This window comes from Grampus griseus (genome assembly GCF_964374135.1).
Source record: "Grampus griseus genome assembly, chromosome: 21".
NCBI lineage: Eukaryota > Metazoa > Chordata > Mammalia > Artiodactyla > Delphinidae > Grampus > Grampus griseus.
The window spans coordinates 7,260,587-7,332,675 of NC_139015.1; the positions used below are offsets into that span (position 1 = coordinate 7,260,587).

General features: G+C 39.5%; 1 pseudogene across 1 annotated transcript; it reads right to left on the reverse strand.

Moving 5' to 3' along the window:
* Positions 1–32,066: 32,066 nt before the first annotated feature.
* LOC309838988 (large ribosomal subunit protein uL14-like) lies at positions 32,067–32,551 on the reverse strand (annotated as a pseudogene). Its single transcript has one exon. The product of its transcript is annotated as a large ribosomal subunit protein uL14-like (transcript).
* Between the last annotated feature and the right edge of the window lie 39,538 nt (positions 32,552–72,089).

Consider the following 72,089-nt stretch of genomic DNA (forward strand, 5'->3'; position numbering starts at 1 on the left):
TATGTATACGTATAACTGATTCACTTCGTTATAAAGCAGAAACTAACACACCATTGTAAAGCAATTATACTCCAATAAAGATGTAAAAAAAAACATTTAAAACCACCTTAACTATATATTTGTAAAACAAAAATGCATCATCATCTATAAAGGCAAATTATTCTTTGACTGTATGGCAACGAGAGTCAGATCACCTGGTTTGAAAGCCAGTTTCTACCACTTGGGCAAGTAATTTAATTTCTCTATAATGTAATCTCAGTGCCCATAAAACAGAGTTTATAATAGCAGTACCTCCTAGGGATGTTGTAGGTATTAAATAAAATAGTCTCCCCCCCCAAAAAAAAACAAAAAACCCCACAGATACATGGAGGCTAAACAGTGTGCTACTAAATAACCAAGAGATCACTGAAGAAATCAAAGAAGAAATTAAAAAATACATAGAAACAAATGACAATGAAAACACGATGACCCAAAACCTATGGGACAAAGCAAAAGCAGTTCTAAGAGGGAAGTTTATAGCAATACAATCTCACCTCAAGAAACAAGAAAAATCTCAAATAAATAATCTAACCCTACACTTAAAACAACTAGAAAAGAAGAACAAAAAAACCCCCAAAGTCAGTAGAAGGAAAGAAATCATAAAGATCAGAGCAGAAATAAATGAAATAGAAACAAAGAAAACAATAGCAAAGATCAATAAAACTAAAAGCTGGTTCTTTGAGAAGATAAACAAAATTGATAAACCCTTAGCCAGACTCATCAAGAAAAAAAGGGAGAGGATGCAAATCAATAAAATTAGAAATGAAAAAAGGGGAAATCACAACTGACACTGCAGAAATACAAAGGATTATAAGAGAATACTACAAACAACTTTATGCCAAAAAAAATGGATAACCATGAAGAAATGGACAAATTCTTCAAAAGGAACAATTTTCCAAGACTGAACCTGGAAGAATTAGAAAATATAAACAGACCAATCACAAGTAATGAAATTGAAACTATAATTTAAAATCTTCCAACAAACAAAAGTCCAGGACCAGGTGTCTTCACAGGCAAAATCTATCAAACATTTAGAAAGGAGCTAACACTGATCCTTTTCAAAATCTTCCAAAAAATCGCAGAGGGAGAAACACTCCCAAATTCATTCTGCGAAGCCACAATCACCCTGAAACCAAAACCAGAAAAAGATATCACAAAAAAAGAAAATTATAGACCAATATCACTGATGAACATAGATGCAAAATCCTGAACAAACTACTAGCAAACAGAATCCAACAGCACATTAAAAGGATCATACACCATAATCAAGTGCAATTTATCCCAGGGATGCAAGAGTTCTTCAATATATGCAAATCAATCAATGTGATACACTACATTAACAAATTAAGGAATAAAAACCATATGATCATCTCAATAGATGCAGAAAAAGCATTTGATAAAATTCAACACCCATTTATGATAAAAACTCTCCAGAAAATGGGCATAGAGGGAACCTACCTCAGCATAATAAAGGCCATATATGACAAACCCACAGCAAGCATCATACTCAATGGTGAAAACCTGAAAGCATTTCACTAAGATCAGGAACAAGACAAGAATGTCCACTGTCACCACTCTTATTCAACATAGTTTTGGAAGTCCTAGCCACAGCAATCAGAGAAGAAAAAGAAATAAAAGGAATACAGATTGGAAAAGAAGAAGTAAAACTCTCACTGTTTGCCAATGACATGATACTATACATAGAAAATCCTAAAGATGCCACCAGAAAACTACTAGAACTAAGCAATGAATTTGGTAAGGTTGCAGGATACAAAATTAATGCACAGAAATCTCTGGTATTCCTATACACCAACAATGAAAAATCAGAAAGAGAAATTAAGGAAACACTCCCTTTTACCATTGCAACAAAAAGAATAAAATACCTGGAATAAACCAGCCTAAGGAGGTGAAAGACTTGTACTCAGAAAACTATAAAACACTGATGAAAGAAGTCAATGATGACATAAAACAAATGGAAAGATATACCATGTTCCTGGATTGGAAGAATCAATATTGTGAAAATGACTCTACTACCCAAAGCAATCTACAGATTCAGTGCAATCCCTATCAAACTGCCAATGGCATTCTTCACAAAATTAGAACAAAAAATTTTACAATTCATATGGAAACATAAAAGACTCTGAATAGCCAAAGCAATCTTGAGAAAGAAAAACGGAGTTGGAGGAATCAGGCGCCCTGACTTTAAACCATACCACAAAGCTACAGTAATCAAGATAGTATGGTACTGGCACAAAAACAGAAATATAGATCAATGGTACAAGATAGAATGCCCAGAGATAAACCCACACACCTATGGGCACCTAATTTATGACAAAGGAGGCAGGAACATACAATGGAGAAAAGACAGCCTCTTCAATAAGTGGTGCTGGGAAAACTGGACAGCTACATGTAAAAGAATGAAATTAGAACATTCCCTAACACCATACACAAAAATAAACTCCAAATGGATTAAAGACTTAAATGTAGGACCAGAGACTATAACATTCTTAGAGGAAAACATAAGCAAAACACTTTTTGACATAAACCACAGCAAGATCTTTTTTGACCCACCTCCTAGAGTAACAGAAATAAAAACAAAAGTAAACAAATAGGACTTAATTAAACTTAAAAGCTTTGGCACAGCAAAGGAAACCATAAACAAGAGGAAAAGACAACCCTCAGAATGGGAGAAAATATTTGCAAATGAAACAACAAATGATTAATCTCCAAAATATACAAACAGCTCATGGAGCTCAATATCCAAAAATCAAAAACAATCCAGTTAAAAAATGGGCAGAAAACCTAAATAGACATTTCACCAAGGAAGACATCCAGATGGCCAAGAGGCACATGAAAAGATGCTCAACATCACTAATTATTAGAGAAATGCAAATCAGAACTACAATGAGGTATCACCTCACACTAGTTAGAATCAGCATCATTAGAAATTCTACAAACAACAAATGCTGGAGAGGGTGTGGAGAAAAGGGAACACTCTTTCACTGTTGGTGGGAATGTAAATTCATACAGCCACTATGGAGAACAGTATGGAGGTTCCTTAAAAAACTAAAAATAGAACTACCATATGACCCAGCAATCCCACTACTGGGCATATACCCTGAGAAAACCATAATTCAAAAACACACGTACCGCAATGTTCACTGTATCACTATTTACAATAGCCAGGACATGGAAACAACCTAAATGTCCATCAACAGATGAATAGATAAAGAAGATATGGCACATATATACAATGGAATATTACTCAGGCATAAAAAGAAATGAAATTGAGTTATTTGTAGTGAGGTGGATGGACCTAGAGTCTGTCATACAGAGTGAAGTAAGTCAGAAAGAGAAAACAAATACCGTATGCTAAGGCATATATATGGAATCTAAATAAATAAATAATGGTACTAATGAAACTAGTTGCAGGGCAGGAATAAAGAGGTAGACATAGAAAATGGACTTGAGGACATGGGGTGGGAGGTCGAAGCTGGGGCGAAGTGAGAGTAGCATCGACATATATACACTACGGAATGTAAAATAGTTGGCTGGTGGGAAGCCGCAGCATAGCACAGGGAGATCGGCTTGGTGCTTTGCAACGACCTAGATGGGTGGGATAGGGAGGGTGGGAGGGAGGCTCAGGAGGGAGGGGATATGGGGACATGTGTACGCATTTGGCTAATTCGCTTGGCTGTGCAACAGAAACTAACCCAGTACTGTGAAGCAATTATACTCCAATAAAGATCTATTAAAAATTAAAAAAAAAATGTGTGGTCATTTTACAACTCAGACTTGCAGTGCTTAGTGGTACAGAAAGTCGGCGTGGGCTCTGGAATCAAAGATGCCAGTGAGCCAGGAGTTGAAGTGATGTAGCTGGGAGCGGTGTCTGAGGATGGAGGGGAAGGAAGCAAAGCCTGAGAAGGTGGGAAGTGGATGAAAAAATGGAGGCCTTGAAGAAGGAGGAAAAAAAAAAACTATATGCCGTGTGTGTGTGTGTGTGTGTGTGTGTGTGTGTGTGTGTGTGTGTGTGTGTGTGTGTGTGTGTGTGTGTGTGTGTGTGTGTGTGTGTGTGTGTGTGTGAGTTACCATGCAGTGATACCTATAGACATTCCAGGATTCTGGATGGTGATAAGGACAAAGATTAAGATGGCTTATGAGAAAATCCGAAGAGGTATTGGGCTATTTAATTGTCAGAATTTGGTGGGAATGACAGATTTTGAAGACGAGATAGTGAAGGAAACGTGAAGCGTCGTGCTGGTTCAGGGCCCTGGCCTTTATCAATGCTACCTGGCATGACGGAGAAGAGTCAGGTGCCAAAGATGTTAAGGCGTGTGGAGAAAGGTCATCGCAATAATAGCGACTAAAAGTTGATTGGGCATCTACACTCATGCAAGGTTACCATGTTTGCATTTCTTCCTGGCCTCAAATTATGTGGGATTAGAAGTAAAACTGTCCCAGGTACTCAGGTACTGAGCGTTGTAACATAACGATGCTGTCAGGGTTTTCCATGCTTCAGTTAATGTTAGAGAAAGAAAAGATACAGATATTAGAAGGATGTCTTCTAACAATAGGAAAATAGAGGTCAAAATAGAAAGTTATAAAAGATGAGTCAGAAGTAGAAAGGAAAGGCGTATGAAGTGATAGAATGGAGGTAATACCTCTTTAGAAAGATTAATATTCTGGTAGTAATGGCGGACATAGAAATGATGGGTATGGGCTGGGCATCAAATTTGCTGATGCGCGATTTCAGGGGAGACCTTGGCGTCCAGCTGGAAGAGCCGATTCCAGTTCTGGCAGGGAGAGTTCTAATTCTAGCTGTAATTCCGGCAATCAGGGTAGTGACAGCTGCTCATGCCAGAGTTGAAAGTCACTTCAATGTCTTAGCTCCTTAAGAGAGAATTAATTGCGGAACCATTGCCATTGTCATGGACACTATTCTTTTTGTCTGATGTAGATGTTTCTGTCTTCAATCTAACCTAGACAACAAAAAGAGTTTAATATAACTGAACCACTTTGCTGTACGCCTGAAACTAACACACCATTGTTAATCAACTATACTCCAAAATAAAATAGAAATTTTTTTAAAACTATTAAAAAAAAGAATTTAGTGTGATTATAATAAAATGAGAGCAAAGCCCTTCCTGGAGTTTGTGTTGCTTGGTAAGTGTTCACCAGTCACAGTACCTCTCTGCATCTTTGAGGAGTTGTGTGTGCAGGTGAATTTCCTCTGGGTAGCGCTCTGTTTCCGTGAGCTCCTTTGTTGACTGTTTGTATCTCCATATAACTATCTTCAGATGAATGTCACAATCTCATTTGTCAAAAAATAGGTCAGCTTCTGAGTTTTTATAATATAAAATATTGAAAGAACCTAAAATTTATTTTTGAAATGCAGCCGTTCAGCTCACAACCCTTGTCGTTTTACAAAGGTGATATTTCCAGCCTTCCATGAAGGAGTTGGGGAGGCTTTTATGGTTGCACGGTCAGTACTTTGGTACCTAAGTACTCTCACCTGTGTTGGAAATGGCACGGAAGTTGGGAGGCCAGGTGTACAGTTTGGAAAGGTGGCCACTAGCCAAGAACTCACCTCTGCTGCCATCTTCAGCTTCCAGTTTTGTAGTCAAAACGCAGTTACTGAGAATAAGAGTCACTGTTTTCTTCTGTGTCTAATAGAGAATGTAGCACGCCACCTACGCGTGGGTGGAAGGGAATCGTCACAGGTTGTACAAGCAGCTTCCCCGGGGTGGGCCGGGGTTTTTTGTGTGCAGCCAAGCAAGAGAGGAGCCTCGCTGATTCTGTTTGTGCCTCTTGCATCACTGCAAAAGGTGTCATCCCTCTGAGGCTTTGGGAGCTGAGTGGCAGCAACTCACAGCCATAGTTGGAGGGGGCTGGTGATTTCTGGCTTGAATTCATCCGATTTGCATTCTCCGGGTGTCTGTGTGATAGGTGTGGTGGTGTTTATAACACTGCTTCTCCGAATTTTCTGACGCTGAGGATAACATGGAGCATTTAATATGTACTCCACCCCCACCCCAGGCTCCATCCAAGACCTGCTGGCTGTGAACTTTCAGGGCAGGAGGCTGGGCAGCTGTGTATTTTGCAGGCACCTGCTTGTTGTACTCAGAAGAATTTGAGAAACAATGATTTTGTAAAAAATGCAAATTGATAGCTATCGCTAGTCAGATACTGAGATATATTTTCCTCTAGAATTGATGAGTGACATCTTGTGTCCCTAAGGTTTAAGAAGCCCCAAGCCTACTTATGCTTTGTATGGGCTGCCCTAAATACACACACCCCTCTAGCTTTTCTGTAGTAGAGTGGGAATATATTGGATCATTCAAATCCAAAGGAAACCTAGAAAACAAAGAAAAAGAAAAGAGCACCTCTTCTTAATAAAAATCCCTGCAGCATCACAGACATGCAGAGGCTCCATGAGCCCAGAGAGCTCAGGGGTCTGTATCATTGCTCTCACAACCTCTTCTTCTAAAGACTCTTGTAAGATCCAAAATGGTGCAGAAGAGGGGGAGTCAGAGAGGCAGTGTTTGGGGGTGGGAAGCCCCATGGCATGTGAAGACCTGGGCTCAGATCCCCCCCACCCAGTTGCCACTAACCAGTTATGTCACCTGAGCAAGTCCTCCACCTGCCTTGGTAATTGTGAGCATCTTATCTACTTGCCAGGGTTCAGAGTGGACGGCGTGACATAATGCAAGTGGATACTGCTTTCTAATAGAAAAGATTGTCTTTCATTTCTCTCCAAGGGTTCCATTTACAAAAGAGGACGGAAACCTACTAATAGAAGTTTGCTCTGACTACCACTATTTGAGGTGAAAGGTCTTGTACAAGTGGAGCTATTCCTGGTTCCCACCAAGCCACAGGAGTCTGGCAGACAGGAATAGGTTGCAGATAGTGAGAGACCCGTTACAGAAGGAATGGGGACAATAAACTACTATTCAGCACTAGGAAGAAATGAGCTGCAAAGCCATGAAAAGACATGGGGGAACCTCAGATGAATATTAGGAAGTGAAAGAAGCCAGTCTGAAAAAAGCTACATGCGTTATGATTCCAAACGTGTGACATTCTGGAGAAAAACAATACTATGGAGACAGTAAAAAGATCAGTGGTAGCCAGGATTTGGGATGGGGAGGGATGGTTAGGTGGAGCACAGAGGGTTTTTAGGGCAGTGAAAATACTCTGTATGATACCGTAATGGTGGATGCACGTCACTAGCCATTTGTCCAAACTCATAGAATGGACACCACCAAGAGTGAACCCCCATGTAAACTATGGATTTGGGTGATGGTGATGTGCCCGTGTAGGTCCATCAGTTGTAACAAATGTGCATCTGGTGAGGGGTGTTGCCGATGGGGACGTTGCGTGTGTCTGAAGGCAGGGGTGTATGGGAAGTCTCTCTACTCTCTCCTCAAGTTTTCTGTGATTCTAAAACGGCGCTAAAATATCAAATTTACTAATTAAAGACCTAGAAGAGAGAATGGGACGTGGCCGTCTGCTGTTCCACCATTTCAGGTGGCCCAGCTGCTACAGCACACAGAGACGGACGGATGAGGATCTGTGACGGACGGATGTGGACGGATGTGGATGTCTCCTGGCTGTCCTAAAAAAGAAAAATGTCGATTTTTATATTAACCATCTTTTTGAATTAGGTTACTCTTACTTCCGCCAAATAGACCAGTAGTAAAGAAGTAACAGATATATTTCCTGTGGGATTTTTCTCTAGAAGGCTGGTGAAAATCTCTTTGCAATCAAGCTCCACGGTCTGTCAGGAGGGAAAATCAATGTGGGTCACACACAGGGAAAAACAACCTGAATTTAAAGTAAATTTACTGAGAAAAATTCTTCTGTTTCATATCCTGGCAGTTCAGGTTCCCTTCACTGGAAAGTGAAGGGAAGGGTCAGTCCAAAAAAAAAAGGAAACTGTTAAGACTTTTAAAAGAGAGAAAGAAAAGGCAGGGAGAGACTAAAAAGAAATAAAGGTTTGGTGTTTAGGAAAGAACTATATTAAAAGGGAGAGAAATACTGGGATTGCCTAGGAAGAATAACAGACTTGAGATGTAAATTTCTCTTGAGATCCCTCTGGACCACTTAGGATATGGGCTTAAGATTCATTATCACCTGTTGTCACTCCTCTGTGAAATTCACATGAGCTCTTCTGCAGTTTGGAATCACTTTTTTTTTTTTTTTACAAATGGGAGACAGATTTCCCATGTCTACTTTCAACTTTTATGGGTGCTTTGAAAAAAAGATGTATTCTCCCCATGAAATTCTTAAGCCTTTGCAAATGTTGAAGCAATGAGTTAGCTCTAGAAATTGTGAAAGTACAGCATTATCCATGTATTTACTGTTTTAGAATGGATTTTATTTGACTCAAAATATGTATTTGCTTCCTGCTTTCTTTAGCTTTTAAATTTTTTAAAAAATTTTTAGTTTTGGCTGCATTGGGTCTTCGTTGCTGCGTGTGGGCTTTCTCTAGCTGTGGCGAGTGGGGGCTACTCTTCGTTGCAGTGCACGGGCTTCTCACTGCGGTGGCTTCTCTTGTTGTGGAGCATGGGCTCTAGGCACACGGGCTTCAGTAGTTGTGGCTCGTGGGCTCTGGAGTGCAAGCTCAGTAGTTGTGGCTCGTGGGCTTAGTTGCTTCGCGACATGTGGGATCTTCTCGGACCAGGGCTTGAACCCGTGTTCCCTGCATTGGCAGGCAGATTCTTAACCACTGCACCACCAGGGAAGTTCCTCTTTAGCTTTTAATCTGTTGCTCTGAATTAATTTTGAAATGAAGTTCAATTTAAAAAATGTGGACCGTTGGAAATAACACAGAAGAACAATAGCTCTTAGTGACGGTATCTTTAAAACATATATGTGTATAACTAAGTCACCTTGCTGTACAGCAGAAATTAATACAACATTGTAAGTCAACTATAATTCAATTTAAAAAACGATACAAATCTAAATACTTACAGCTATTGACCACTTTTCCTTAACGCTCATGCCAAGGGTTATGGGGAGGAGTAGGGCAGCGTCCAGCTCATGGATTTCTCTGAACAACTCAAGATGTGTGACCCTGGGTCAAGACTGAACCAACGATAGACTGTCTGAGTCACTTAGATGAATTTAGTCTTAATAGAGAAGTGAGGGCCCAGTGAAAGTCGTTTAGGAAGAAGTACTGTTATGATGGTTCATCGATGTGAAAGGAAGACCCTGAAGCAGAGAGCCCAGGGGCAGGTGTGAGCATGACACATTATTCTGCACCTGGAGTCCCCGGTTTATGAATTGGTTGGTGTCTTTAACTTTCCAGCCACATGTTGGCGTTGTGTCATTGGGTGCCAACTTTGATAATGTGATAAGGTACTGTGATTAAACAATCAATGCTTGGTCTCCTGCCCATGTTCAGATACTGAACTGGGCAGGATACTGGATGGACTGCTTCAAGTCCATTGTTTAGTCAGAGAAGGTGCCTTCATTGATGGGGTCATTTGACCAGTTCAAAGTAAGAAGTTCTTGAATTTTCATAGCTGCCGAGCCTGTTAGAGATTATTTCTCAGTCCCAGGGTGATCAGCTTAGGGTAGGAAGGGAGATGTATCTGCAAATTGTAGGCGAGGAAGATGAAACAACGAGAGAGGACTGACCTAGAGGCCACGTGGGGTTGGGTGTTGGTGGGGAGACCTGGTCTGAATCTTGGCTCTGGTGCTCAGTAAACTCTACAGCCCCAGAAATTCATGTAGCCTCTTCCTGCCTTTGTTCTCTCATCCAATAAGCCTATGTATAGAATGAAGATTAAATGAGCTAATGTACAATATGTAAGGTACTTAGCACAATACCTTGCATGTACATAGCACCCGGTAAACAGTCAAGCGATGATCTTCGTTGTTTTTAGCCATAGCAGCCTGCAAGAGAGTAGAAAGGAGGAGCATAGCATTTGACAGCTTGGCTCTGTTTTCGTGCAGTTCCATATCTACACAGAAGTGAAGGTGGCTCACCAGCGCTCCAGTGACGGAGGCCAGGGTCCCTCAACTTGCAGAGGCCACATGACAAGTTGAAGGCATTCGTACTCTCATTAGCAGTGGGCCATGCCAGGGATGACACACTGAGGGATCATGGGATCTTTTAAACCCCAAATGGAAGTTTGCTGTCTGGGTAATGAGTTTGTCACATCCCCATGACTCTGGGCAAAACCTATGCGGCTTATTCTTGTTGGAACCATTGTCATTGACTAAGTTGGGGAATGTCAGTCAAGAGACAGAGAATTGCAGGTGTCCAGACATCCCACAGTGCAAAGGAAGTGATGGGAAGGGGGTCCCTGGACTTGCCTTGTTCTGTAACTTGGGCTGTCGCGCTGCTTATGGTCGGTTTCCCTGCGAGCTTTAGCCTGTGTGACATCATTTGCTGATTCCCAAGCTACAGCTCTAAAGCTTCCTCGTTTCATCTTGTTTACCTACTGAGGAAGGAGTAACTGCAACATTATTTTTTCAGGTTAGACTTACTAGCAAAACATTCCACTGTGTGGTTAAGAAGGTGAATAGCTCAGTCTGTCACCTTTTGATTTGCCAGTGGGAGAGACCTTTAAAGCTATTTCATCGTGTAATTTACTTATAATGCTGTGCAGGAACCATCTGTAGGGCCGTCCTGTGACTTTGGGTCCTGACATTTGGCCTTGTACATTGAGCACCGCTCAACCTGCGTGATATCAGCCAGCTGAGCAGGTGTACGCGGGAGCTATTGGGTTTTGGATTTGTTTGGGGAAAACTGTCCTCAATTCAAAATGTAATTTGATTTTTGACTATTTGGGGGTTAATCCTAAAGAAAAGTTAAAGTAAATCATTTGTAATTATCCTTACTGCCCTTATCTGACCACGTGAGGATGGCCCATAATCGTATTAGGGAACAAATTTAGGACTGCCGCTAAGCATCATCGTGAGCCTCTAGAAAACAGGTGACTTGGATTAATTAAGCAATAATACTGCGACCCGTCCACAATTTAATCCTACATAAGGGAAATGCCTATCGACCAGGATATATTTTATAGTTTTTCTAAAATTAGCTGTTGGAGGCTCATCTAGACCCAAATGTGTTTTAGTCCGAAACCAAAATTTTTACTTTTTAAAATGTGAATTGCAACCAGTATGCATCGAAACATTATTTTTGTTGTGTTTAGCATTTTCCTTTGCTTCAGCCACACCCCAGGACCAGCTCTTCCCTCCCTTGGCCTGCATTTTCCGGCCCCTGTGTGTCTTCATTCCCACAGTAAAGATAAGTTGGATATGTATTATTCCAGAGTGTTTCCTCTCTGTTTCCTTCAAAACATCACAGTCCCTAGTAGATTCACAAGAAATACATACTGAACAACTGAAATTTATTTGGCAGATGTTACAGAGAAATTACCCATTGTGACAAGAAGCGAGTAAAAGGACCTCAGAGAGGTGACAGGTCATGAACCGATTTTGTGCCTGAGTAAGATTGAGAACTAACTAGCTAACGTTTATGGTGGGCTTACGATGGGTTAAGTGCATGTCATAAAGTACCGCATTTAATGTAATCCTTATAATAACCCTCTGCCGCAGGTTTTTAATCTCATTTTTTAAAGACTTTTTTTACAGCTGTTTTAGATTCACAGCAGATTTGAGGGGAAGGCCTGGAGATTTCCCATATACACCCTGTGCTCACACATACACAGCTTCCTGCCTCGTCAGCATCCCCAGCAGACGGGACCATCCTTACAGCTGAAGAGCCTCACTGACACGTCACATCACCCAGAGTTCATAGTTTACATCAGGGTTCCCTCTTGGGCGTTCCGTGGATTTAGACAATTGTATAATGACGCGTATCCATCACTATAGTATCGTACATAGTAGGTTTAATGTCCTACAGTGCTTCCGTGCATGAGCTGTTGACCCCTCCCTCCCTTCTAACCCCCGGCACCCACTGATCTTTTTACTGTCCTCATAGTCCTGCCTTTTCCAGAATCCCATATTGTTGGAATCATATAGTATGCAGCCTTCTCATATTGATTTTTTTCACCTGGATTATACATTTTAGATTCCTTCATGTCTTTTCGTAGCTTGATAGATCATTTCTTTTTAGGGCTGATTACTAGTCCATTGTCTGGATGGACCACCATTCATTTATCCATTCACATACTGAAGAACATCATGGTTGCTTCCAGATACTGACAGTTGTGATTAAGCTGCTATAAACGTGCACGTGCAGGCTTTTGTATGGGCATTAGTTTTCAACTCCTTTAGGTAAACACCAAGGATTGTGGTTTCTGGATCACCCGACGGTATGCTTCAGTTTCGTGAGAAACCGCCCAACTGGCTTCCTAAGTAAGTGTACCGTCTTGGGTTTGCCCAGCAATGGAAGGAAGTTCCTATTGCTCCATCCTCACCAGCTTAGTGTCCTCACTGTTCTGGATTTTGGCCACTCTGATATGTATAGAGTGGTTCGGTCTCATTTTTCAGGTTCTCATTTTTCTTGGGTAAGAAAAACGAAGCATAGAGTACTTAAGCAACTTACCTGAGGTCACATGCTCACACCTGAAAAGCTGGGATCTAAATACATTTGTTGGAACTGTAACCACACAGCCAAGGCTTGCAAACACTTCTGACCACCACATCCCACCCCGTTCTCTGGAGAGACAGTTTTCCTCAAATTTAAAAATAGAAGACTGCCCTGTTCTCCTTCTGCGTTGGTTTATATTGAAGGTAAAAGGAGACACGGTATCTACATGTACTTTGAAAATTGCAGAGTACTGTGAATATAGGTAGTCACAGGTTCTATCATTCGGAAAAGATGAGATCGTTTTGAGTACCAGGTGTAACACCAAGTCTTTACATGACTTTAAATCAATTTCACTAGACCTTGGATTCCTGATCTATAATATAAAATATGGCTACAGTTTAAGCATTACTATGTGACATGTGTCCTGTGTGTTAACAAAATAAAAATTGCAGCAGCATCTGAGGCCCTGGAGATGGACAGGGGGTAAAAGATACTCAGTGGCGATAGTTGTGCATGCAAGAGGCAAGGTACAATGGGTCAAATGCAAAGACATGAGAGGAAAGAATAAAAGTTGAGATGCTAAGTTGATATGAACCTCTGTCTGTCTAAAGGAAGATAGCATGATGCTTATCACAAGAATCTCTACCAGGAGAAAATGATGCCAGTGAGAAACACAGACGGCCTCCTTGTACCTGCCAAATAAGTGTGTGGCCCCATAATCAATGAGATTTCCCATCAAGTGTGCAGGTGCAGTTGGAGATGCCCCTGGTTTCTTCATTTTTCCATAGAGCATGTCTTTTTTTCTTTTAGCCTTAGGACGAAATTATTTAACCCATTTGAATAACTAATACATTGAATCTTGCTGACTATTCATTGAATAGTCATATATGATCAGTTATTTTGGTAGATACTGGCAATGATCCTGTTTTCTTCCCTGACATTTATGGAGGTTCTGTGTTTGTGTCAGTTTGTAGCTCCATATTGAATCACTGGAACTTTATAGTAATGAAACTCACTCACTTTGAAACTGACGATGTGCTGTAGATGGGCTTTTTTGTAATTTATGGATTGGATATTAGCGTATATTGCAACCTTCTCATTTTCATCATCCCTAAAGGTAAAATCTACAATCCATTTTACAGGCAATTTTAAGTACAACATTCTTCTTTTTCTGTGCTGTAGTTCTACTATGTGCATTAGAGAAATGTTTCCCCTACTCCCTTTTCAGAGAGCTCACTTAACACAAAAGTTATTTTGATAGAGCAGAATGCTGTGTCAGTATCTCCAAGTCTTGTACCACCAAGATTCCAGAAGCACCATTATTATTAATGTCTTAGTCCACTGATTCTAGAAAAGCTCAACAGGAGCAGAAAAAGACATTTGCCAATTTTGAGAACACAGACAGAAATATTTGGCTTGGGGAACTGCAAGAACAAAGCAGTGAGGTGAAGGAACTCAATGCGCTCTTCCAAATACAAGGATGTTTCCGATGGCTTTAACTGTACCAACAGCAGATGCTTCCTATGGAAGGTTACTTTGCAAAAACATGAAATAAAATAAACCTACTAATGGAAACTTTCTAAGTCCCATTTTGAACTGGGCATCAGAGAAAGCTAAATAGATATCGCGGGGATCGGGGAGTGATGTGTTTTTTTCTGCAGAGTTGTTTTATTGAAGCATCATTTGATGGTTCACATTCTGATGGGTGGCTGGCCATCCATTAAGATCCCTTCCCTAAGGGGTACAATTGCCCATTCAAATATGGATCAACAAGAGAGTAAGGCTTTGATTTAGTTCACAAACACTGCCAGGTCCATTTCTTGCAATGTGTTATTTAAGAGCCGCTTGCAGCATATGGGAGACAATTGCTGGTATTATCAGGTGGAATATTGTAACAGAGAGTCCACAAACATCATGTAATGAGCTCTCTGAGAGAGAGAAGGTAGTTTTTGGAAACCTCAGGCTCTTCGCCGTTGGCTGCCAAATAGTGTTTTTGCAGATTACCGTCACAGAACGCTCTCAGAAGTACTCTTTGGTGGACAGTAAAAAATGCAAATGGAAGTTCATTCATGGAGTAATGATTGCTTTGGACGGATCCTGAAGTGTAATGTGTCGTAAACACTAAACGATCAACCTTATTTATGTGGCCCCCGTTTTAGTTACTCACCAACTATTGAGATGATTTTCAGCAGGTCGTGTAGACGTATTTCTTAATTGCACGTTACTGTTGTGGGTGAGTGAACATTCTCTCTCCTAGATACAGAGGATATAGGTTTGAAACACTATTACATTCATTCAAGAGAGGCTGCCTAGTTGCCACGGTTGCTACTGGCAGGACCAGTTCCAGAGGCAAGCTCCTCAGGCAGCTGGGCCAGCCCAAAGGCACCGGGACTTCTTCCAAGCAGACGTCACTGCGCCAGATTTAGGAATTTCTCCCTGCCTGGGATCCCAGACCTCTCCTCCCAGTCAACCTGTGCTAGATTTCACCCAAATGTGATCATGAGCTCTGAGGATTTCACCCAAATGTGATCATGAGCTCTGAGGATTTCACCCAAATGTGATCATGAGCTCTGAGTCTGTTGTCAGTCTGTTCAGATGTGAAGCTACCATCACACCAACATCTGAATTTGAACTTCCTTTCCTCTCTCACTATTGCACCAGCTTGGAGCTGGTGTCCATCCCTCGCCTTAGTGGACTCGGACTTCACCCCACCTGTGAGTTGCCCTTTGCATGCTGCTTTTCCCAACTGCTGGTCACAAGTGTGCTCGGTCACCTAGTCTAGACGTGTAATTCACATGTAGATGACGCATCAAACCATTGCGCACACATTAGTCATTAAAATTGACCCAATGCAGGCAACTATAGGAAGAAAACTTCCAGTTGAACTCATATGGAACCCATTTGCCTCTTGAGGGGGGACATAAAGCTTTTAAATTATACAATGGAAAAAAAAAACCCACCCTGACCCAATCTGAGTTTTCTCAGTGAACAGTGTTGTGCAGTGGTGACCAAGCCATGGAAATTGTCTTCAGCAAGAAGAAACATAAAATGATGTTGTAGAGCCTTTAAAACATTGTTGATGCTGTATAAGGTAACATCCAGGAGACTTACCTGGGAAAAATAAAATCTGTCATTATTTGTAAGTCAAAAGGATGAACCATATTGTGTGTGTGTGTGTGTGTGTGTGTGTGTGTGTGTGTTTCCCAACTTTGCCTAGCAGTTTTCTCTTGTGAACGTGGGGGTCTTCAAGAAGACCCCTGGCTTTGATATTTCTTTTCTAAGTACTCATTTTTACTCAGTAGACCCATAAGTGAGCCGTGGATTAGCGTAAAAGCAGTTTGTCCGTAGGCTCATTTAATTCTGAAGATTGTCCAGTAAAAAAGAAAAAAGGAAGCAGTGTCTCCCACGTGTGAGAAAGCTGAGTGCACTAAGCAATTCAGTGCTTTCCTGTAACCGGCAGTGAGTTTTTTGTCCTTTTTGAGTATGAAACCCACCCAGTGCCCTACTGTAAGGACAAACACCAGATAAAACTTCCTTCACAAGGCGAAAGTGGCAGCAGGGGAACATCCTTATTTTCGAGACATTTGGCACAGAGATTTTCACTGACAATAAGTCATAATGCTGTTGTTCTTATACTGCGAGGTTAGGCACACCTGTTTGAATAAGCTGTGTATGTGCTAAGCCTCTTGGCTGGCTTTGAGAAACATTTTTGTCTTTCTTCTCAACAGTGAAAAATCAGCTCAGAAATGGAGGTAAGGGAGAAACAAGGCTTATGGGAAGAAGAAAACATTTAACAATAGGAAGGAGAAAAATCCTTTCTACATCTTAGGAGGTGCTTTCTTTAAAGAGAAGAAAATCTGCTTTTCTGTGTCTGAGTTAAACTGTCTGAGGCCTTCAGTCTGCACTGTAGAATTATCCAAACGGAGCCCATCTCTACTGAGAAATCGAAATCTAATCCGTTGTAAGGAATTTGCTTTTTTTTGTATGGACCACTAAGATGGAAACTTCCAGCTGCGTTCCCCTGCTCCTGCCGAGGTTGGAATTGAAATTTCTTCTCGCAGTGATGGAGCTGCAGGAGAGGTACCAGTCTCTCACTCTGCATGCTGAGGGGAGCAGCATGGCCCTGACTCAGACTGACTTGGCATGAATTTCCTTTCAGCAAATTAAAATCTGCCTCCCTTGACCAGGCGAAAAATAGGATACCGTCACATTTTGCTGTATCTTACCAGGGTACCGCTGGCATCCACCCCTCAAAAAAAAAAATCCTTCTCTAAAGTTTTTTTTTCAGATTTGAGAGATTGTTTTTAAGGTTTGTCTGCGTTTCAAACTTTCTTTCCCTAAAAATGAAAAAGCAGTTTGGGAGAGTCGATAAAGGGCCATATTTAAAATGGTAGTTTGTTTTCTGGAAAAAAATCTTGTATGGTGATGGTAAAAGTGGTTCACCATCTCCATGGAAGAAAAATGGCACGTGATGATTTAATTGACACCCATGCATCCATCATTTTTTCTTCTCTTATAGGTCATCTGCTGTGCGTGGTCATGGGTCAGATTCTGGGGCAAATACAGAAATGAATAAGATGAGACTTTGTGATGGTTAATTTTATGTGTCAACTTGACTGGTCCATGGGGTGCCCAGGCAGCTGGTTAAACGTTATTTCTGGAGGGGCGTGTGAAAGATTGGCATGTGTTTCTTTGTTTTTTTATTTTGGATATTTTATTTATTTATTATTATTTTTTTCAATCTTTGATGTCATTGGCTTCCAGCATTTTTTAAAAAATTTTATTGGAGTATAGTTGATTTACAGTGTTGTGTTAGTTTCAGGTGTCCAGCAAAGTGATTCAGTTATACATATACTATACCTATTATTTTTCAGATTCTTTTCTCATATAGGTTATTGCAGAATACTAAGTTCCTTGTGCTATGCAGCAGGTCCTTGTTGGTTATCTATCTTATATATAGTAGTGTGTATATGTTAATACCAAGCTCATGATTTATCCCCCCACAGACACATGTTCCCTTTGGTAACCATAAGTTTGTTTTCAATATCTGTAAGTCTGTTTCTGTTTTGTAAATAAGTTTATTTGTATCATTTTTTAAATTAGATTCCACATATAAGTGATATCATAATGATATTTTTCTTTCTCTGTCTGACTTACTTCACTTAGTGTGATAATCTCTAGGTCCATCCATGTTGCTGCAAGTGCCATTATTTCATTTTCTTCATGGCTGAGTAATATTCCATTGTATATATGTACCACATCTTCTTTATCCATTCCTCTGTTGATGGGCACTTAGGTTGCTTCCATGTCTTGGCTATTGTAAATAGAGCTGCAGTGAACATTGGGGTGCATGTATCTTTTCAAATTATGGTTTTCTCCAGATATATGCCCAGGAGTGGGATTGCTGGATCATATGGTAGTTCTATTTTCAGTTTTTTAAGGAACCTCCATACTGTTCTCCATAGGGGCTGCACCAATTTACATTCCCACCAACAGTGTATGAGGGTTCCCTTTTCTCCACACCCTGTCCAGCATTTACTGTTTGTGGACTTTTTGATGTTGGCATGGTCATCCTGACTGGCGTGGGGTGATACCTCATTGTAGCTTTGATTTGCATTTCTTTGATAATTAGTGATGTTGAGCATCTTTTCATGTACTTTTTGGCCATTTGTGTGTCTTCTTTGGAGAAATGTCTATTTAGATCTTCTTCCCATTTTTCATTTTTGATTGGGTGTTTGTTGGTGGTGTTTGTTTGTTTGTTTGATATAGAGCTGCATGAGATTAATCCCTTTTTAGTTTCGAGATTAATCTGTCAGTCACTTCATTTGCAACTATTTTCTCCCATTCTGTGTGGAGATCAGCATTTGAATTGGTAGACTCAGGAAAGCACACGGCCCTCCCCAGGGTGGGTGGGCTGCATCCAATCCCTTGAGGGCCTGAACAGGACAGCAAATCGGAAGACAGCTGAACTCACTCTCACTGCCTGACTGTTGAGCGGGAACACAGACCTTCTCCTGCCTTTGGCCCCCCAGCTCTCAGATCCTTAGAACCACACCACCGGCTTTCTTGAGTCTCCAGGTTTTAGACGCAGATCATGGGATTTCTCAGCCTGCATGGTTGGTTCTGTTTCTCTGGAGGCCCTGTCTCATACAGACCTGCTCCAGGGCTTCTCAATGTAGGGTTAGGGAACTGCTCGTGATTTAGAAGAAATCATTTTGATATTTGCATGTAGGAGGCACTCTTTCTCTTGATAGGAAGAAACTGCATTTCAGTAGATTCTGCCAATTGAAATCTTTCATCAAAACTACTATGAAAATTAGAAAGGATACAGATCAGTGTTCAAATACAAAAATAATGATAATCACTAATATTTATTGTATGAAGTCTCTATATATGTACACAAGACACTGAGTGTTTTAGAAAATTATTTATTAAAGGGTCTTGTGATCCCTATGGAACTTTTATTGAAGTGATTCCCTGAAAGAAGAGATCCCCTGTTTTTGGAGAATTGGAATCACACCATGGGCCCAGAAAGAAAAATCAGCTGCAGATGCCCTAGGATTAGATGGTGAAGACTAGAGTTGAGATGATTGCTTGGATAGGAACTTGGAACAAGTCTCTTTCATAAAGTTGTTTTAGTTCCAGCTTTTTCAGTTATCGCTGAAAAGATAGGCTTGGAAAGTCTTCAGTGGTGATGTGCAGTATTGATTGTCAAATATTTTTTAGGCTGAAGACACCTCGGTGCTTGGTTAAATGAATAATAGAAGAGAAGGAAAAGATGAAAAAATACTAGAACAGGCACCCCTGGCTCCTGGAGTTCAAAGGCAAGGGCAAAGATTTGATATTTGGCACAGTGTTTTGGAATTGGTTTGGGGAATGTACAAAAGTTTAATTAACAGGAATGATTAAATTTCATGAGTGTAAGAGATAAGCAATCTTAAAGAATTTTAAATTGAGTTGGGGGTGGGGAAATGGAGAAGTAGGCAAAAGAAGTACCAGGGAGAACAAAATATAATTTTCTAAGCGTTTTAATCAATGAGCCCAAGCGATTAGTCCAGGGACCTGGGGTCTTTAAGGTAATTAGGACACAACAGAAAGGTGAAACACAAGAAGGATCTGTGAATTTGTAATGCTATCAAACATTGCCAGCTGCTAGAGAAATGTGTAACCCTGGAACACTGGATTGTGTCATCCTGAGAAGCAAGGATGGCATCTTTTCTTCTTGACCTTGGAAACTCCTTTTGCTTTCTATGGAAACCATCCCAGTGTTTCTAGGTGAAAAAAGGGACTGTAAAGGTTAATAAATCAGAATGACAACAGAAGTGATAAAAATGTGAAAGAAATACGTGGGTGCACATTTTCAAGTCTAAAAATTCTTTGAAGCTAGAGAAACCCTTAGCTATAGTGCTTAAGCTCTAAAAGGTAGTTTAAAAACCATGGGATCGGAGTGTTATATCCCTGTAAGTGATTCTGCACTGCTCAACTACCCTCCATATCATTGTATTTTGATCATTAACTGTACTGTAAAAGTATTATCTCCTTATATAATGTTAGTTTGCTACCATTTGCATATTCTTCATTGATTTGTTATCAACATTTTGATAGTAAAAAGTGCCTGTTTTAAATAATGAAAATGGAACAATAGGATTATAATACAGGGCATAGTGTTACACATCCAGCAAGTAAAATGCTGCAGATGTTAGGTGGGTACCAAAGAGGAGGCAGATTTTTCTTTTTAAATTAATTTATTTTATTTATTTATTTTTCACCGTGTTGGGTCTTTGTTGCTGTGTGTGAGCTTTCTCTAGTTGCAGCGAGCGGGGGCTACTCTTTGTTGCAGTGCGCAGTCTTCTCATTGCGGTGGCTTCTCTTGTTACGAGCACAGGCTCTATCTAGGTGTGCGGGCTTCCGTAATTGTGACTCACGGCCTCATTAGTTGTGGCTCACAGGCTCTAGAGCGCAGGCTTAGTAGTTGTGGCTCGAGGGCTCTAGAGTTCAGGCTCGGTAGTTGTGGCACACAGGCTTAGTTGCTCCGTAGCATGTGGGATCTTCCCGGACCAGGGATGGAACCCCTCTCCCCTGCATGGGCAGGCGGATTCTTAACCACTGTGCCACCAGGGAAGTCCCAAGGAGGCAGATTCTTTAATGAGGGAGGATCAAAGAAGAGGAGATGGTTTTGGGGGATAAATAGGTTTCATTACCCTGTTAGGAGGGATAGAAGGGCATTTCAAAATGAAAATGATGGTTAAATAATAACATGGAAAAAATGTACAGAGCATGTCATGGGATTAACATGCAGTTCAGTGAGGCTGGGTGGTAGGAGATGATGCTGGGAGGGAATATTGGAGTTAGGTTGAATATTTAGTGTAGGAGTTGGGGCTTTATCCTGTAGGAATGAGGAGACTTTGAAAAATGCTTTTGTAGAATTACTAAATAGTAAATTACTAAATTACTAATTACATTGCTCAAAAAAGTACACTGTATATTTTTCCCATCTGCTCAGCTCACACCCCACCTTCAACATCCACAGGTAACCACTTTTATTTGTTTTTATGTGTGTCCTCCTGAAGGCTCTTTATGCAAATGTAAATTATTATCTCTGCCCTTTTACACAAAAGGTAGCACTTTACACTTTTCCTATTTTGCTTTTTTTCCCTAAAAATATACATTTTAGAGCTTTCCTGTATTTTTTAAAAGCTAAATGCTTTGGAATTACTGTAGTTTATTCTACTGGTTTCCTACTGCTATCTTAGTGGTTTTAATCTTTTAAAAGCAATGTAAAACCATCAGTTTGCATGCAGCAAGGAAACCTCAAGAATAAATTGCAAGAACTAGGATTGTTGAGTTCAAAAGATACTGAATTTCTAATTTTGATCGTCATCAAGGATTGTCACCTGTAGGAATTATGTTCATTTATATTCTGCATGGTACTTCTGTTTTAATAGCTTTACCAACAATGAGCGATCCAGCTTTCAAATTTTGATAGTCTTATCGGTGAAATAAAGGAAGCTTGGAGTAGTTTAATAATCACTTTTCTTATTAAGAGTGGATTTGAGCATCCTTTTTGTATGTTGAGATTCTTTTGTGTTTATTTTCTATAAACTCACTATTCACTGCTTTTGCCTGTCTTTGGGTCAATGGTCTTTTACTTATAAATTTAAAGGTGTTAATTATAAGTTAGTTATAGAAACCCTTAAAGATCATATGAGTTGCAAATGTTTTATTTCCTAATAGATTGTTTGCCTTTTGACTTTTCTCACAGTGTTTGTTCGTTTTGTTTTCATACGCTCCTTAGTGGTTGGAACGGTATACATTTTTCCAGGATTACACATACATTCTACCATTCTAAGTCTTTTGTTTAATACCAACTCTTAAACTCTGATGTATTTTTTAGTTTATCTTGATGCAAAATGTGAGATAATAAAACAAGTTATATTTTTATGTCTAATTAGTTGCCTCCAAATATACTATTTCTTAATAATCATCTTTCCTTAATTGACTTGCATTTTATGATGCATCTAGAATAGACGGCAATTCTGCCTCAGTTGAATTACAAATGCCCTGGAGTTCTGATAAACACAGCAAGATTTTTCAAATGTATATTCAGTGAGTATCAATATCATGCAGAATAAAATGTAAAAAATAAAAATAATAAAACCCAGGGAAATAAAAACAAGAAAAAGAAGGGAAATAGCCTTCTCACATATCACATGTATATTATCAAGCTCCAGTAATAAAACTGCATGATTTTATGAACCTCATGAATGATTTACAGCCCAATGGATCACTAGGGCTTCCAGTATAAGGTCTTTGAAGGGACACCAAGTCCTGTTGTCTGCAGCCGTGTTTATTGCTAGATGTCTGTTTTGAGGATTCTGGAGCTTGGAAGTCACCTGTGTTTAAAAGGGGTGAAAGGTATGGAAAGACCGAGATAGAAGTGAGAGGGTATCTCCATGGGATCACAGCAACTATTGAGAGATTGAAGGTGGATGGTGAGGAATCGGTGGGGAGAGACGACTCAGAGTTTTCTAACCTGGGAGGTGCTTTCAACCTCCTAAAACACGCTTGAGAGGAAGATAACCAGGCAGCTTTGCAGATCTGAGTCTGAGTTTCTGATTTAGAGTAACAGAGGTCAGCTTGGGAGTCAGTATCAGACCTTCAGTGTGGCAATGGAGTGACGATCCAGAGAGAGTAGAAAACAGGCAAAGACTAGGACCGAGGATGGAACTTTGAGACACATCTGCATTTAAGATATGGTAATGTGGAATAATCAGAGTAACTAGGAAGCAGATATGGAGAGAATCCTGGCTAAATACAGGGGAACAGGGCTGGAGGAAATAAGCTGGGGGTGGCCCTGCACTCTCTTTGATTTCCTGGGCTCTCGACAACAGTAATGTGATTGGGTCCCCCAATCTGTGAATGAAAAAATGGAGGCAAAAGAAGGGGATCCTGTATTGTTCAGAGCACATGAGAAGAGCCTGCAAGTGTGGAAAGAGGAATGTGTTTCTTTGTTTTCTGACGTCTGTCAGGAAATCACCTTAAAATAGGACAGAAAGGTCCATCTCTTAACGTTTCTGGGTCTCTCAGAGTATTTCCTCTGATCACAAGTTCACATTGGCAGGAATCAAGCTTTCTCTTGCTCGTCAGCCTCAGTATTTGTTTTCCATAAATTAAAATTCAATTAAAATCCAATCCGCCTCCCTTTACCTACAGTCCCATGGCTGGTTCTGCTCTCTGAAGTTAATACACAGTCAGAGTAATAAACACCATGGGATCAACCAAGAAACTGAAAGTCATGGGCCTCTTACCTGAAGGCTCGAGCTGAGAACTGGCAGATCAAGTTTGATCAAACCCGGAGTTAATCAGAGGATTGGTTGACTATAGCAAGCTCCCATAATAAACCCTTTGAAGTGGAAACATGGAAACTCTAACAAGATCAGTCTAAATCAGGGATTGACATCATTTCAGAATTAGGTTGCCAAGATGCTGAGCCCATTCTTTTTCTGTCGTGCCAGGTGTGGAGGGTTAACGCCACCTAAGCATCCCTTCCTTTCCCAATAGAAACTTCCCCAGTCATCAGGATACCATTGTCCCAATCATGTTTCTCCTGTCATTGCATGTGTTGATCAGTTATTCAGACCTAGGAGACATCATTAATGCCCTCAGGGAATATGGGGTCTATTGGAGCAGAAAATGAGAGGCAGTTTTAGATTACTGAACATTCTCAAGAGGGAAAATGGGAAGAAATTACTTCAGGATGAGTCAACCAAAGTAGGCAAATTTTGTTAACCAGAAGGTGAAAGAGAGGCACAAGCCATCTAGAAGTTGGGATTTGAAAGGGCACCGAAAGGAAGGTGGGAAATTCCAGACTTAGATTTGCCAAATTTCCTTGTGGATAGCCCTTTCTGGTATCTACTTTGAACAAAAATATTATGAGATGCTCGTGAGAGCTTTATATCTGCACGGGAGTCTAACTATAATGGAAGTTTTTTTTTAATGTTTTGATGCTTTTGTTACCTATATAGCATGTATATCCTTTTTTATTTATTTTATTTTAATTTTTGCTAGAAGATAGAGTTCAGTGCTGTCAGGTGAATCACTGCATTTAATTCTCTTTGCCTTTTGCTCTTTTTGCTTTTGTCTTATTCTTTAATTATGGGCTGCTGTTTCTTGTCTTCCTCTTTTCTAAGAACAGTACATAAATAAGGTTTTTAAGAGTGCATTAAGAGGGCCATCAGGCTATTTTGTATAAACCCAAAAATACACAGAAGCATTTCAACACATGAAAAATAGAGCTGAAAGTAGAGCAAGTATTCGTAGGATTAGGTACATTTTCTTTTGTTTTTGTTAGACTTACTAAATTGCTCCTATTAATATAATGTTCTCATGCATAATGTAACAGCTGAGAGCAAAGAGTAAAGTTTGAGAGCCCTACATCTTGAGAAGCTGCATCACTCCCATAAAAGTGGGAAGCAACTTGTGCCACACACAAGCAACTTGTGTGTCCCCACACGCCACACTCTGACACACCTGTGATGCAAGGGTGGTGCAAACTGCCTAATTTCCTACAGCAAGTCATATCAAAATATTTCATCAAAGTTAATTAAATTTTTCAATATTTCTTGAGAGAAGAACAAGGTATTGTGATCTTAAAAATAGATCTGTAAACAGACGGAAGAGAGTTTGGGAGGTGGAACTTTAATGAAACAAGAGAGGGAAAAATACGTTAAGGAGGAAATCATAATGAATCATAGAATGTTAGAGTTTAAGCAGTCCTCAGAGACCATCTGTTCCAAGCCCTCATTTTAGGATGGGGGAGCTGAGGTCCATGCATGTTATGTAAGGTCATAGAGCGTCATAATGACTCAGATTCCTGCTCTGTGAACATAACTCTCTGGGAGAATGTTAGGCACTTGTGAATATTTCATTCATTTTTTTTTTTCACCCACTAGGGTACTCTTGGGTGCTTTGAAATAGTAATTTCCCTACAGTAATCTTGAGCACAGAGGGTATCATACTGTGCAAAAATTAAGCTGGCCTTTAGAAATTACTCAAAATGGTCTAGGGTCTGGGATACTCAACCTTATAGCTCCAGAAATTCAATTTTGATCACTTACCAAGAAATGAACAGGCGCTGGGGAATTGACAGATGAAATACTGACTTATGTACCATAAAGATAAATGTGCTTCTATATGAAAAGTTGGAATTGGTGAATGAACTCTGTAAAACGTGTAATTCTGTGCATGGAAATTACATTGGTAACAAGAATAAGATAATTCTAATTGTTGTCATGCCTCATGGTTAGGTCCATGCCGAAATCCCAGTTATGGCTAAAGCATCTTCATTAACATTGTGGCCTGACATGATATTCATATCTTCTTTGGGGACAAATGAAGAGTTTGTAGAAACTACCCTGTTTTGAGTAGTGGGGAACTTAGCCAATCCTTGCTGTACACAGTCTGGTAGTGAGAAGCGTTCTGATTTAAGACTCCAAAGACATGGGTTCTAGTCTCAGTTGTACTGTTGTGTAAGTACTATAACCCTGGGAAAGTCAAGAGATTGCTCTGAGCTTTAACTTTCTCATCTCTGAAATGTGGAAATGGATCTTGGTGAATTCCAAAGTATTTTCCAAAGCTCACAGTCTGAAACTTCAAGGAGCATTCCTTTTCTAGACACCACAAGCCCTTATCTTCTTGACTCCCTGCTTTGTATTGACACCAGTCATGGTATTTCCATTGATTTGTCATAATTTAATGAGACACAGTATCTTAGTCAAGATCTTCTAGAGGGCAGGTTATCTGGCAATAGGAGGGATAAGGTCCTCCTTTAAAGTTGCCCCAGAGACCAAACTTCTGCAGCCTGTGTACGTTGGACATTGCCTCTCCGGCACCTACCATTCTTGTTTTGCAATTTCTCTAGTGCCCTCAGAGGCAGCCACCATGCTCCACAGTTGTAACGCTTCTCGTTGCTCTCATATTGATGGAGTTCCATGAGGACTTGCTCTCACGTGGACTTGGCCTCCATGCACACTGCATCTCAGCTAACCACTGGTGAAGCTGAGGCAGAGTTGATGCCACTGCTTACCAGAAGTTATTACCATCTTGTTGAATGCTATGGACTGAATGTTTGTGTCCCTTCACATTCATGTGTTGAAGCCCTGATCCCCAATGTGATGGTATTTGGAGGTGGGACCTTTGGGAGATAAATGGGTTTAAATGAGGTCATGTGGATGGAGCCCCTTGATGGGATTAGTGCCCTTATAAGAACAGGAAGAGACAGAAGGACCTCTCTCTCTCTTTGCCTCTCTCTGCCTCTCTCTGTCTCTCTGTCTGTTTCTGTCTCTCTGTCTATCTATCTTTTTCTCTCCATGCATGCACAAGGAAAGGCATGTGAGGACATACCCAGAAAGAAGGCTTTCACCAAGAACCCAACCATGGTGGCACCCTCACCCTGATGTCAGAATTCCAGCCTCTAGAACCATGAGAAATAAGTTTGTTGTTTAAGCCACCCAGTCCATGGTGCTTACCATAGCCTCCCAATCTAAGACACATACACCCATAAAGGGCTCCGGTTGCTTTTGGGTAGATGAGTAATCCTACTGCAGAGTTCCATCTCAAGGGCCTGCTTTTTAGAAGCACTCTGGCACCAATTGTCTTAGCCTAGGTCTCCCATGAAGCAGAGCCCAAGGAGAATCTCAGTCTGTTCTCAGTTTACTTGGGAGTTTCAAGGTTAAGGGTATAGATGAAGGGAAAGTATGAGAGAAGGAAACACGGGAAGCATGGTCCTCTTGTTACTGCACTGGCTGCCACTTCACCAAGAGCTGGGAGAGAGGCAGTGGGTTTGTGGGCAGGTGTGTTTCTTGGAGTGTGGGATTGTGAATGTGTGCAAGTGGGAAAATCACACACTCAGCTCAGAGTGATACACAGAGGGGAGAAAGAAGGCTCATCAGTGCACTTGGTTTCTTCTCACCTCACCTCTCCCATTGGCTGCACCCGCCCCCCCCAGGGCAGGTAGTTTCTCCCAGACTCCTCTGTTGTATCTTCTGATGCCGTGGGTGCCTCTGAGGATACCACATGCCATCCGATGGTGGGCCCTTTCATCTACACCCAGAATGCCAGGGTAGGCGTGTGGGGCGTGAGGGTCTTGAGGCCCAGGGCTCAGTCAGACGGTCACCATTTGGAAAGCATGGCAAGATGCGACAGAGGAGATGGTGCAGTTCCAGACTCGGGTGGACTCTTCAGAAACAAGGAAGACTTTGAAAAACTCTAAAAATGCACATGGCATTTTTGTTTACACACTAGCTCAAGTCCCAGAGCTCTACTGGCCAGCATAGAGCTGATAGTTAATAACACTGTATTGTACACTTAAAAATGTTAAGAGGGTAGTTCTTATGATGAGTGTTCTTATCATAAAAAATAATTATAAACGAAGAGGGCAGGAGGAAATGTTTGGGGGGGATGGATGCTTACAGCAGAGATTGTGGTGATGGTTTCATAGTGTGTACTTATCCCCGAAGTGTCAAGTTACATACATTCAGTATGTGCAGTTCTTTGTATGTCAGTCATACCTTAGTAAAGTGGTTTATTATTGTTATTATTACTATTATTATTTTCAGTGAATTGCTTTGTAGTTAATGGAGCAATCTCATCACGGGTCATATCTTGTTTGTTTTAACCTGGAGACGGTTAATCCAGGATGATCTGGTTAGTTCCACCAGGAGAGATAGCTGTTTGGCTGCCTTAATTTGAAGTTGTCTTTCTGACCAGTTCCTTCTTTTCCTGAAAGGGTGATAATAGATAAAGATCAGCAGAGTAAATGTGTGAAAACTAGGATATAGACTTACCTGTGAGGTCTTAAAAGAGTCAGCATCCTTTGCTGTGCGTCAGTTACTCACTGTAAGTCAGATGCAAAACCTGAAGACCCCTGCGTTTTCTGCAGACTCAGGCATCTAATGCCTCCTTGTCATTTGTACACCTGGTGGCTCCTCACTCTTGGGACTCTGGGATTTTGACTTTAGGCTGAAGTCTGCTGATGGACTGAATAAAATGCTTGGTTTTCTTAGAATGTTAGCACATAAAGAGATCTTAACGCAAACCCTTCATTCGAGAGATGAGGGTATTGGGGGCTAAAGAATTTCTGACTATCCCAAATATATGCAGTGCTTCTCTTAGAAAATCCTTCTTTTTCTTATGGTTTAGGGAGGAAATATGCCATCAGCTTTCCCCAAGTAGCAAAGAGTCAGCCAGCTGTGTGGAAAAACAAATAAAAAGATATTTTTGTCTTTTAATATGAAAATTATCTTGTACCTAAATATCTCCCTAAATATTAATTCCTAAGTGATAAGCACATGAAGTCTGAGGATTTTAAGAGTAAAGTAAAAGATGATGGCCATCCAGACAGCACGAAGTGAAATCATGAGTAAGATAAAATCTCACTCCCACCCCCGGTCTTCCTAAATCACCTTTCCTCTTGGTAATAGGCTCGGGACTGAGTTGGAAGATTTTCAAGAAGACAAAATCAGATACTGCCATTCTCTTCCCAGAGAGACAGTTGTACATTTCCTCTGGCTGAAAATTCCCATCAGCCAATGGATGTTGCCAATATCAATATTGAAAAAAAAGAATATTATCCCCAAACCCTACAGTTCTAGATGAAAGGGCATGATATTCTGAGAAATTGGTTTCTAGGGCTTTAAATTGTGTGTGTAGTACGTGTGTGTGTGTATGCGCACGCATGTGAAATAGGGTAGGATATATATCTAGAGAGAGAAAGAGGTGGTACGTATAGGGTGCTGACAGTAATGTCATCAATTAACAGAATCTGTAGATTGAAAGTGATCTTAGAGGTCATCTAGACGAATCTTCCAATTTCAATGGAGGTCAAAGTGAGGCTCAGAGAAGTGGCTTGATAATTAGGAACATACACACAATGACCATTTAATTTTCGAGTCTTGAAGCCTTCTGCTTTAATTTTTGCTAGGGTGTGAAAAAATAGTCACGCATAAAGGAATAATTAATGAGCAAAGAGAAAGTCTCCATCCAATAAAGGAATAGAGGCATGTATTCTGCCCATGTTTTATAACTTCTTTCTCCAGCTCCTTCTGTTGCATTATTTAAATGGTAGAAACTGTCTCCCTGAGAGTTGGTGTATTGAATTTCCCTGCATGTGTTCTGAGAGATTGAGTTCATTTGACTGTTGATTCTTTAGTGCAGCGAGGTATCCCAGAAAGAGATGGAGAGGTAATTTAATTGAAGACCTTAGCATCCATTTTGGCCCTTCTTTTCAGATGCCCATGTAGTATTCCAGCATAGCCATGGTATCCTGCGGACTCAAAGTGAAAAGTATATTACCGGGGCTCCCAGACTTTACACTCATGCAGTACAGTTTTATAGCAGGGTTCAGTTAATCACAAAATAAAAAGGACCCAAGCAATACACTCTGGAGAATGTGACTTGAAACTGTAACCATTAGGGAGAAAAGTGCCCAGATATCCACGGAGTTGTGGGAAAGAGAATCTCTTACAGCATCAGGGTGACCTAGCAGGGACTCCTGTGTCTCTGTGGTGATGTGCTGCTCCTGGAATATTCTCGGCCCAGTCCTTCTACTCTGCAAAGCCCTTTTGTTGATGACTCAGCACTTATTATTTATTTTAAACATTGATTTATATAGATTTCAATTCAGTCCCTTTATGAAAAGTCCCACCTGTGTTTTGTAGCCAGCTAAATCTTTTAAGAAGTATTTTTAGGTACATTTGTGTGTATCTACATACATCATGCGCACATGCACCTATGTAATTATGTACAAACACATATTTATACACACACATACATATATGAACTAAAAATAAACTAGATTATTCATTTCCTTGGGTACTTTTGAAAAATAGTTGATGAGATATTCCTGAAGTCAGGGTGGTACTGGAAAATTCCACCAGAGGGCAAGTCCAAAACCAGGTTTTTGTGGGAATGGGCAGACTTGGCTATTGGGGACACCAAAGAGCTTGAAACTTTTCAGTGAAATAACTAACCCTTACTTTCCCCACACGTTGGATTTTGCCTCTGCAGTTACCGCCCTGCAATGGAGTTTTGTTCACTTAACAATCCCTGATGAGAGGCTGATTAGGACAGGCCTGCATGTAGCTACCTGGATGCCCATCCCTGCAAGCCCAGCCTTCACACCCTGTGGACCACTTGTCCACACACGATGCTCTTCCGCACCGCCGAATCCCCCAGCGAGGCCGCTTCCTGAGGATGGGTTTTCCTCTCACCAGCCCATTCACAGCATTTGCTCAGAGCCAGTCTACTAAAGAGAGACATTCTAATATTTTCTTCTTGTCCTTTCCAACTCCAAACTTTTCTGTGAAAATATTTCTACCACGTCAGAGTTTATAACATTTGCATTTTGTACTATGCTGTAATCAGTGCTTTGATTTGTTGTCTATAGATTGGAAAAAATAGTTGGAATGCTGTCATTCTGCTCTACATAAATATTATTTGTTGCAGAGTCACAGAGCAGGACTGGACCTGTAGGGCATCCAGTGTCGTTCAACAATTCAACACCATCAACTCTGATGTGTAACGCTGAACACCTGAGAAAAATCTCACAGTGATGTACTTGATTGGCTGCTCGAAAGCCCACCACATTTTAGATTTAAAATAATAACAATAGTAATAGTAACAACAAAAATGACAACAACTGTGAGCCTCAGTTTTGCAGAATAGGCACTTGGAATAATACAGGTTGTTAATAGCTGACCGTCCCCCTCTTGGTTAAGTTCTAGATGCTTTGCTGTTGCCATGGAAGCAGGAGCTCCTTTGAGAGAAGGGAGTTCTGTATCACTTCCCTGGGACACACATCATGAATGTCTGCTGGACTTCTAAGCACCTGCCCCCACCCCCATGACCACAGTGGCTTCCTTAGTTACTAAACTTAGGACTTTCCACTCCACTAGGCCAAAAAATCAAGACCCTGTTACCAGAGGAAAATCTCATTGGCTCCCGATGCTTGTATTTAGCTGTGATTTTATTTGTCCATGAAGAAGAACTGAGGATTTATGGAAACTTTTGCTGAAAGGTCTATCAGCGTTGACTGACTGGAAGGTCTTCAAAAAGTGCTCCAAGATCCTCCAGATGTTGTCATGTCCCAAATCAGGGTCATGGATACTCTAGCAGTAAAAGATGCAAAAGACACCAACATTAGTGCCCAAATATATATATATATATATATATATATATATATATAAAATCCCATGAGGACAACTAGGGGAAACTGGAAATGGTTAAGAAGTCAGTGCTTGCTTGTTCGTGTGTTTCTTCTCCTGGTTGCACTTATTGGCAGGAATGGAACAAAACAATAGAATTAAAGATGTTAAGGGTCCATATTGGGTCTCTTCCTTGCTCTATCAAGAAAAGCAAGGCAGCATGCTGTTTTTTCCTTATGATAAAATGCTTGCTCATTTTACAAAATACAGGAACCATGGATAAGCAGAAAGACATGAAAAACTCCCAAAAGCCCACCATGCAGAGATAATCTGTTAATATTTTAATTTAATAATAATAATGTCCATTGATTCATTCTGACAATGAGTTCATAATACAGATTTTGTCAAATTGCTTTTTCCCTTAAAAATACTATGCGATCATTTTCAGGTCAATATAATTTCAAATTAATAATTTACTCCTTCAATTTATAGTCTAGTAAAGACATAGGATTCTATCCTATGTATGTATCATAACTTTTAACCAATATTGTATCACTGGACATTTCATTTTTAATAGTACTTAAAATACTGTTATGTAACAGTATTTTGCACACGTACATTATGATTTCCTTAAAGAAATTCCTATAAGCGAAATTTCTAGTTCACAAGCTTTGTTGTTTTGTTTTTAACATATTTTAAAATGGCCCTTGAACTTTGATTTTTACCAGTGCAGTGTAAGTTTGCATTTTTTATATCCTTCTGAATGGCGGGCATTAGAAATATTTATTTTTATAGAAGAAATTTAGTCATATTTTATTTATTCTTTTTTTTTGGAGCAAATAATTTTTATTATTTTTTTTCTTTTACAAATACACCGACGCATCATGCAGTGCTGCCAGCATTGGGTGCGATCCTGGGCCACAAGTCTGCACATTCCTTTGCAACTGGTCCTGTGACGGCAGAACCTTTCATCTTGCCTTTATTGTTTACTATGACCCCTGCGTTATCTTCAAAATAAAGAAACACACCATCTTTTCTCCGGTATGACTTTCGTTGTGGAATTACCACTGCTGGATGTACCTTCTTTCCGAGCTCTGGTTTGCCTTTCTTGATGTGGCCGTCACCATGTCACCCACACCAGCAGCAGGAAGTCTATTCAGTCGTCCCTTGATCCCCTTCACAGAGATGATATACAGATTTTTGGCTCCTGTGTTGTCAGCACAGTTGATCACGGCTCCAACCGGAAGACCCAAGGAATCCGGAATTTCGCACCAGAGGACCCACCACGTCCTCGCTTCAACATCTTGAAGGCCGGAAAGGGACAAAAACAAACAAACAAACAAACAAAACTTGACTAGTTCTTAAAGCTAGTTTTAGTTTAATTGGTTTTCTAGGTTCCAAAACGAAAAGTGGCATTAAAAACTTATACTTGAGCAATGATCATTACAACATTACCCAAAGAGGGACAAACTATGAAATGCAGCTTCAATTTTGTGTTAATATTTTCAGGATCCTTCCTTAGCCTAATTCTTCTCCTTCACTCTTTTTTTGGGGGGAGGGGATGCAACACAAGGATACACAAGATTCAATACTCTCAGATTCTGGAATAATCCTGTAAATCCATCCACAGGGATGAAGCCTTATTGAATGATAGGCCTTTATTTAAAATTTATCAGTACTTGTGTTGTTTGTGTTTGTTACCAGTAACGTCTTCGCATTTTTACGAGACAAGCAGGAGGCTTAAGCAAATGAAACTTATCAAGAACAATTAAGTTTCAGGAAAGTATTTACTCTCTAAAGTCTTGTGATCAAGCAGGGTATGTAGCTGCCCATTCCAAGTCCCAGTCAGGCCAATCCTCTTCTTTTGATTTTGTTTACAGAGGACTTGTCAGGGTCTTGTGGTCAATCACATAGTCTAAACAGCATGGGGACATATGGCAAGTCAAGGAGGACAAAGCATCAGCTCAGCCAGGAATTTGAAAATAATCCTCAGAGGCTTCCCTGGAGATCTGTCTCTCCGGGTTATTTGAAATGTCCTGTTGTCACTCATCCAATCATGGACCGCATCTAAAATACCCTGATCTGGACTTCCCTGGTGGCGCAGTGGTTGAGAGTCCGCCTGCCGATGCAGGGGACGCGGGTTCGTGCCCCGGTCCGGGAAGATCCCACATGCCGTGGAGCGGCTGGGCCCGTGAGCCATGGCCGCTGAGCCTGCGCGTCTGGAGCCTGTACTCCGCAACGGGGGAGGCCACAACAGTGAGAGGCCTGTGTAACACACACACACACACACACACACACACACACACACACACACACATTAAAATAAAATACCCTCATCTAGAAGTTGCCCCGCCTATATTTGAATGCCACCTGGAGGAGAGGAATAACTACTCTTCGAAAGAACGTATTCTATTTTAGAAAAACGTTACTTGAAAAGCTGTGCTGAGCTAAAGATGCTCAATAGCATCCAATCATACATTTAAAACATTACATGAAAAATTAAAGTATATCAGGCACCACTCTAAGGTGCTTTACCAATTTTAATGAACTTAGTTCTTAATGGGGAGGTACTACGATCCCCATTTTACAGAAGGAGAACCGAGCCAGAGAGAATTTAGAAACGTTGTTCAACGTTACCACGATTGGTGAATGACGGCCCCCTTCAAGCCCAGATAGTCAGACGCCAGAATCAGTGTTTTTAAGGACTGTGCACACTATACTGCTTCTTTTATGCTTGGGTACGTCAGAGAGAGACCTAACAAAAGGTCTTTTCCATAGGAACTGTTAACTGCAGTCTTCTAGAACATTAAAGCATGCGACACGGCAGTGTCACAAGTGTTGGTTCCAAAGCAGTAGGTCATCATAGATGAGCAAGGTAGAGGTTCTGAACACATAGAAGTGTCCGACTTGATTCTGGATTCAATAGCCCTGAGTGAAATGGTTGGATCCACTGGCTTTTGCACCTATGAGTCGAGGTGACCTGGTGAGCTTAAAACCAGTGCAGATTATTAAATTGTATGCCCTGGAAACACTGATGCTGGTGACTGGGCCAGGGTCAGGAACCTGCATTTTTACCAAAGCTCCCTGGGTGAATCGAATGGACTGTGGTTTGGAAACCATGGGATTTCCTAACTCAGTCTTTCTCAAACTGTGGTCCCTGGAGAGCGGCCTCAGCCTCACCTGGCGCTTGGTAGAAGTACAAATTCTCTGTCCCCGCCCTGGACTTAGGGATCGTGGAAATCTCTTTTAACAGACCCTACAGGTGACCCAAATGCCTGTTAAAGTTTGAGAACCGCTGCCCTAACTTTAAATCAAATCCTCAGGAAACACATGGCGTTAGTCTAGACATCAACTCCCTAGAGAATAATGGCAGCGCTCACACAACCTTCAACATAATTTTGTATCACCGCTCATTCTGATACTCTTTTTAAATCATGCTTCAATATTTGTTCCCTCTGTACGAAAAGGAAACCAGGTTGCATATAATATTTCTCCAGGGTGAAATTGAAGAGAGAAGAAAACCTACTTTCCTAGGGGATGAAACAATCAGTAGAGCTGTTTCTGAATCATCCTTAAATTATTCAGTCCTTATGGATAGAAGTTATTCTTTTGGTAAAAATTATTTTTTTGTTTATCATTCAAATGAAATGACACTTGCAGTATCAGACACCATTTGTCACCGTTTTCTCTAAGCCAAGATATTAAAAATTCTTCACAAACACTAATTAGTCTCCTTACCGTTTGGGGGGAAGTTGAGGTCAAGGATGTCACCTTCATTGTTTTCCAGAGAAAATGGAGACACGTGAACAATTGTCACCCAGTTTGTATTCACTTCCCAACAATTCAATAACAGCATTCTTTCCATTTTTAGCTGACTGTATAGTTACACATATTTGACTTTCAGGTGCTAATTTCTTATATTTTTGGAAGCATTCATTTGTAGTTAACCTTTGGACACATTTTAAGTATGTAATCTCGGCTTACATCTCATAACGGGCCGTACCTAAGAATAAAATATTATTTTGTGCAGTAATTTAAAATAAATCAACTAAGTAGCTTAAAAAAGACTTATCAATTGTCTGTGACCTTTTATCATTTATCATATAATCAGTGTGCTCTTTTTAACAAACAAAGCCCCTTCTTATCATCCAACGAAAAATGAACAATGCCAATAATTGTCAGAAATTTTAAGTGCTTTTCCTAAATATCTCCTTATTATCTAGTCTTTGATAGTATTATGTAGAGTCCATATGTGCTACTCTGAAGCTTAACACGTTAATAAGTCTACACACCATTACACGTCCCCAGCGAGATATATAAATCAATTCATAGATAAGTAATAGAAAGATAGATGATAGATAATTGATAGATTGACAGACAGATGGTAGATAGATAGAGCTAAGCTTACCATTTCGCAATGCTTATTGGGCAGAGAGTACTCATGTGTTCGGGGGTGTGTGTGTGTGTGTGTGTGTGTAAATATTTCAGGTCAGCCACTAATTAGATATGCATTATTGGTCCCTAATACTAAGTCAATTAAAGTTGAGGTTGTTAAATTAATTAATTTGGGCTTAAGTCACTCTACCAATAGGCCAAGTTTCTCTAGGCTTTTAAAATAGTGTCCTGAATTGTGTCAAGTCTGCTCTTGTCCTTTCTGGTTTTCTACTGGTCTTGATTCTTCAAGAACAGTCTTATTATAGAGACTCCTCTTTGCAATGATTCATGCGATGTACTTTTATTCAACACCCACTATTGAACATCCACTGTGCTAACTGCTGAGCATTAAGAGATCCAGAGAGACAACGCTATGGTTTGTTCAACCACAATCAAACATCAAGCCCAGAGACTGAATTTCTTTTTCATAATTCATCCTTTCTTGCTCATGACTTTATCCGCGTTATTGATGTTGCATTAATGTGTGTCGTTTGGACGTGAAGAGCGTGGCCCCTGGAGCCAGACTGCCCTTCTCCACTCAGCAGTTCTGTGACCTGGGGCTTCTCCAATACTGTCTTATGTAAAATAAGGATAATAATATCAATAGTATCTACTCCACAGGCTGACTTAAGGATTTGCTGAGCTAATGCGTGCAGCGTTTTTGAAGAACGCTATGGGATGGTTTCATGAATGTAGCTATGGTTATTACTTAGAGAAGATGCCCATGGCATAGACGACACTCACGTGCAAGGGAGGACCAGAATGCCAGCTCTGCTGAACACCTGCTGTCTGGGAGCCACTGAAAAGGAACAGAGCTTCCTGCTTGCTACCCAGGCTACTTTCAAGCATCCTGCCGCCTTGTTTCCCCAAAGGAGATCCTGGGCATTTGCTCTAGTATGCAAGTTATTTTGAGTTGTTTCTGGAGAAGTGGTATTAGATTTATACTGACTCTGTGAGGCTGCTTTCAGCAGGGTTGAGGCAGCAAATTCTCCCTGGAGAGCAGACAAAAGGCAACATACGCCCTGGTCCCTTTACCTCAAATGGTAAATTTCTCTGAAAAGGGAGAGTGGCCCTCCTTAAATTCCACGTGTTTAAATTCCCTCTATTTCATAAACGATTTTCAGGCTATGCCTTTCAAATCGTGCTGGTGTAGAGGAGCTCAGTTGCACAGACTTTGCAGTGGTCCTAATTTATGCGGTTGGGAAGAGCAGGCCTTTGCTCTCTGCAAAGCCTGGCGGATGAGCCCAGACCAGCATCTCCTTTCAAATGCATCACGGGAAACTCCATTTTCACTCCAGACAAGTCCATCTCCACCGGCTCAAACTATGAGGAAAGAGAAGCGATTGCTGGGCCAGGCTCTTGACAGGGGGAGAGCTACGACGGGTGGCTGGGAAGGTTGGGGAAGGGAGAGCATGTTTGTGTCTTCAAATGTGGCGAATCTGAATTCAAAACGTAAACTTTTTAAGGCAATCTGGGAGGAGGGGATCCCGTTTGATTTTGGAAAGCAAGGAGTGAAGGGTTCTTAGCGAATCGGTCCTTCCTGTTGCTTCTCCCTGCGAGGTCCCCTGCCTGAGTGCTGCTTTCTTTGCAAATGTGCCCAGGTGACATCCACCGCAATTTCAAACACTCTGCACCTACAGCCAGAGTGCGTGGAAAGGGAGCTGTCAGCTCTGAAAACAGAGATGCCTCCGTACAAATAACTAACAAAGTAGGCGAAGGTGCACTGCTCTGCAAAGAGCCATTGCTGGTAACAGTACTCAGCCATCTTCTCTTTTCACCAGGCTGCAAACTCATTTTGAAAACCAATTGTCCACGTAGGTAGGACTGCTGGGGCTGACCCTGGAGGGATAGCTGGGGTGGAGGTGGCCTTCCAAAGCTGCTGCTTTCTGACCCCATCTTGTTGGAAGTGCATGAAAGACTATTTTCTTCTCCCCTTTCCAAGAAAAGTACTTAAATGGCTCATTATTTTTATTTAATTTTATTAATTTTTATTGGAATATGGTTGCTTTACAATGTTAGTTTCTGCTGTACAGCAAGTGAATCAGTTATGTGTATACATATATCCCCACCTTTTCAGATTTCCTTCCCGTTTCGGTCGCCACAGAACACTGAGTAGAGTTCTCTGTGCCATACAGTATGTTCTCATTAGTTATCTATTTTATACATAGTAGCAGTGTATGTATGTCAATCCCAATCTCCCAGTTCATCCCACCCCTCCGCCCTCCTTGGTGTCCATAAGTTAGTTCTCTACATCTGTGTGTCTGTTTCTGCTTTGCAAATAATCACCTGTACCATTTTTCTAGATTCCACATATAAGCAATATTATACGATATTTGTTTTTCTCATTCTGACTTACTTCACTCTGTATGACAGTCTCTAGGTCCATCCTCGTCTCTGCAAATGGCACAATTTTGTTTCTTTTTATGGCCGAGTAATATTCCATTGTATATATTTACCACCACATCTTCTTTTTCCATTCCTCTGTTGATAGACATTTAGGTTGCTTCCGTGTCCTGGCTATTGTAAACAGTGCTGCGATGAGCATTGGGGTGCATGTGTCTTTTGGAATTATGGTTTTGTCCAGGTCTATGCCCAGGAATGGGATTGCTGGGTCATATGGTAGTTCTATTTTTAGCTTTTTGAGGAACCTCCCTACACTGGCTCATTATTTTTGACTGTGGTTCCATTAGGGCTTTTATTTTGCTCTCACAGGTGGATTTCATTTTGTCCAGCCTGATGCAGGATGGGGTGAGGGGTGAATGCTTCTGGGAACACTCCTGGTGGGAGGTTGCCCAGAAACTGCTTCTCAGTCCTCCAGTGATCAGGACACAACATTCACTGAGCCCCGCCCAACATCCTCATTGTGCTAAGTGCTTTCACCTCTTATCTCACTGGATCTTGGTGACCCCCAGGAGGTAGGTGGCAGGTGACGTGCTCACTAAGCAGACCTGGAGCTGAAGTTTAGAGTCTCAAGAACTTGATCAAGATCATACACCTGGTGTGGAAAACCTCCGTGATCCCTAAATGCCTCATGTACACTGTGCTCTAAAAAAAATTTGCTTTGTTTTTGCCTGAAAAAATTTTATTCAACTGTAAGACAAACTTGCCCTCTGTCGATGCTGCCCATGCCCATCATCACCATTTTCCTTTTTTTTTTTTTTAATATTTTTTCCTTGCTCTTTGGCTGTTCTCTCTATGCAAACGATCTGCAGTTTGTGTGGCATTTATGTCCTTTTCTCATATCCGCCTCCCCTACTCCAAGAACTTTCTGTTGTGGAATCTCATATTCTAGCCAGAGGGTTTAACTAGGAACTATTGATATTTTCATTTTAAATATTTAATCACGCATAATGATCTATCTGTCTAACCACACTGAGTTGAAATCACTCTGGTAAAAGGTTTGGTCTATCCTGTAGAACTCCAGATTCCCTGCCTAGAAGAGTCTGAAATCTTGCAAATAAATCAAGGACCCACATCACAGAGTCTGAGGTTTCCAAGGGATTCGAGATCATCACCATATAAATTTCATTCTGCATTTTGTTTGGTTCTCTTTGTGATGTAAAGTGAAGTCCATTCCATGGAGCTGGCCTTGCCTGCATCTTCTTCTCCATAGCATCCTCTCCTCCCTCCTTCCTCGGCTGGATTTGTCATCATGCTGATGCTCTGACGCTTCTCTCTTCCCATTTATCACCTCACCTCTGTCTTCCGTCTTCCACTGCAGATGGTCTACCCTTCAGCAGCACCAGGATAATGTGAAACTGAAGATTAATTATTTAAGGACCATTTACCACAGGCTACTCTCTGAACATGGCATTCACATCTGTACTTTTACTTTCCCAGTTCCCACCAATGTCAGTGCCCTTTCTCTTATGCTGCCAACCTCGGGAAGAACTTTTTTAAGGGCTGTTTATCAGTAAGAAGCCCTGCTGGGCATCCCATGTGGCAGAGTGAGTGGCGATCTCATCTGCCTTGTATTACCCATGAGGACAGAGAAGGTATTTTGTTTATCTCGGTGTTCTCAGAATCATGGCTTTGTTTGCTCAGTAAGAATTATTGAACTGAATCCTTACTAAGGTATTATTTTTCTCATGCATATTTGAATTTTAATGGGAAACTCGAAAAGAAGGGGAGAAGGAAAAAGAAGAGGAAGGGAAAAGAGAGCTAAAGGAGAGAAAGACGTTAGCTTAAGGAATGACATGCTATGGTTTTAAGGGATTAATGGTAGAATTTGTATCAGGGAATGGTTTACGAAGGGCACTTATCTTTTTAAAAGGTTGTCTGTATTAATGTAGCTGTGTTTGCTGTAATAGCTCATAGACTAAATTCTCTCTCTTTTAAACATAAGTTGGTGAAATCTTATGAATGGTCAGCAGTGATTCATAGTAAGATGAAATCTCTCGTATTATGAGGAAGGAGGGAATAGCATAGCTCTTGCCCCATGTTGGAAATCTCAGAGGCCCCTGTAATATTGGTGAGATATGTGAGGACCACTAATAGATTCATGCGTTATGTAATTTACACTTTAAGAGATTCAGTACAAAGGAATGTTTTCAAAACAGAATTTGAATATTAGCTCCAATTCACCTTTTATGTATAATCTTGGGAAAGTCCGATAACAGTCGTGTTTCAGTTTTCTAATCTGCAAATTAGAATGATGGAGCATATGTAAGGTGTTCTGGATTCTTAAGACATCATGTTTTTTAAATGCATTATTAAAAAACTAAAGGTGTTTATTTACAGAATCTTAACACATTGAGAATTATTTGCTGAACCCTTAATCCAAGCATCGCCTGCAATCCAAAAATCAATCAGGTGTGGATCCTGTGCTCAGGGAGATGTATATACTAAGAAAGATTTTTTTTCTAGGTATAGGTAAATACTGGTGATTAAAGTAGAATGTATCCCATTTTAATTAGAGAGTTTAGGGGAAGTGACATAAGGGCAATGAGAAAAAGAGGATTTTCATGGAATTGCGGAGTTCTTCTGAACTGCTCTTGAGAGAGTGTTGGAAGATGGCTGGGATTTGATCATGTGAAGTTGGCAGGAGAAAGGGATATAATGAGACAGAGACAACATAAGCAAGTTCTGAAGATGGGGGTGGGTGGAATTTGTGAATATGTGAAGTATGGAACACAGTCGTGGGTTTTACAGGTACAGAGTACGTACAGAGTACGAGGAATACTGGGTGATTTTTCCTAGTGGAGTTAAGATTGCCCCGTTGAAGACTAATCAGAGAACAGGAGAAAAAAAGTAAACTTTTTAGTAATTGCAAAAGTGTAGGTGAGTCATGTCCTAAAGAAATGAAAGACATTGTAAAAAGACAGGAGAAAATGGGTGGGTAGATTATTGAATAAATGACAGTGTCACTGACTTATGATGAATGAGTGATCATAAATTAACAGGACTTGTCATACAAACATTCTAGATCTATAAGTTTTCTTGCCTTTAAAAAAATACTTTTCTCACATGTGTGGAAGAAGTCCCTGATATAACAAGCCAGTATGAGTTAATAATGCAGCAAATTTGTTCATGAGAATTTGGGGTACTCAGCAAAAATGGTGAATTATTAGAAGTAAAACCTTTGGGAACCATCTTCAGAATTGTGCACTGATTTTGGTTCGAAGCAGTGCCGTCATTTTTGGATTTTTATTCTGTTCTTTGTTAAAATGTGTTTACAACTACATTTCCCATTTTAAATACCTGTGCATCCCCTAATTTATTTTTCTCCCTTGGAAGAGAGTACGTTGCCGGCCGAAATTCTTCTGAAACTGACAAATAGAAGACGGAAGACACAGATCTAGTAACAGATCCAGTAATGGCTGAAGTTTCCAAAATTTAGCTTAGATGGATTTTCAGCCCTTTAGAGTAGGTCCACTTTTTAGTTTTCTTTCTTTGCACAATTACGCAAGTCAGATTATTTCAGTGCCCTCCTTTAATGTGTAATGAACTAGCATAAAAATCTATAAGTGTCACTTTTCGATTGGCCAATAACTATTTGAAAAGAATGAGAGAAATGAGAAATAAAGTCAAAGCACCCTCCTCTTGTAGATGCAGAGGATCCCTAATTGTTACTTTGCTGAAAAGAGGAGCTGATGGGACTCTTAACACATGAAGATAAACTTTGCTTCTATCTCTGGGTTTGTGTCTGCACATTCCTAGCAGAAATGTATTTATTTGGTCTTCAGTTTAATTTTCTTAATTTACATGTCGGATAAAAAAATCCTTTTAAACAGGATATCATGAAAATACAGCACTTATATAGTGGGAAAGAGGGTAAAACATATGACTTAAATGTTAGTAATACATTTTTTAAAATATTGATAAGAATAGTTGTACATTTCTATTAAATGCTGGTTCTTGATGAAAAGTAAAGTTAAAAAGAAGAGAATGGGGAAACCATGAGAGGTTTGAAAGATTCTTGTAGATATTTCCAAGAACGTTAACGTTTCTTGACATTGGTCTCATATTTAAAAAATAAGAGTAGGAGAAGTCTACTGTAAAAAAAAGTAATAAATATTCTATAAAGTAAAAAGTAAACGTTTCTATTAGTCCATTGACCAAAAACCCTCCCCCAATTAAAAATAATTAACGGTTTATGTACCATTCCAGGCCTTTCATATATATTTATAAATATCTCAATGTTCAACTCATATAGCTCGACTTCTCTTGCTGACGTCAACTGTATTATTCTATCAACACCACATAATTATTTTTCTAACCCAATTTGGATCATACCATACCTATTATTATTTGACCTGTTAACTCGTATAATGTTTGATATACATCATTCTTTATCTGCATACACAACCCTACCTTATTGTTTTCATCAATTGCATAAAGTACCATGATATTGCTATACCGCGTTTTAGCCACTCTTTTATTAAGAAAACTTAGATTTCCAATTGCTAGTATAATGAATGGCAATTCAGTGTACATTAACGCACATGTATATTCTTCCACATGTGTTAAGTGTTGCTTAGGATGGATTTTGATGAATACCACCAAAAAAAAAATCCCTACTACAGCAAATAACACTCTCAGTATTTGGTATGAGAGGGGTGTTGTCTTACTCTCAGTAATCCAAAGCCTTGCCAGTGTTTGCTGAATTCACCAAAGTTATCAGTGAAAATGATTTTTATTGTTACGTTAATCTGCGTTTCTCTGATAATTGGTGAAGTCCAACTCCTGTCACGAGCAATGGCCATTTATGATTCTCTTTCTGTGAAATGCCTGTTCACTTGTTTTGCCCACTTTTTTCTTCCATTTTATTTTTCGTATTGATTTATAGAAGCAATTTCTACATTGTTGATTTTAAGAATGCTAAGAATTTGTCTAGTATATAAGATATTTTAGTATTGGCGGTTATTTTGGCCCTGTTGCTTGTCTTTGAATTTGTTTATATCATTCATAACCTCATAAAAGTGTCTTAAGTATGGGCAAGATTTTCCAAGTTTGGGAAAAAGCATGAGCAAAAGGTTTGATGGTAGAATGATTATGCAATTTCTATTATTATAGGATGAATAGAAAATTAAACCAATATGGCAGCTATAAAGTAAAACCCTTGGTCCCTTACTCCATAAGTAATACATATAAAAAAAAAAGAAACCAGATTCTCAATATTTCAGATTTGTTTTACTTGCCTGAACACGTATAAGCAAAGATATAATCTGTATTCAAAATGCTAATTTGGCCTTTAAAATCTGACTATATTAATTAGCATGAATTAGAGCAACCTTCTCTGTCAGACCTGCCAATTAATATGTATGACAATTAAGTTTAAACCCAGTTGACTGATGAAAACGTTAGCACACAGTAAAATGACTTCAAACAAATACTCTTCCAGCTCTCTGCTAAGGACCCGGACTACTGCGTACCTTACAGAATTTGTTTCCATGCTCTAATCATACTCATACGTTAGCAATTACAGTTGAAATACATAGCAGAGTTCTTTTCACAACAGAGACTCTGAAAGGACTTCTGGGGTGGAGTGAAAAGAACATTGAGGCTGCGTATTCATTCAGGAGTTCATTTATGCTATGGGTTACAGTCTAGGAATTTTTCTTAATCCACATAATATACTATAGAATCCTAGAACTCAACACCGCAGGAGATTTATGCTATCTTTCTAAAAAACATTCACTGAGTGATAAGACAACAAATCCCTTCCTTTGAAGGACGGAGCAGAAATCACATCTGAGGAAGAGGCAGAGAATGAAGTGACCTGGTTGGCTGCCAGGAGAAGTCTTGAAATGTCAGGATCCAACCTTCGGCTTTCCGCCTTCGAAGCACAGAAACTAGGTCTTTCCCAATCTCTCCAGAGTCGGGGATTTGACTGCATTCTGCACATCCGTTGCAAACTAACCAGTTCACAAGCTCCTCAAATATATAAAATAATGTAGCAGGAAAGTGGGTGTGCTATTTGGGATCTCCTGACAGTTTTAAAATATGACATAATAAACTAAATTGTATAAATTAGGATTATTTGCTGAGTATCAGACTAAAGATATTTAGTTGAAATAGCGTGAAAGCAGATGCCTGTAATCCTGACACCTTGGCGTTTCCAGCTGTGAACTAAGAGAGCACCAGCCAGGATAGACAGTGCCAGCTCCGTCAGAGCTGCTCAAAACAGGCCGGAAGAGTAACGGTGTTCATTGCTCCAGGTTCTGAAGGATATATTCTTAACACAGTAATTCCATCTCAACCTTAGGGACTAGGGTCCCGAAACCCCCTGTGGGTAAGTAAATTGAGAAAAAAATGTTTGTCTGTTTGTTTTGCGGTACGCGGGCCTCTCACCGTTGTGGCCTCTCCCGTTGCGGAGCACAGGCTCCGGACGCGCAGGCTCAGCGGCCATGGCTCACGGGCCCAGCCAGCCGCTCCGCGGCATGTGGGATCTTCCCGGACCGGGCTACGAACCCGCATCCCCTGCATCGGCAGGCGGACTCCCAACCACTGCGCCACCAGGGAAGCTCTGTTTGTTTGTTTGTTTTAATGGGACTCAGAAGGTTGAAGTATATCACAACTGAAGGTAGTAAAACCCTAACATAGAAAGATAATCATAATACAGGAAATAAAACGAGGGAACAGCATTTCTTCATGTTAAATTGGTAAGATTAAGAACTCTGCTATTAATTATATCTGGAGCATAAGTTAGATGTCAGCCTTCGTCTGTGGTATAGAGACTACTACCTAAAAGCCCCTTCCCACACTTACTAGCTTGTGACAAGGTGTCTCTAATTTCATTTCTTTATTTGTGAATGGGATGAACAATAGTTATCTCACTCAGAAGTTTATTGTGAAGTTCAAGTGAAACGCTTCGTGGAAGCACAGAGAAGCTCTCAATAAAAGTTAGCCGTTATTGATTTTCCATTGTTAGTTTTTATTCTTTTAAAAAACGTATTGATGTCTTCTTTATTCTTTTTATTCTTTTTTTTTGCGGTACACGGGCCTCTCACTGCTGCGGCCCCTCCCGTTGCGGAGCACAGGTTCCGGACGCGCAGGCCCAGCGGCCATGGCCCACGGGCCCAGCCGCTCCGCGGCATGGGGGATCTTCCCGGACCGGGGCACGAACCCACGTCCCCTGCAAAGGCAGGTGGACTCCCAACCACTGCACCATCAGGGAAGCCCTCTTCTTTATTCTTTAACATGGACCATGGGCACATGCAAGGAAACAGTTTTTTTACTCTTTGTAGGGTAAAAAAAATTCCCTTTATAGAAACTCTCTGTGGTTGTATGACATTAGTTTCTGCAGAAATTTGAATTTTACCCCCAATTTTTTCTGGACCTCTTCTTCTGTGTTGAATGTCATTAAAGCAGGCTCTGATGGATAAAAATCCAACCCTCTTGTCTGTAATGTAGGGGGAACCCTGCTTTTCAATTGCATCTGTCTTCCACTTTTCAACTTGAAGTCCCCCCAAAGCACTGATTCTATTTCTACAATCTCACCCTGGACAGAGTGCCCCTCACAGCCTGTTGGACCTGTTTCTTCCACCGAGTGTAGATGACACGGTTCAGCAGCGGGTCACCACCGTGTTCACAAGGGTGCCTCTCTGCTCGAGTCCAGCCTCTTCCTTTGCTTTGGTTTCACATGTATGAAGACGCAGCCACTGGGCTATCTCCATTTCTCTGTCTTTCATCACCTCTGGTCAAGGAGCAGTTCACAGGAACAGAGCTTCTTTGATTAGGTGCTTCTCTTTTTTCCCCAAAACACCAGGACCTTTCTCCTGGTCCGTCTTGTTGTGGTTCCTTCTATATCTTTAGTCGTGGAAAACCTTCTCTGCTGGTCTTCAGGTAAAGAAAATTCTCCCATGTGTTGATTTTACAGTTGAGTTTTGGAGATATTATTGCTACTCCTTAATTTAAAAAACTGATCAATTAGTATATGTGAAAGTGTTTTATAAGCTACACAGTACAATAAAAGAGCTATAATAATACTGCAGTTTATTGTATCTCTTCACAAAGCCAAGATGTGCACCAAGATTATCCTCGTTGGGCTCCATAGGTGTATATTCCATTTTTACATACAAAGACAGTTTAAAGTAAAAATGGCAAACTCTACTCGAGACCACTGTAGACTATCCCTCACAGAGATCTTCCAGTGTATCATTATAACCAACAAATTTTGATCATCCACAGAAGTTATGTTGGTGTTTTAAAGTTTGAAATCTTTGTGAACCAGAAATATAAACAAAGTGAAATAAAACAGAGCTTTATTTGCTAAGGGCTCTGACACCCCTAAGTATCACTGTAGCTGTTCGATATATTTGATACTTTATTCAAAATTGTGTTTAGATGTATAGATAGATAGATGATAGATAGACAGATGATGTGAAACTTATTTTTGTCTCATGGTAGTTTTTGAAAAAAACACAATTCAGACTGCTTTGTGTGATTTTGTAATAACTCATATAAATGTTCTGAATTGAAATTATTATTCTTATTTGAGGATACACATTTGAATAAAAAGTTAGATTTTAGACAGGAAATCTAAACATATTTAGGCTGCGTTTGCTTCATTAAGAACTCCTTTCTCAACATACTGCTAAGAAGTAAGATGTCCCAGTGGTACTGTCAGGTTGAGACAGTACCCTAACTCAGCTGCTCCTGTATTATCTACCTCATGGCAGGAATCCGTAAACTAGTTTTGAGTTTATAATGCAAGTCTTTCTCAAAGCTTTCTGCCACATTCTATAAAACTACCGATTAATCAGATCCACTCTCCCCCGAATCATAAATCACTAGTACTTTGACACTGGATCTCATTCATCTTAGTAACTTCTATGCTCCTTGTTAGAGTAAAGTAAACTGAGTTCATCTATCGAAGCCTTTGATCCTGGAGACAATTCATCCTGCTTATCTAAGGATGCTGTGCCTTTATTTTGGAAAATTCGTTCTCTTGGCGCATTCTCCTCAAACCTAGAGAAGAGGCCCTACCACAAATCCCGAGATCCGTGATCTGCGCCTCACTCTTCCCAGAGGCAGAGGCTAGAATGATGATGGGAACGTGGAGGTCCCTGCAGTGCCACCTGGAGATTTCTGTCCTTCCTGCCTACCTGGACACCAGCATGTCGTCCTGGGTACCTGGAACTGATTCTTTATGGCTTTCTCCATCAGGGTAGTCTTTGAAGGGAAATTTTGTCATGAATCTCTCTTTGTTTTAAACATCACAATGGCATTTTTTTGTTGTTGTTTTGCAATACACAGTGATTACACAACAGAAATCAAACATAAAAATGACTCTTCTCCTAAATTTAATTGTAGAAATTGTGTGTGTTTTCTTAAAAAATCATAGTGCACCTGGGCGAAGACCAGTACATTGCAAGTGAAATGATGGTTCTTGATGAAGGTGATGCTGTGAGAGAGCATTTTGGTCTGGAGATGTGAACACTGGTAATGGGATAGAATTCTGGAAAACGAGGCACCTTTCTACAATTTCATTCAGCATGCTTTTATTGATGCCTACTATGTAGCCAATATTACTGGATGTCTGGGATATACATGCATGTGCAGGCACTCACACACACACACACACAAATACAGACACACCACTCAGTCATTGTTATTACCTTTTATTAAGACAATCGGTTAGAGCAGTTTAAGGTTGACAGCAAAACGAGAGATAGGTACAGAGAGGTCCCACATACCCTCCTCCCCAACACGTGCACAGCCTGACCCTTATCAACATCCCCCAAGAGATGCTACATGCGTTACCATTGATGAACCTACACTGACATGTCGTCGTCACCCAGAGTCTCTAGTTTACCTTAGGGATTGCTGTTGGCATTGCATTTTCTGTGAGTTTGCACAGAGGTACGATTTGTACAGTTGACATATATCCATCATTATTATATCATGCAGCGTAGTTGCACTGCCCCCCAAACCCTCTGTGTTCTGCCCATTTATCCCTCCCCAACCGCAGCCACGATTTTAAGTCCGTGGTTTAATAAGGGAAGTTTATTAGAGAAAAATGATATGGACCAGAAAGAAGTAGATAGAGCTATGAAAGAGCAGCTCGGCTTATAGGAATTAGAAAACGCATGACAAAATAAGTAGCATTTGAGTTGGACCATAGAGATAAAGGGAATTATTCCAGGCCGTGAAAGCGGGGGCTTTGTAGGCCGTATAAACAGAGAGAGTTGTTAAATTGCACAGTGTGCTCAGGGAAGTGTGAGACACTCAGTGTAGTTTTCACCGGGCTTCCCTCTCAGCACAAATGCTTTGCCTCACACTATTACTTATTCATTGTCACAGCCGGCGTTCTTATTCTATCACCTATCACAGTGGGAGTGACCTTGTCTCTTGAATAACATTTCTTTTCTCTTGAAATAATTTCTATCCGAAATTCTTAGTTTCTTCCCATTCCTCTGAATTCTTCAGTTTTCCAATAAAATTGTCGTTATGAAACCCACAATTGATTCTGCCATCCTTCTGTTAAAGTCGTTCACCGCCTCTTCGTTGCCTACAGCATAAAGTCTCAGTCCCTTCACATGAGGTACAAGATCAATGACTACCTGGCCCTAATCTATCTTCCCATCCTCATCCCTCACCATCTCCTTTCTTGCACAAAACTACACTGATGGCTTCCCTGGTGGTGCAGTGGTTGAGAGTCCGCCTGCCGATGCAGGGGACACGGGTTCATGCCCCGGTCCGGGAAGATCCCACATACCGTGGAGCGGCTGGGCCCGTGAGCCATGGCCGCTGAGCCTGCGCGTCCGGAGCCTGTGCTCCGCAGTGGGAGAGGCCACAACAGTGAGAGGCCCGCGTACCGCAAAAACAAAAAACAAACAAAAAAACTACACTGAGTGTCTCACACTTCCCTGAGCACACTGTGCAATTTAACAACTCTCTCTGTTTATGCGGCCTACAAAGCTCCAGCTTTCACGACCTGGAATAATTCCCTTTATCTCTATGGTCCAACTCAAATGCTACTTATTTTGTCATGCGTTTTCTAATTCCTATAAGCAGAGCTGCTCTTTCATAGCTCTATCTACTTCTTTCTGGTCCATATCATTTTTCTCTAATAAACTTCCCTTATTAAATCACGGACTTAAAATCGTGGCTGCGGTTGGGGAGGGATAAATGGGCAGAACACAGAGGGTTTGGGGGGCAGTGAAACTACGCTGTATGATATAATAATGATGGATATATGTCAACTGTACAAATCGTACCTCTGTGCAAACTCACAGAAAATGCAATGCCAACAGCGATCCCTAAGGTAAACTAGAGACTCTGGGTGATGACGACATGTCAGTGTAGGTTCATCAATGGTAACGCATGTAGCATCTCTTGGGGGATGTTGATAAGGGTCAGGCTGTGCACGTGTTGGGGAGGAGGGTATGTGGGACCTCTCTGTACCTATCTCTCGATTTTGCTGTCAACCTTAAACTGCTCTAACAGATTGTCTTAATAAAAGGTAATAACAATGACTGAGTAGTATGTGTGTGTCTGTGTTTGTGTGTGTGTGAGTGCCTGCACATGCATGTATATCCTAGACATCTAGTAATACTGGCTACAAAGCCCACCTGTTTGCCAGGTCTTATAAATAAGTTCTTGGATTGCACGTCTCCTTGGCCTTCTGGGCGTAGCACTGGAGCCTAACATATTTATCTCTGATTCTTCAAAGTAATAAGAAGCAGGAATTCTGTTTCACACTTTATTAATCATATAACGAGTTAATAAGTAACGGCTGCCATTTCTTGGAAACTCTGAAAAGAAGCAATTTCTTAAAGAAATTAGAAAGGTCCTTTTTTCACCCTCACTGGAGCCAACTAGTTCCATAGACTGCTTAAGAGGTCCTGCAGAACTGAATGAGTTTCCATCCTTGTTGGTCTCCTGGGGCACACACAGACCAAGGCATTGGGTAAATTCCATGAGACACAAAATTATCTCTTAGAGTAAAAGAACTTGTCTTGTCTGGAAAGATCATTTATAAAGTGTTCAAGTCAGGCTGAGGCTTAATTCCATTGAGTTCTTTTAAGTTGGATGAATAAATCCATTGTCGGGACCAGAAGGAATGAGCTGTTTGTACCACGGACAGTTTTTCACACTAGTTAATTTTTGGCATTGGAACTAGTCTACCCTGCCTTTTCAGAAGTCATCTGGTGTCAACAGTTCTGCAGGGACCTGATTTATCCCAGAAGTGAAGATTTGCAGGGGAGCTGATTCCACAACCTTTATCGCTAAATCATTTTGACGTTTAACAACCTTTCTTGCCAGGGTGTTCTTTCTTATAGCTAAGGGGTTAGCAGCCTCTGGCAGGGGTTCTCAATCTTTTGATTAAGAGGAGAGTCTTTTCATTTCGCAAAGCTTTAAGATAACTAGAGAGAGGAAAAGAGGGTTGCAAAACATATTAGACACGTTGGGGTATTCACTTTTCCCTGGTAGGAATCGTAAGAGACGTCTGGAGAAGGGTATCACCGTGGATATATCTAGAAGGGGAGAGAGGCATGCCCCAGCAGATTTGCCTGTGCTGGTGGGACCAACAGTCCGAGCACCACTCACTTAATGTGGCTGGTGAAGGGATGAGCATCAGATGATAATGAAAAGCCCAAGAGAAAATGACAGTAAAAGGAAAAATGTTACGAGAACCAGCTTCTCATTATTGGCTTCTCTGTTCTTATTCTCCTTTTTCCTGCCTAAAGTCTTGCTTGAGGTCTCAGTATCCCCGTGACTCCTCTTTAATATAAGGTGACTAGAAACTAGTCAGGTTCTGACAACCACTGGAGTCTTAAGATTTCCAGGCTGTCTCCCTTGAAGCCCTTACAATTATTTCCAACTCAACCTGTTATTTTCTGCTTTTCTTTCCTTCCTACTTGTCTTAATTACAACAGAGAGAGTGAGACTGGAACTCCATCCCTGTTCTACTCAGAATGCTTGGAACCTTCACACCTGGGAGTCAACCCATGCCATATCTCTCCCTTACCATCACTTTCTCTTATTGCTTTCTTGGCTGTGGAAACTGGTCAGTTTTAAACAGCTTCTAAATTACTTATTTAAGATTCACTCATTCCCTACTGTGTGGGGAGGTGAATGGATTCAGGTACAAAGTCATCATCAGTGCTTTCACAGAGACCTGCTCTCGGAGGCTGGAGCAGTGCATCTTCCTGGTGTTTTATCAGGGAAGCCGCCAAAGACATAATCAGATGGTCACTGCTCTCTGATCACAAGCCAATGAAGTATTCAGTTATCCTGTCTCTGTGTTTATCTATTAGGACCAGAAAAGACTGCCAGGACACATACAAACTGTTCTGCTTTTGGACGGTCACTGAATCCGTGATTCATTTTGCTTTTTTGTTTTCTTTTCAAGAATATTCCTCAGGTTTGTTTGTTGTCCCCTTAGGATTCTCAAGGGATGTAGAATAAATATATGGCCTTGTCTCTGTCTTCAAATAACTTTTTAGTTGAGAGAGATAAATAATACACAGGAGATAGAGTAGGAATGCCGGCTGTGACAATGAATAAGCAATAAAGTGTGTGAGGCAAAGCATTGGTTCTGAGAGGGAAGCCCGGTGAAATGTTTTATGGAAAAGGTTTAAGTTGAACCTCAGATTAGATCTCGTGAGGGAGCGGGAAGACGGCTTTGGAGTCCCCACTCCGACATCTACTGAAAGATGTGAGCTGAGGGGTCAAAGGCTCGTGGACATCAGGAAAAACGTGCTCTGAAAGTTTCTTCAGGGATTCCATCTGACTCTGGATGGACTTGGGTGAAGGCTGGCAGAAACCAGGCCATTGGTAACTCTGGGAATGAAAACAAGTCTAGAAAATCTTTGTAAATTGAATTCAGATGCTGTGCCTTGATATTATGCTTCTAAGTTCATAGCTAAATGCTACTGGCCCAGAAACTTGGGTGCTTCTTTGAAGATCATACGGAAAACTCTATTTCTGCATTGCTGAATTGCAGTTTTTGCACCGTTCACCCGCCTAGCTTCTGGGGATTCCCTGGCTTACAGCTGCTTCTCGCCAGTCCGTCTTCATTGTCACATGGGCATCCTCCCTGTGTGCCTCTGTCTTCATATATTGGAGCCCATACCACTCTTCATTTTAATGCCTCAATTAATTATATCTGCAAAACTCTGCTTCCAAATAAGGTCACGTTCTGAGGTACTGGGGGTTAGTACTTCAACATATCTTTTTTGGGGGGAGCACAATTCAACCCATAATAGGGGCTAAAATTATATTATCTGAAAAGAACTACAATTGCTCCTCTGTCTTCAATTTGAACACCTCTAAATGTTTGTCTAGATGACTTGATGACACTCTTGGGGAAAATATTAGATAATGTGATGATAAAGGCTTTTTGTCTCTGTCTTTGAAAACAATGTACACCATTTAGGTAGAGGACAGTTTGTTTAAATAGATTTTTAACAAGTTTTAGCGACTCTGTTTTAAAAAGCCAGAGAATGAATTGGTATCAACTGAGAGAGCGTCCTCTACTGGCAAAACTCAGTACTGCATCTGTTCTCTTTGTTGCTGTTTTTGATGGTAAGAAAAGATAAATACTTAACTCATATAGTACCTGTAATTCATATTTAGTATATCGGTGGCAACTGATGCTAAGAAAACATTAAAGTATAAATATAAAATCATTTATTTAGATTTTTAAAAGATTAACCTTATAATGTTAGGTAAGATACTCTTGACTAACAAGCAATATGAAAAAGAGCAGACGCTTCTGACATAGCTGTCAAAATTTATTTCAACCTTATATTAAATTGTCATGAATATAATATCCAGAATATTATCTAATTTTTAGTGCCACACTTAATGAGGACATTCAGAAAAGGGTTTAAGGCCAGAAACAATTAACCAAGAAAGTAAATTTAGTAGGTAGGCTAGAAGGAGCACAGTATTGATACTTTGAATTCTGAGTAGTACTTCTCAAGTCTCATGGTCTACAGGGAGAAGGAGATTAACCCTGGACAGCACAATGGCACTTAAAATCAATACACATCCTTCAACTCCTTGTGTCTTTTCCTGATGGTTTTCTTTTATCCCACCACTGGATAGAGCTGTTGAACAGAGTGCTACCGCTCCAAATTAGACGATGCATTTTACATTCCAAAGACATTTTACAGCCTTATATATATATATATATTTTTTAACATCTTTATTGGAGTATAATTGCTTTACAATGGTGTGTTAGTTTCTGCTTTATAACAAAGTGAATCGGTTATACATATACATATATCCCCATATCTCCTCCCTCTTGCGTCTCCCTCCCACCCTCCCTATCCCACCCCTCTAGGTGGTCACAAAGCACCAAGCTGATCTCCCTGTGCTATGCGGCTGCTTCCCACTAGCTATTTTACATTTGGTAGTGTATATATGTCCATGCCACTCTCTCACTTTGTCCCAGCTTACCCTGCCCCCTCCCCGTATGCTCAAGTCCATTCTCTAGTAGGTCTGTGTCTTTATTCCTGTCTTGCCCCTAGGTTCTTCATGACCTTTTTTTTTTCTTAGATTCCATATATATGTGTTAGCATACAGTATTTGTTTTTCTCTTTCTGACTTACTTCACTCTGTATGACAGACTCTAGGTCCATCCACCTCACTACAAATAACTCAATTTCATTTATTTTTATGGCTGAGTAATATTCCATTGTATATATGTGCCACATCTTCTTTATCCATTCATCTGTTGATGGACACTTAGGTTGCTTCCATGTCCTGGCTATTGTAAATAGAGCTGCAATGAACATTGTGGTACATGACTCTTTGAATTATGGTTTTCTCAGGGTATATGCCCAGTAGTGGGATTGCTGGGTCTTATGGTAGTTCTATTTTTAGTTTTTAAGGAACCTCCATATTGTTCTCCATAGTGGCTGTATCAATTCACATTCCCACAAACAGTGCAAGAGGGTTCCTTTTTCTCTATACCCTCTCCAGCATTTATTGTTTGTAGATTTTTTGATGATGGCCATTCTGACCGGTGTGAGGTATCTCATTGTAGTTTTGATTTGCATTTCTCTAGTGATTAATGATGTTGAGCATTCTTTCATGTGTTTGTTCGCAGTCTGTATATCTTCTTTGGAGAAATGTCTATTTAGGTCTTCTGCCCATTTTTGGATTGGGTTGTTTGTTTTTTGGATATTGAGCTGCATGAGCTGCTTGTAAATTTTGGAGATTAATCCTTTGTCAGTTTCTTCATTTGCAAATATTTCCTCCCATTCTGAGGGTTGTCTTTTTGTCTTGTTTATGGTTTCCTTTGTACGGCCTTACTTTTAAATTAACAAATGATTAGCAAAATAATTACACCCACCTGGCACAACTGACATTGATGCCAGGCCCCAGTAGATGGCGCTGTTGAAACTAAAAGCACAATTCAGTATTCCCTTGTCGTTTGGAAAAAGGTTTCAGCGGGTAGTTTTCCACTATATTCCGAAATGTCTTGTATATAAACAGAAATTAATAGTGTTTGTTCTCTATGAAGAATAACCTCTTTCATCACTCCTACATTCAATGAAAGTGCAGAATTCTTGGTCCAGGATGAAGTGTAGATTTAGCGTTCTTGACGTACTGACCAGCCTACAAACCAATTAAAATCCTCATGGATATTAATTATTGAGAATTCAACAGCTTCTAAAAATTAAATGTAAACACACTGAATTCATTGATAATGCTATATTATTATTACCCCAGAAATCTATTTAGACTGCAAATTATTTGATAGAATTGGAGAGTTTCATTGGAACTTAACATCAAGGAGTTGGAATCTAGTCAGGAATTTGATTGACAATGTGTTTTCTATTTTTTCCCCTTTGCATATCTGTGTCCTCTGGGTTTACTAATTACTCTAGTTGCTGTTTGTCCACCAATCCCGCATTACAACATCACTTGGATTCTTGTCAGACGTTCTCTCTGTACATCCTTCATCCTTTCATTCATTATCTTTTTATCTTGTATTTAGTATACACTCAGCCTGTTCCAGAACTGTGCGGACCATGGAGATATCAAAAAGAATAAAATAAGGGATCAAATAGAGTCTCAGCCTTGAAAAATTTTATAATCCAGCAGAGGTGAAAGACACATCAAAAAATAGGGACAAAGTTAAATAAACATTGTCTGCCTTCCCATTCCTGGCCTTGTGACTAGAATATACTAATCCTCAATAAATTAAGGATTGCTAATTCTATTACCCAAAAAACTTGCTATTAAAATGTGTAAAGTGTATTATATTTTTTAAATGGACATTTTTTTAATAGAAAAGAAGAACCAGAGCCTCTTATCATGAGAGATTAAGCTAAAATATTGCATAAATGGTCACAGGATATCACTGTGACTACAGGTTGGTCTACTGGATAGGACCTCTATCAGGCTTCAAACCAAATGGTTTCCTAAGAAGGATTTATTCAGAAGGGAATTTGGGATTTTCTGTTTCTTCTCTGGTAAGCAGGACTGTGTTCATTTACTGTTTTGCTGAGACCATACCATGTTCCAAGTGTTCTTTGTATTTATAAATACCAAGCTGATGACTCTCCTATTATTTTCGTAAGCTGATTAGGTAACACTTAATATTAACTATTCTTGACTCACATTAATACATAGAATTTGCAAATTAGAGTCAACTGTGATTTGCAAATTGAAGTTAATTAGAAAGCCCTAATACAGCCCCTCCTAAAAAGGCCAAAACACTTTGCATAGAAATAGCCAGTTTAGAAGTCACAATTTTCCTATTGCTTTTGGCAAACAATTATTCCTCTGAGCTGTCCTCAAGACTGGAGTGAAGAGATAAATATTTACAAAGTTGGTGAGGACTTAGAAAGTGATTATGGGCCCTTTCTTCTTAACCACTGGGGACCGAGCTTCTACAGGGCTCACTTTTTGCCCAGTGACAAAATTTAATAATTTGAAAAACTACAGTATCTCATCAATGAAAAGAAAGGTGATCTAGAGAAGCATTTCAAAATAATAAACACACGATAATCTGTTGAGATTCTTATGTTATTGTCAGACCTTATTCTTCTTTCTTATGAAATTTCAGTGTTAAAAAAAGCAAAAAGTTATCTGTGACAATAAACTTATAACTGACAGAAATTTATTATTTAAAATATAAGATATTAAGATTATGAATAGGTACCTTAAAAAATTAAGTGGAATTATACATCAAAAAAATACTGCAACATGCTTTACCACATTAATGGAATAAAGGAATAACAGCCCTCTCCGTGCATGCTGAAAAAGTATTTGATACAATTCATTATCCATGATAAAAGTTTCAGAAATTGAAAATAAAAAGGAGCTTTGTTAAGGTTATATAAACCGCAACAATATCCTGCAGCAAAGAGCATGTGTAACACAGAAATTTTAGACTCAATATTTCTAAGAAGTTTTCAAGAATAAGTCAAGAATATTTCCTAGACCAAGCACAAGGAAAGAATGTCCAGAAGTTCTAGGCAAAGCAATAAGACATGAACATGAATTACAGAGTAGAAAAAATCAGAATAAAGAGACAAATTTAATACTTTGCAGGGGACACGTTTATCTGATTTTGCAATTAAATATAAATAGCAAAATACTAAGAGGTAAACTTGAAAAACTAAAAAGAATTAGGTAAAATTTCTGGATACATAATCAGTTTACAAAGGAAATGTATGTAGCATGCACTGACAGTCTAGGATATATATTTGGAAAAAAATAACCCTTTACAAAAGACACAGAAAATAGTCATTGACATTATAAAATATACCCTAGACATTTATGGGAGAAATATTTAAATTCTTTTTAAAGGATATTAGAAGTGATCTAAATAGATAAGAATAAATATATTTATACTAATTTCTAAATTCAGTGCAATTTCAATGAAAATTTCTGCAATATGTTTTCCTAGGAAAGTTGACAACCTGATCTTAATATCTATATCATATTACAATTTATATTTTCCTGCAGTTTATATCCTAAAATACATAAATATCTAAGACAATTTGAAAAATAGGATCAAAGGAGGTAAAAATCACTACTAAGTATTAATATATAAAAAATGTGGTATTGAAAACACAGTGTGTAGTAGATTAGAGAAATGGACAAATAAGTTAATGCAATGAAATAGAAATCCTAAGAAAGAGACCCTGGATAGAAGAGAACTTGCTATATGACTCAAGTGACAACCCAAATTACTGAGGAAAAGATAAATGACATGGTAGATCACATGGGCAAATTAGCTAACAAAGGAGAATTTTAAGATAGAAATCCTAAATCATACATAATCAAAATAAATCCCAATAAGTTAATGACCAAGATATTGCTCTTAAACTAATAAAAGAGAATGTACAAAAAATGTCTTTATAACTCTTTGGCAAAGATGAATTTCTTAGCCTAAAGAACCTTAAGTCATAGGAGAGTACCCCCAGTGGATTTGAAAAAGCAAAATTCAGCATGTGTGTTCAAAAATAGGTTACATATACAAAATTAAAATACAGTAATAGATTGGGAGAAGATATTTGCTGTATCTAATACCAACAAGAAATTAATATCTCAAATATGCAAGGAACAATCTATAAGTTAAAAACTCAGTGGAAAGAAATTGTGATATCTAGGATATAATTGGAGAGATATGTAACCAACCTCAATAGTACTAACAGACTGGAAACAAAAATAACAGAGTTGTAAGTCATACCCACAAGATAACAAAAAAGAAATATCAGAAAATGACTAGTGCTGGTGTAGACGTCTGGAAAGAGAAAGTTCCTGCATTGCTAATTGTTATCAGTTTAAAATAGATTGTTAGGGTAGGACTTAGTTCAGTATGACTAGTGTCTTTATACAAAGGGGAAATTTGGACTCAGAGGTAGACACACAGAGGCAAGAAGATGTGAAGACACATGGAGAAGACGTCCCCAGGACTGGAGTGATGGGTCTACAACGAATACCAAAGACTGGTGGTGAACACCAGAGGTTAGGGCAAGGCATGAAAGAAATTCTCCCTTAGAGGTTTCAGAGGACCATGACCCTGCCAACTCCTTGATTTCAGACTTCTAGCCTCCAGAACTGTGAGACAATAACTTTCTATTGTTTAAGCCACCAAGTTTTTGGAAGTTCCGTTACCAAAATACACTAATTTTGTATAAGAATAAAATAGACTAGTTTTATTTAAATTAGTGTAAATAGTTTGGAGAGTAATCCAATACTACTTCATTATGGATAAAGCATAACAGTGCGAATATCCCACGGATGTGGAAATATACAACAAAAATTTTCTCCCATGGTATCTGTATGGGACAGATATATGAAAGTTTACTGAATATATTTATAATCAGGGATCTGAGGACCCTCTGGTCCTTAACCAAGTGGGAAAATAGCATAATTTGATCTTACGATGGAGTATTATGCAACAGTCCGAAGTAGTGTCAGCTTTTCATGTGGCAGCACGGATAGTTTTATGCTTGATTGTTTTTGTGACATGGCTGTGTGTACTTGGAATCCATGTTTTGCAAGATTGTTGCCTATCAAAAACATTGTTTTCTTAGAAAATGGTTTCAGTGTTTTAATGAAATACATATACATTTCCAATAATTTGTTCTTTTTTTCTCAAAGCATAGTTGATTTACAATATTATGTTAGTTTCAGATGTATGACATAGTGATTCAATATTTTTATAGTTTATACTCTGTTCAACATTATTATAAAACAATGGCTGTATTTCCCTGTACTATGCAATGTATTCTTTTTGCTCATCTATTTTAGGCATAGTAGTTTGTATGTCTTAATCTCATACTCCTGTCTTGCTCCTTCTCTCTCTCCACTGGTAACCACTAGTTTGTTCTTTACATCTGTGAGTCTGTTTCTGTTTTGTTACATAGGATTGTTTGTTTTATTTTTTAGCTTCCACGTATAAGCGATAACATAGAGTGTTTGCCTTTCTCTAACTTATTTTTCTGGCATAATACTCCCTAGGTCCATCCATGTTGCTGCAAAGAGCAGAATTTCATTCTTTTTTTATGCCTGAGTATTGTTCCTTTGTATGTAAACACCATATCTTCTTTATCCATTCATCTGTTGATGGACACTTAGGTTGCTTCCATGTCCTGGCTATTGTAAATAGAGCTGCAATGAACATTGTGGTACATGACTCTTTGAATTATGGTTTTCTCAGGGTATATGCCCAGGAGTGGGATTGCTGGGTCGTATGGTAGCTCTATTTTTAGTTTTTAAGGAACCTCCATATTGTTCTCCATAGTGGTTGTATCAATTCACATTCCCACCAGCAGTGCAAGAGGGTTCCCTTTTCTCCACACCCTCTCCAGCATTTATTGTTTCTAGATTTTTTGATGATGGCCATTCTGACCGGTGTGAGGTATCTCATTGTAGTTTTGATTTGCATTTCTCTAATGATTAATGATGTTGAGCATTCTTTCATGTGTTTGTTGGCAATCTGTATATCTTCTTTGGAGAAATGTTATTTAGGTCTTCTGCCCATTTTTGGATTGGGTTGTTTGTTTTTTTGATACTGAGCTGCATGAGCTGCTTGTAAATTTTGGAGAGTAATCCTTTGTCAGTTGCTTCATTTGCAAATGGTTCCTCTTAAGACAGAATCATAAACTGATGATGTTGAAGGCCAGGAACAAGGGCAAGAATACAAGGAAGAGTTTTAATCCTCAAAAAGCCTTATCTTTTATGTTGTTGTAAGTAATTAAATAGTTTTGGGGCTCATGATAGAAATCAGACATTAATTAAGGAGGATTTAGGGAGGCTTATGCTAAGCATTTTGAAGACATTTCTTTCATATCTATGTCAGGGTGAATTGCAGGCTTCATGGAATTGATGTTTTGATTATGAAAAGAAGAGTATAATAAGGTAATGGGATCTGTAGCTAGTGGACAGAACTCTGTCCTTCCTGTGCTTCACCGCTAAGTTTAGAAAACACTTAAACTCAACTCTACTACTACATATCAATTTATGAAGTGAACATAAAATTATTGCCGTGTTTCAAGTTTTTTTTTAATGAAGATTACAATTAATATCCAAAATCATTCTTTGAAATGTACCCACCTCTAAGGTTTTCAAGAGCATGGTGGCTCATGTAGAATTTCCTGTTTCTGCAAGTCCTACATGCCTTTCTATTTTTGGTCAACCATGCTTACATCTACAGAAGGAAGAGAAACTGACCTTCAACACTCCAATTCATTTATTTGGTTACTTCAAAAAATTGTGATTAAATATTTGGCCAACACTGGTACCAGGAGTCCTATAAATTTGATTTTATCCTTTGGATTTTTTTCCTTTGTTACTATAGTTAGAAAAACAATTGCTAATTGACCATCATTATTAACAAACTGCTTTAAGGATCTTCATAGATTTCAGGTTGTTTGATCCTAGAGGTCAGGGCTGCCTTTGTGCTGGTTAGATTTCGGTAGGAGGTAAGTCATAAAGCACTGTGGGTGGTCATGGTGTTGCACACACAGGTGATCACCTTTATTTTCTTGGTTGATAAATCACCTTTAAGTGAAGGTAAGGAGCCTCCCTTCTCTCCTGGAATTGACAGCCATGAGGTCTTTTGTGTTGCAAAATGGTGGGGCTCTGGAGAAGATTAGAATAGATATCCTTAGACTTTTGAGTGACTAAGTCTCTCTAGGAACGGGGATAATTGAATGCTCTGTTCTGAGGAATGAATATGAAAATTAGCCCTTTTTCTCAATGTACAGAGGGAAGGGATAATTTTCTTTCCTGTGTCTGTGTGAGTCAGATATGTGTGTGTCTGCATCATTTCTGGCAGTTCTCGCGACAGTTGTGTGATATCATGTCAGCATAAATTATTGTAAAATCTTTTGGCCATGCATACTTTCCAAGAGCTAGTGCATGTATCTCTAGGACACCGACACTATAAGGAAGTCCAAGATACAGGAAGGCAGCTCATAGAAGTCTGTTAAAGGGCACTGTCTCTGTCCCCTGTCGCTGGCCAGACGGCAGTAGTTATTTTATTTAGAAACCATTAGACCGTAGTAGTTGCTTGCCTTTAGGGATATCACTGAATTATATATAAACAGAAGAATAATGTCTATAATGAGGATAAGAGTCACATTTTTATAATTTGGGCTAGTAAGGGACAGGTACTATTGCATGGAGACAGATTTCCATCCAAATTTGTAGTAAAAACAACTGGGTCTTAAATTATAAATCTTTGATTTTGAAAAAGACAGTATCCACTTAAAAAAAAAAACTATCCCCAATCCATCGCCCCCAGAGAAATCTTATATAATTTAAATTTTGAGTATCAAAAAGTAAGTTTAATACGCTAGAGATCTTTAAAGTAGCACTAGTGGATCCTTTGAGTAATGCAAAGATACAGTTCTTATTTACTTAAAAATTTTTATATAGTGTTTCCGCTGTTTAAATTATTTACATAGTACTTCATAAATAGAAACAATCAAGATACAGATAGGCGAAAACAAGAAAACAAATTCGATGTTAGTTTCATCAGCCAGCAATAACTATGAACACATATGATGCACATTCTTACAGAATTACTGCAAATACACCCACACCCACAAACACACTGACATTTTTAAAGCGATTTCTGTACTTAAAGGGCTTTAAAGGGATTACTGCACTTAACTATTTTGGTAACCACACTTTCCCACTAATCACTACATTATCAGTGTAGAGGGTTTTTTTTTTAATTTTTAAAAAATTGTTCTTTCTTTACACTTTAAGAAAAGATATTGTCTTACAACAGTTATCCATTTATTTGTTCATGAGTGTCAGGGTGTCAGCCATATTTTTAGTCTGTATTGAACTCAGCATACTTGGATATTCTTGCTTGAAAGCAATCCATACAGGCAGAGTGGGCTTGTGGAATTATCCTTAATTAGTGCACATGAGGCGTGGTTAGCAGCTTAAGACCCAAATCTCACATTAAAAACGATAGATGCAATTGTTTCTGAAGTAAGTTACTTTACTGCAATTCTTGCTTCTCTGCTAGAAACTTTCTTTCGTGTTTGGAATTGGAAGAAGAGCCATTCTTAGGAGGCGCCAGTTTGGCATGATATCTGAGGCATTTGTGAATTACACTCTTAGGAGCTCTGCTGGCTCCTGGTGTGGTCCCCTTCTGTTTCTGTGAAGTCACTGTGGCTTTGACGAATCTTCTTAGTTCAAAGGGGTGTCTTCACTAAGATTGTCTTTTCCTTTTGCCGTTAATTTCTGAGGATTTTATACAACTCTTGAGTGTTATCATTACTATGTCAGTGTTATATGTTATAATATATTTGACAAAATATTTAAAAATTATCATTAATAACACATCACAATAGGAATATACATCTCTTGCCAAACCATGTTGTTGTCAGATATGATGAACCGTGCATTAAAATTATAGCAATTTTAAAACTTCTGTCGTAATTCATTACATTCTGATTATTTAACTGAACCAAAGGTATAAATCAAAGTTAATCATTCCAGAGACTAAGAAGATAGCTTAATAATATCTAAAATTTCATGAAAGATATCCTTTTAAAACAGTGAAAATGACGTCAGGGTTAATTAAATCCCATCTTTATTCCTATTTTCACTTAGTTTCAGCAAGTCATTCAGATTTTAGAATGTGTTTAAGTGAAGAAATGGTATTAATGTTAGGAGTCAGTGACTTTTTTGGATAACTGGTATATTTTAAATAATATACAGTTAAAAATTTCAATGGAAATTACTTATAGTCAATTGTAATTTTTTTTTTTTTAGTTCAGATGGAACATGATAGGCATACTATATAAAATATTTATTTAAAAATGCTAGACAGTATTTTTTTTTTTTTTTTTTTGTGGTACACGGGCCTCTCACTGCTGTGGCCTCTCCCGTTGCGGAGCACAGGCTCCGGACGCGCAGGCTCAGCGGGCATGGCTCACAGGCCCAGCCGCTCCGCGGCATGTGGGATCTTCCCGGACCGGGGCACGAACCCGTGTCCCCTGCATCGGCAGGCGGACCCTCAACCACTGCGCCACCAGGGAAGCCCTAGACAGTATTTAATAAAATGTTGAACAAATAGATCAAATCACATTGTAAGAAAATCTAAATGTCCAAATGCTTCTGCTAAGTGGGAACTTGTTTCCTTTTAAAAAGGATATTATTTGAAATAAATGGGATATTTATGAAAAATATCTTCCTTTTCCCCTGGCTTAGGAATTTGTTGTTGTCGAAGCTTTGTGAGGATGGGATTTGAAGTGTGCAAAACATCACATATAATAAACTCCATAAGACATCCACATTATTGGTTCTAATTGCAGTTTATTGAAATAGATGCGTTACTCAAAATCACATGTCTATATTGAGAGGACGTACAGATTAAATACGACAGAATTTCTTTCTTTCTGTAATGGATGAATTAGCAAGTAAATAGAATTGTTTCAGACCCAAGAAGACAGGTTTCATTGCACGCCATCCTCTCTCAGATGTTGGAATTTTTTCTGAACAAGTGAGGGCAAGTACAAGTCCATTTTGTTTACTGGTAGGTAGGTCGGCATAAGTGTTTGTTCCTGTGTGTGGTTAACAAGGGTAAATGCTAGACAAAATTAATATGAGGGCTCAGATAGAAATCAGCTCATTTTATTTCTTGCTGTAAAAATTAATTAATGGACTTGAGGACACGGGGTGGGGGAAGGGTAAGCTGGGACGAAGTGAGAGAGTGGCATGGACATATATACACTACCAAATGTAAAATAGATGGCTAGTGGGAAGCAGCCACATAGCACAGGGAGATCAGCTCGGTGCTTTGTGTCCACCTAGAGGGGTGGGATAGGGAGGGTGGGAGGGAGGGAGACGCAAGAGGGAGGGGATATGGGGATATATGTATACGTATAGCTGATTCACTTTGTTATACAGCAGAAACTAACACACCATGGTAAAGCAGTTATACTCCAATAAACATGTTTTTAAAAAGTAATTAACAGATAATACTTTCATTTTCAGTAATATTTAAATAGGTGGAAAACCAGAAAAAGCAAAGAACCCCAGTACATTATACACACATCTGTCAGTATCGCCTTCCTTCATTCATTAAGCTGATGCATATTCTAGTGTTCCTGACGTGTCACATACTAGACAACGCAGATACAAAAATATGCATATTATCCCTTGAACTGTATAGGCTTACAGCCTAGTGGGGAAGATGGTCAAACGTACTCGTGAAATTAACTGTAGCAGGCCAACAAGTGAATGAGCATTTACACTGGGTTAGGGAGAAGTTCGGGGAAAAGCTTTAATTGAAGGAAGTCATGGTTCAGCTGACTTTAACAGGGCGTGGGGTTTCTGTCAGGTGAACAAGCTAAGTCAGTATATTCTGGTCGGCAGGTATAAGGTGAGCCAGAGCGTGTGGGGTGGCTGCCAGAGAAGTGTGTGAGGTCCTCGTGGTTAGGAGAGGGGGTGCACAGAGTAGAAATCAGTGAGGGGTTTCCTACAGTGATCTATGGCAACTGAACCAGAAGACGGTGGCTCACTTTCTCATGGGACAGTTCAGGAGAGTCAGCTGCTGGAACTGCTGCAGAAGCAGGAACGTCGAGGTATACGACCTCCACGGTCGCTGGGATTTAACCCCCATGAGCCCAAGAAGGCAGCTCGTGGTCTTCTCTCTCTATTAGCTTTGTCTTTTCCGGAATACTTCTTGAAGATAAATTTAGCGCGCTCCAGGGAACTAAGGCTGTTAAATATTCTGTCGTTCGATCTCATGGAGAGGAATAAACATTTGAGTGGTTTATCACAGCTTGGACCCTAGGGCCCTTACAGGGGATCATGGAGTCCATTACAGCAAAAGCTAAAAGACGAGGTTGTAGATGTCTCTGTGTGCACTTTGGGAGATGGGAGACTGAAGGATTTTTGACAGTTTGCCAATTGGGAGAATAACATGATTTGTGCCCTGGTTAATTGAACATCACACCAATTACAGTACTGAGATAATTGTGTGTGTGTGTGTGTGTGTGTGTGTGTGTGTGTGTGTGTGAAATTCACTTGTCGCAGACCAGTGCAATCCCCAAATGTAGAAGTAAAGGTAAGGGCTTTGGAAAAATTAGTGTTTACCCTTTACCAGTTGGTATTGGCATTTTTGATAGAGAAAATGACTTGGGTTTATATCATTACATAAACATTTTATTTTAGAACAGTTTTAGATTTATAGAAAAATTACACTGTACAGAGAGTTCCCATATACCCATCACCCAGTTTCCCCTGTTATTAACATTTTATATTGGTTCTGATCAATGATTGGTTCCAATCAATCACTTGTTCCAATCAATGAACCAATAATGATACAGTGTTATTAACTAACACCTATATTTTATTGAGATTTCCCCAGATTTTGCCCAATGTTCTCCTTCTGTTCCAGGATCCCATGAAAATACCAAAGTACACATGTCCTACCGCCTTAGGCTCTTCTTGCCTGTGGCGGTTTCTCAGACTTGCTCTGCGTCTGATGACCTTGCCCGTCTGAGGAGAACTGGTCAGGTATTTTGAGGAGTTCCATCAATTGAGATTTGTCTGGTGATTTTCCCGTCGTGTGACTGGGGTTGTGGGTATTTGGGAGGAAGGTGACAGAGGTAAAGTGTCATTTTCGTCTCCTTGAACCAGGGAAATGTAATGTTACCATGAATCGTCCCTGTAGATGTTGACGTGAATCGTCACTGTAGATGTTAACATGAATCGTCACTGTAGATGTTGACCTTGATCACTACCCAGTGTAGTGCTTGTCTGGTTTCTCTACTGTAAGTTCTTCGTGCTCCACCAGCCTGTTCTCTCCCACATTCTTGGAAGGAGTTACAATGCACAACCCAAATGGAAGCTCTGAGGAGTTAGGCTCCATCTTCTTAATGGCAGAGTATAATTTATATTTCGAATATATATTATTTGGAATTGTACTGCATGAGAGATTTGTCTCTTCTCCCGTATTAATTAATTAGGTCATTTATTTATACCAGTGTGGGCTCCCTGATGTATATTTTACACTTTGGGTTATAATCCTACTACTGTATTTTATTTATTTATTTGTTTCTCAAATCATTCCATATTTTATTGTTGGAAATTCTCACAGTTGGATCCTGTGTCTCTTCATTGTGTATGTATGTTTAGTACTTCCTCATTTTCTGGCACTAAAAGATGCTCGGGATTCACTATGTGTATTTCCTGTACCAGTCCTAGAATCAGCCGATTTCCCAAGGAGCCCTGGTTCATTTTATTAGAGTAGTTTTTAGAAAACAAGACCTGGGCACTGCATGTGCTCATTATTTCTGGGGTATCATTGATTTTAGGTCCCCTCAACTTAGAAGGAAGGAAATATATGTGTGCATAGTAACATACATATGTATATCTGTTTATTCATTTATCAATACTTCTATATGTAACCATCCCTATCTATATTAAGCTAAACATGAATTCACACTGATTTCTCCAGCTCTCATACATTACCACGTGGATCATTTTAACCATATTTCCTTGTTTACCTATAAACTGCCACTCTGAAAGTGAGAAACCTGACCCGTTTTCCACCATCCATTTAATTGATTTAATCAGTTCCAGTATACATGTATAGCAACATGAGAATAGTTAGCTGTAACCACGTAGAACACAACTTTAGCAACTATAATATGGTGTTTATGTGCAGTGCCTTTGCTTTCAGTCTTACATACTTCACTTCTTTCCAGAGTTAACATAGGTGAAAATTTTTCTCTTTCCCCTTCAGTGAAGGTGTTTCATACATGTATGTTGTAGTTAGATTCTCTTGTCAAATTCTTCATTCCTTCCTAGGATTCTCTTATTTCCTAATGATTTTAAAATTTGCATTCATTAAGAAAACGTTCGATTATAAAAATATATGGCTTTTGACAACTGCATAATGTCATCTATTCACAGTGACAGGCGTCATGCCGAATAATTTCACTACCCTAAATATTCCCTGTGCTTTGCCTGTTCAGCCTTCCTCACCTCTGCTAATCCCATAGAAACCACTGCTGATTTTCTTTTTATACCTTTTCTTTTTCCAGAATGTCATATATTTGGAATCATACAGTCATTACCCTTTTTAGATTGACTTATTTTAATTAGCAATATGATTTAAGATGTGACACATGTCATTTCATTACTTGATAGCTCATTTTTTATTACCAAGTAATATTGCCTTGTGTGAATGTACCATAGTTTTGTTCCCCAACTGAAGGATATCTTATTTCTAGGTTTTAATAATTATGAATAAAACTGCTGTGAATATCTATATGCAGGTTGTTGTGTGGACATTCATTTTCAAGTCTGTTAAGTAAATGCCTAGGAGCTTGATTGCTGGGTTGAATGGTAGGGACACGTTTAGTTTTGTAAGAAGCCACCAAACTGTCTTCCAAAGTGGTTGCACCGTCCTGCATCCGCAGCAGCGCTGAATGAGAGCTCCTGTTGCCTCACATCCTTACCATCAGGCATGTTTAACTTTTCGGACTTGAGACATGCTGATAGGTGTGTGGTTCCACGTCATTGTTATAATTTGCAATTATAATTTGCATTTTTTTCTATTTAAGTTAAAAAAAATTTTGCATATTTTATGTACAAATACTACATTAAATAGATGTTTTGTAAATATTTTCTTCCAGTCTATGGCTCGTCTTTTCAGAGAGCAGAAGATTTTAAGTTTAATGAAGTTCAACTTATCAGTGTTTTCTTTCACGGATTGTGGTTTTGGTGTCGTGTTTAAAAAAGTCATCACCAAACCCCAGGTGCTCTAGATATTCTCCTGTGTTTTCTTACAGAAGCCTTAGTTTTATGTTTTACATTTAGGCCTATGATCCATTTTGAGTTAATTTGTGTGAAAGCTGGAGAACCTGTATTTTTTTTGCTTACGGATGTCCAGTTGTTCCTGTACCACTGGTTGAAAACACTCCTCTTTTTTGATTGAATCACCTTTGCTTCTTTGTCAGAGAGATATTAAGCCAGTTGACTGTATTTCTGTGGGCTTATATATGAGTTCTCTATTTTGTTGTATTGATATGCATCTATTTTTTCTCTAAGATTGGTGAAAGAGATCATGGAGAATTAGTGTCATTTCTTTTCTTAAATGTTAGGCAGAATTCACCTGTAAAATCATATGAATATGATACGTTTAGGGGGGATGTTTATTAATTATTGATTAAATTTCATCATTAGCTATAAGCTGTTTCAGATTATCAGTTTCACCTTGTTTGAATTTTGGTAATTTGTATCTATCATCTGTGTTGTCAGGCATAGAGTTGTTCATAGTATTCCCTTATTTCTCTGTTACCACCCATGGGATTAGTAGGGATAACCCCTTTTTCATCTCGAATATTAGTAACTTGCATCCCGTCTGCTTTTTTCTTGGTTAGCCTGACTAGAGTTATATCAATTTTATTGATCTTTTCAAAGAACCAGCTTTTTGGTTTTGTCTACTTTTCTCTATTGTTTTCCTGTTTTCAATTTCACTGATTTCTGCTCTAATTTTTAGTAGTTCTTTTCTTATGTTTACTTTAGGCTTACATTTCTCTCCTTTTTCTAGTTTTCGAACATGGAAGCCTAGATTATGTATTTTAGATCTTTCTTCTTTTCTAATAAGTGCATTCAGTGCTGTAAATTTCGCTCTATCACTGCTTTTGCTGCATTTCACAAATTCTGATAATTTGTTTTCTCAATTTAATTTACTTCAAAATATTCAAGTGTCTCGTGAGACTTCTTCTTTGACCCATGGGTTATTTAGAAGTGTGTTGTTTACTCTCCAAATATTTTGCATTTTCCGTCTACCTTTCTGTTGTTAATTTCCAGTCTAATTCTATTGTGATCTGAGAAATTTTTTTTTTTTTGGTACACGGGCCTCTCACTGTTGTGGCCTCTCCCGTTGCGCTCCAGACGCGCAGGCTCAGCAGCCGTGGCTCACGGGCCCAGCCGCTCCGCGGCCTGTGGGATTTTCCCGGACCGGGGCACGAACCCATGTCCCCTGCATCGGCAGGCGGACTCTCAACTACTGCGCCACCAGGGAAGGCCCTGAGAAAATATTTTGTATGACTTCTTTCAAAATAAATTAGTTAAGATGTGTATTATGGCGCAGAATAAGGGCTATATTGATGAATGGTCCAGGTGAGCGAGAAAAGCACACGTTTTTTGCTGTTTTGGGGATAGTGTATCTTCTAAATGTTAATTAGATGAAGTGGATTCACAGTGCTATTCTGGTCAATTATATACTTCCTGATTGTCTATCTGTCTGACCTATCAGTTACTGAAAGAGGGGGGTTGAATTCTCCAACTATAGCCGTGGATCTATTTTTTCTTCCGTTTCTTTTAGTTTTGCCTCATGTATTTTGATGCTCTGTTGTTAGATGCATACATATTTAGGATTGTTGTGTTTCCTTGGAGAACTGATCCTGTTATCACTATTAAACGCCCCTGTCTATCTCTGATAGTTTTCCTTGTTCTGAGTTTGTTTTTGCTCTGAAGATAATATTGTTATTACAGCTTTATTTTGATAATAGTATGGTCTTTCTTTCTTCCTTTATATTAAATGTATCTGTACTTTTATATTCACAATAAATTTGGGGGGAAAATGTGGTTAAGTCTTGTGTTTTTATCTGCTTTGAAAACCTCTGTTAATTGGTTTTTTTAGACTATTTCCATTTATTTTATTTTTAAAAAAATATTTATTTATTTATTTGGCTACACCGGGTCTTAGTTTCGGTGTGCCAACTCTTAGTTGTGGCATATGGGATCTAGTTCCCTGACCAGGGATCGAACCCAGGCTCCCTGCATTGGGAGCACAGAGTCTTAGCCACTGGACTACCAGGGAAGTCCCTAGACTATTTCCATTTAAAGTGATTACTGATATGGTTGGATTAATATTTACCATGTTTATAACTATTTTCTATTAATTGCATTTTCTTTTCTCTTTGTTCTCATTTTCTGCTTCCTCTGGTTTTAATTATGCATCTTATATGATTCTATTTCATATCCTCGTTTAGCATATCATATATACTTCCTTGTTATTTTCTTTGTGGTTGTCTTTGAGCTTGCAGTATACATTTTTAAGTCACCTCAGGCCACTTTCAAATAACTGTGTACTGCTTTGTAGGTAGTTCAGGTATCTTAGAGTATTCCTTATGGCATTGCTGTCATTCATTTCATGGACCCATCTACTATAATCAGCTAATACATTACTACAATTATTACTTTAATTGAGCCCTTATTTTTGAGCAACTGAAAATTTAAAAATATTTTATTTTACCTTTACATTCCTTCTCCAACAGTCTTCCTTTATGTAGACCTGAATCTTTTACATTTATCATTTTTCATCTCTCTGAAGAACGTTTTATAAATTTTCTCACAGGGCACGGCTGCTGATAATGAATTCCTTTATTTTTATTTGAGAAAAATCTTGATTTTTATTTACTTTTCAATGATACTTTCACTGGATAGAATTCTAGGTTGGTATTTTTTTCAACACATAAAACATTTCATTCCGTTCTCTTCTTGCTTACAATATTTCTAACATAAAAACCCAACCTATTAATAAAGCCATTGAAGGCATTTTTGATTTCTATTTGTGTTTTTTATTTCAAATGTGTCTTTTTTTCCTTATAGTTTCCATCTCTGTGCTTCTGTTACCCATCCATTTTGCACATTGTCCTTTTTATCATTAGAGCCCTTAACCTATTAATCATTGTTAGTTTAAATTCCATGTCTGATAATTTAACAAATTTGTATCATATCTAAGTATGCTTCTGATACTTGCTTTTTTCTTCAGACTGTGTTTCCTTGATTTTTATCATGCTTGGCAATTTTTCATTGAAAACTGGATATGATGTATCAAGGCGTGGGAACCGAGGTAAGCAGGCCTTTTGTGGGGGGGTTTGTGTTTACTTGAGAGGAGTCTGGCTCTGTTTCGTGTTTGCTCTGGCAGTCGGTGCCAGAGGCTTCTGTTTCCTTCTGTCGTTTCTCGGCTCCCATGTTTTCTTTTGGCTCAACTAAGATGAAGTCCTTCTCAGATAAAGTCTGTGTTGCTGCTGCTTCAACTGAATCTGTGCTGTTTCACTGGAGTCCTGCCGGCATGGTGGGAAGCTGTGGTGGGGGAAGGATTTTACAGCTTCATGGTTAAGTCTCAGTCTTTAGGTGGGCTTGTGTCTCTGGGCCGTGACCTTCTCAAGTGTGTCTTAGCTTCTTTCCTCTCTCAGGTGAAATAGGAAGGCTGGAGGAGGCTGAGGTGGGGGGAGAGATGCTCTTTCCTCAGGTGACACGTCTCTGGGAATGTCTTTACCCTGGAGAGCACATATATTTCTCTGGGTCTGTTTCATAAGGATTGCTCTTTCCCTTGCCCCGCCAGAACCAAGAGAGGCTCTTTCTTGACTTCAGTAAGAAAAGATGGTGGCATCCCCAGAAGTAAAGACCACCGAAGTGTGCTGCTCCAATTCTGCCACCTTCAGGAGCGTCCTAGTCTACACTCCACCTTCAGCAACTCATTGAATTTGCTGGTTAAGTGTTCCTACCACTGTGAGGCTCCAGTAGCACCTCCTCCAGGGAAGCAGATCTCAACTGTGACCCTCTGAACTCCCGTCTCTCCAGGTTTCAGGGTGGTGGCTTTTCCTGCAAACGCCATCCGCTCATGAGTCCAAGAAAAGTCATTGATTCTTAGTGAGTTCAGCTTTGTCTTCTTGCAGGGATGGGAGTGACAACTTCTGAGCTCTTTATACATCAGAGCTCAAGCTGGAAGTCGTCTTTATTCTTTAAAGGAATTTCAAGAGTCTTATGTTGTGTGCCCTGATAAGAACCAGCCCTGGTGTCTAGTTACAGTCAAATAATAAATTCCTATGGAAAACTCTGTTCTCTCTCTATGCTATGATTCTCTCTCTTTTCAATGCTGGGTCCTATCCAAGAAAGCAATCTAATAAAAGCAATGATTAAAATTATACACGAATAAGCTTCAGAGGGCCAAGGTAGTTCCACTTTACATATCTTGGACATTTTCT